General features: G+C 38.5%; 2 protein-coding genes across 13 annotated transcripts in view; both read right to left on the reverse strand.

The window, feature by feature from the left end:
- Positions 1-10,167: 10,167 nt before the first annotated feature.
- On the reverse strand, positions 10,168-53,442 carry LOC127441571 (guanine nucleotide-binding protein G(I)/G(S)/G(O) subunit gamma-7). 11 transcript variants are annotated; one of them, XM_051699158.1, is made up of 6 exons: positions 52,313-52,971; positions 50,981-51,091; positions 49,245-49,306; positions 39,494-39,612; positions 15,199-15,320; positions 10,168-14,180 (listed from the first exon to the last, which is right to left on the reverse strand). In XM_051699158.1, exons 5-6 carry the CDS (start codon positions 15,277-15,279, stop codon positions 14,055-14,057), a joined length of 207 nt encoding a protein of 68 aa, XP_051555118.1. In that variant the 5' UTR covers positions 15,280-15,320; positions 39,494-39,612; positions 49,245-49,306; positions 50,981-51,091; positions 52,313-52,971; the 3' UTR covers positions 10,168-14,054. The 11 variants fall into 11 exon arrangements, 9 of the variants coding, with proteins under 9 accessions (XP_051555118.1, XP_051555116.1, XP_051555114.1 ...); XM_051699156.1 differs by lacking the exon at positions 50,981-51,091; XM_051699154.1 differs by lacking the exon at positions 39,494-39,612 and having other exon boundaries at positions 51,028-51,091.
- An 8,946-nt stretch (positions 53,443-62,388) lies between these two features.
- Positions 62,389-72,089, reverse strand: part of LOC127441570 (GTP-binding protein Di-Ras1) — a 16,775-nt gene continuing 7,074 nt past the window's right edge. For both annotated transcript variants that reach the window (XM_051699149.1, XM_051699148.1), the window contains exon 2: positions 62,389-65,107. In XM_051699149.1, the coding sequence (XP_051555109.1) occupies positions 64,476-65,072 (597 nt within the window). In that variant the 5' untranslated portion in view covers positions 65,073-65,107 and the 3' untranslated portion in view covers positions 62,389-64,475. The remainder of the gene's footprint in view (positions 65,108-72,089) is intronic.

A 72,089-nucleotide genomic window follows, 5' to 3' on the forward strand; every position in this document is an offset into this window, starting at 1 on the left:
GCTTGTGCATTCTTACAATTCTTTATACATTTGTATTGATGCGGTTGAAAAAAAGGTAAGTTTCTAGGCACATGCCTTTACATGTTTTACTGAAGCCTAATTACTCACTGTTCCCCATATATGGGTTTATTTCTCACAGAAGCTTCCTGGTATTTCATTGTCTATGCAAATCCTGATGGGCTTTCTTTACCTGTGAACTGTATCTGATTCAGGATGTGTTGTAAAGTTGTCAAGGGCTTCAGAAGAACTACCTTGTAAGGCAGTTCATTTTAGACCGTACATATTGGAGCGAACACTTTTCCTTATTTAAACCATATTTAATTATTTCAGATGCCATGAATGTGCCCTTTGAGGGCAGATAGATTACAGTGCAAATGAGTGTTGATTATTGGATGGGAAGAAGACACATGCATGACTCAGCGGGGGAACGAGTCCTCATTATCTGAAGCCCACCTGATCTGCAATGAGAAGATTTATGGAACATGTTTACTTATGTAACCTCCATGTGCAGCATCTGAGGGTACTACAGTAGCATGGTCTGGTAATAATGGTGGAAATGCACAGTCCAAAAATATAATCTTTGCTTATATTAGCATAATGACACATCTAAGTCCCACAACCCTCAGAGACGGTTAACATGGCCCAGAGGTAAATTTGATTGCTGAAGGTTGCTCTTTCATGACTAAGAATGGAGTTATATGATTTAGTATCAACTCTGTCATAGAGGTTTTGACTTGAGCTATAAACGTAATGTTAATAGTCCATATAATTTGGTCTTGAAAGAATCTGATGAGAAATTTCCGAGTTTAAATTTAAATTTCAGAATTTTTACTAGTATCTTGCCAAATCTGAGCACAATTTGTGACATTATTAAGCACATGTACATGCACGTTCTTCCACCAATTAGGCTTAATGTGTCGAAAAGTTACGTGTGTGATCATAGAAATGCCTTAAATGGCTTTCCTTGGTCAGGGCAAGGTCATTAACGGTTTAAGCAAAAAACAATTGATAGATTTTTGCCCATTATCCCAATTTTACGTTGTAGGTAAACCGTGCCTACCAGCTTATCCAATGTGTGCAAGTGTTGTGCACATGCCTGTTTATGTTTTGACATCAAAAGCACAGAACAACCTGATGATTTCTTAAGTCTTATGTAAATGCGGCTTTTTTGCATTGTTGGATTTTTGGAAAAGTTTATTTTTTTATTTATTTATCAGCGTACTGGTGCGCATGTAAATGCATTCTCTACTTAAACTCTAGGTGGACATCTGTGAGATTATTAAGATCCTTTTCACAGGATAAAATTCTGAGTGGCATGAGATTTATATCTCATGAGCAAAAGTCTCCCTGTCACAGTGTGAACCCTATGGCTCCAGTGGTCCCCGAGCTCCCTTCAGCGTAGACCTCTTTCTCCCCAGCCTCGGTGATCATGGAGAATTACTTCAAGCCTCCCATGGCTCCGCCCTTCGAGCCTTCCATGGCTCCGCCTTCCGCGTCTCCTACAGCTGTGCTCATGGCCGTCTGGAAGTGGAAGAGGAGAAGAAGAGCTCCTACTCCCCAGTCACTGCCAGTGTTCACGGCCACGGAGGCCATTCCCCTATCACTGCCCATGCTCACGACCACGGAGGTCGTTCCCTCGTCACTGCCAGTGCCCATGACCACAGAGGCCGTTTCCCAGTCGCTGCCAGCACTCCTGGCCACGGAGGCCATTTCCCAGTCGCTGCCAGCACTCCTGACCATGGTGACTCCGCCATGAGACTACTCCCAGAGACTACTCACCCAGCGGTCATGTCTTCTTTCCCAGAGACTCCTCACCCAGCGGTCACGTCCGCTCTCCCAGAGACTCCTCACCCAGCGGTCACGTCCGCTCTCCCAGAGACTCCTCACCCAGCGGTCACGTCCGCTCTCCCAGAGACTCCTCACCCAGCGGTCACGTCCGCTCTCCCAGTGACTCCTCACCCAGCGGTCACATCCGCTCTCCCAGAGACTCCTCCTCCAGCAGTCATGTCCGCTCTTCCTGTGATTCCTCTTCCAGCGGCTCCGCCCGCTCCTTTTGAGACTCCTCCTTCAGCGGCTCCACCCGCTCCACCTACAACTTCTCCTCCTGAGTCTCAATTCCCTGCTCCACCTGCGGCTCTGCCCGTACCAACTGTGGTTCTGCCCCCTGAACCTGTCCCTACCTGGTGGCCACATCCCAGGCCTCCTGACCCAGTCCCTGCCCTGTGGTCACCTCCCTGGCCTCCTGATCATCCACAAGCTCCTCCCTGGCCTCCTGATTGTCCACCAACTTGTCCTTGGCCTCTTAATCATCCTCTGGATCCTTCCTGGTCTGCTTGTCCCTGTCTGTCTTCCCATTCATCTTTGGGCGCCAGGAGTCGCCCCTTTGGGGGGGGGCGAGGGTTCTGTCACAGTGTGAAGTCTTTGTCGTCATCATAATCGTCCGTCGTCATCGTCCTTATGTTTGCAGAGACTTTTATGTTGACATTCTCAGTGGACTCTTATTTTGAAATTTATCTTTGCCTTCATCATGTCTGGTTTCCTGGTTCCCTTCCTCATTGTTTTCAGCTGTGTCTAGTTTAGCCCATTAATCTGCGTGTATTTATACCCTCCTGTTTCTCTTGTTCCTCCTTGGTTCTTGTTTGTACAGTTGAGAGTTCACAAGTTACCTACTGCTGTTACATTTGGTTTCTTTTATCGCGTGTTTTATTTTTCATCTTTATTTCTTCATCTTCTGAGTAGCATAAATAAATAATTTCTGCGTTTGGATCCACACTCTCTCGTCTCATCCTACCCATCAGCGTGACACTCTCTTTGCAATCCTATGTAATTAAATTTTTACTAGTAATATATCAATAAGAGTGTGCTACAATATATTTTTTACTAGTGAACATTCCAATTACAGAGCTCTATTATTGATTTTTTTAATAGTAAAAATTCTATTACAGAGCTCTGTAATTGGAATTCTTACTAGTAAAAATACAATTATGACAAATAACACTGGGAACATTTAAAGAAAATTTGGCCATCCATAAATCACGCCATTTAACAGATCTTTTGCCCATAGAAGCACATTTATAATCCAAATAAGACCCTGTTGATACATTTTATACACAGTTAGCACAGTCAAGGTAAAGTACAGCAAGGCAAGTTGCTTATCCAAAGGTATAAGGACAGGATTAGGAGAAAATGTGTATATAAGGGAGAAAATCAGTTTGCAGGGGAGGATTTGTCTGCATGCCAACCAATCAACCTGAGTGTGTGAAACACAGCTGATGGCAAGTTTAACTTGTGTGGAAACAGAGAGCAAATATAAATTCCAAAGCTTTTTGTTCCAACATCTACCTTTGCCCTTCCTTTACAGATGACTTGTTAATGCACAAGTGGTTAAAGCTGTTACAATGTAGAGGATAGCAATCCTTCTTGATGAGCTGGGGCAGAACAGCAACGGTTGCCAAGAGTGCATTTTTGTAATGAGACTAAATGGATTTAATTGGGAGTGTCAAAACTTACAATGTAAAATATTCATAACACGTCTTCCAAAAGAAAATGTAGGTGGAAGTAGAATGTGGCATGACAGAAATCATGCAACAGATTATCTCTCCTTCCTTCTCTGTCTCTCCTCCCACCCCAACTTCAAGTTTGTGTGGGGCAGTTACGTCTACTTTGATCAACTGATAGGGCAATAACTGATAGGGCAATAACAGTGTGTACTGTGGAAGCCTGATTAGGTGATGCAAGGCCATTCAAACTCTTGCCAGTGATAAAAAAAATGCAGAACGCCAAGATGTGCTTGACAAACTGATTTAAGCATGCTGTACACCTGTACTCTTATCCTCGTATTTCGAGCAGGCGCTCACACATACTGTATGTTCTGTTTGTTGTAAAGAAAGTATGAATCATCAGCACTCTTTTTACTGGTGATACACATGGTAACCTTTTGAGTAATGTTGCCAGGCAACATTGTGGAACATTGGCAGTGAAAGAAACAAGACCTTCAGTCTGCAATATACTACGTGTTATTGTTGTTTCCCAATACACAACCTCATCTTGGATGACATATGTACTGTATTTGTGTGCAATTTGCTTTACAGTATGCATTTGCTTTGTACCTCAATGTGCCTGTAAAATGCAATTAGACTGTACATTTGCTTTGCCAATGCAAAATACAGTAACTAAATATATTTTTGTCAAAATTCATTTATAACTGATATCAGGTTTCTTAGACAAGGGGGTTTTAAACTAAGGTCACAAAAGGGTTCTGGGGGTCTGTGGAAAGTTTCAGAGGGGAAAAAAAAGTGTACAAAATTAAAAACTAAAAAATATTTGCAAAATTTGACATTATTAATGTGTCATTCTGCTTTCTAAAGACTGGTTGCAAACCACATTGATTACAATTTAATTGAACAGAAAATGTTTGTTATATATATATATATATATATATATATATCTCTCTTTTGGCTTTACAAAAATGTCTACAGGTGCATCTCAATAAATTAGAATGTCGTGGAAAAGTTCATTTATTTCAGTAATTCAACTCAAATTGTGAAACTCGTGTATTAAATAAATTCAGTGCACACAGACTGAAGTAGTTTAAGTCTTTGGTTCTTTTAATTGTGATGATTTTGGCTCACATTTAACAAAAACCCACCAATTCACTATCTCAAAAAATTAGAATATGGTGACATGCCAGTCAGCTAATCAACTCAAAACACCTGCAAAGGTTTCCTGAGCCTTCAAAATGGTCTCTCAGTTTGGTTCACTAGGCTACACAATCATGGGGAAGACTGCTGATCTGACAGTTGTCCAGAAGACAATCATTGACACCCTTCACAAGGAGGGTAAGCCACAAACATTCATTGCCAAAGAAGCTGGCTGTTCACAGAGTGCTGTATCCAAGCATGTTAACAGAAAGTTGAGTGGAAGGAAAAAGTGTGGAAGAAAAAGATGCACAACCAACCGAGAGAACCACAGCCTTATGAGGATTGCCAAGCAAAATCGATTCAAGAATTTGGGTGAACTTCACAAGGAATGGACTGAGGCTGGGGTCAAGGCATCAAGAGCCACCACACACAGACATGTCAAGGAATTTGGCTACAGTTGTCGTATTCCTCTTGTTAAGCCACTCCTGAACCACAGACAACTTCAGAGGCGTCTTACCTGGGCTAAGGAGAAGAAGAACTGGACTGTTGCCCAGTGGTCCAAAGTCCTCTTCTCAGATGAGAGCAAGTTTTGTATTTCATTTGGAAACCAAGGTCCTAGAGTCTGGAGGAAGGGTGGAGAAGCTCATAGCCCAAGTTGCTTGAAGTCCAGTGTTAAGTTTCCACAGTCTGTGATGATTTGGGGTGCAATTGTGTTGGTCCATTGTGTTTTTTGAAAACCAAAGTCACTGCACCCGTTTACCAAGAAATTTTGGAGCACTTCATGCTTCCTTCTGCTGACCAGCTTTTTAAAGATGCTGATTTCATTTTCCAGCAGGATTTGGCACCTGCCCACACTGTCAAAAGCACCAAAAGTTGGTTAAATGACCATGGTGTTGGTGTGCTTGACTGGCCAGCAAACTGAACCCCATAGAGAATCTATGGGGTATTGTCAAGAGGAAAATGAGAAACATGAGACCAAAAAATGCAGATGAGCTGAAGGCCACTGTCAAAGAAACCTGGGCTTCCATACCACCTCAGCAGTGCCACAAACTGATCACCTCCATGCCACGCCGAATTGATGCAGTAATTAAAGCAAAATGAGCCCCTACCAAGTATTGAGTACATATACAGTAAATGAACATACTTTCCAGAAGGCCAACAATTCACTAATGTTTTTTTTATTGGTCTTATGATGTATTCTAATTTTCTGAGATAGTGAATTGGTGGGTTTTTGTTAAATGTGAGCCAAAATCATCACAATTAAAAGAACCAAAGACTTAAACTACTTCAGTCTGTGTGCACTGAATTTATTTAATACACGAGTTTCACAATTTGAGTTGAATTACTGAAATAAATGAACTTTTCCATGACATTCTAATTTATTGAGATGCACCTGTATATGAAAGCAGGTAATTTAATTTTGCAAACAACTTGCTACATTTATAATATAATATTTTTTCACAGTTTAAATGTGTTTTTAAACAAAAAATGCATGTACATTTACAAGGTATTTGGAGGTCCTTGACATCAAAAAGCGACAGGTATGGCAAAACTGTACTCAAATTCAGAGAAAAGGAAATCGAACTATTTTATGATCCACATTTAGCTGGAAAATCAAAACAGATTGAGGCCATATTTCTAAGTTTCAGTGTTTGCATAGTTACTGCATTTTGGCTTTGTAGCTGTGGTTTAGTAGTGTATAGTATGTAATATTCATATCTCAACACTGCAATAATTTTTTTTTTTTTTTTTTTTTTTTATACACACACACAACCGGTCAAAAGTTTTGAAACACTTGACTGAAATGTTTTTCATGATCTTAATCTTTTGATCTGAAGGTGTATGCTTAAATGTTTGAAATTAGTTTTGTAGACAAAAATATAATTGTGCCACCATATTAATTAATTTCATTTTTGAAAAAAAGTTTTTGAAATTGATGACTTGGACCAAATAATAAAGAAAAGCAGCCAATAAGTGCCCAACATAGATGGGAACTCCTTCAATACCGTTTAAAAAGCATCCCAGGGTGATACCTCAAGAAGTTGGTTGAGAAAATGTCAAGAGTACATGTCTGCAAATTCTAGGCAAAGGGTGACTACTTTGAAGATGCTAAAATATAGCACAGTTTTTATTTATTTTGGATTTTGTTTAGTCACAACATAAATCCCATAGTTCCATTTATGTTATTCCATAGTTTTGATGACTTTACTATTATTCTAAAATGTGAAAAAAAAAAAATAAATAAATAATAATAATAATAATAAAAATGAGTGTTTCAAAACTTTTGACCAGTAGTGTGTGTGTGTGTGTGTATATATATATATTATATGTTTTTGTATTTATTTTTTTGGTAGTGCACTGTATGTTCTTGTTGCATTCAGACAAAATTATTTGTTTGATAAATTATTAACTGTCAGTGAAGTTATGCAATCCCCTGCTTGTCTGAAACTTTGTTTTGGTCGATCACTCCGACAGGCTATTTTTCCAGCATCTGCAGCGCACTATCTGTAATAAACAAATGCAAGCATACATGCACTTGCACATGCTCATGGATCAGTCCTAATCCCTTAAGACATTAAGTATTGCTGTGCAACTTTGGGTTAATGATACTGACTCAGTCCAAGCAAAACCAACACCTTTGCAGCGTGCAAAACAACAACAGCTGACAGTGGCCACTGTCATTTTTCAACCACGAAAACACTCTGTCCCCCATAATCCCCCTTGTATTTTCCACCCCACCCTGTTGCATGTTTGCACTTCGAGCTTTCAAAAACAGATCAAGAGTGTAGTGAGCTTTGTCCTGCCTTTGCTACATTCTTTGCAGGGACACAGCTGAAACATGGGTAAGTGCATACCAAAACAAAAGAGTCAAATGCAGTGATACACATTTTCTCTTTCTGTCCTGTGGTTGTCAATGTCTGCACACACACACTTACATAATCTCCGTGTACCACCCTGAGCTCTGTTGTCTACTACTGAAAAGAGCAGTAGAGCTGTGTATACGCCCTACCCAGCACTTTATTCTAATGAGTATTTGACACACACTCGGACTCCACTCCCTCTATACTCACATGTCAGGGCAGAATACTATGAGAATACCACCACACTCTCTCACGTGCTGCTCCAGGTTGTTTACCATCTGCCGGCTGCTGGGTGGCTGATTCGTTCCAGATATAGATATATATATAAAGCACCTGATACTCAGGCAGACTGTTCCAATCTCACTTTTGCACTGTTTATCCCCATTTATCTTCTTTTTGTGCAGTAGAACAGTATCAACACAACCTTCAGGATCTAGTGCCCAAAAGTGCAGATCTGCATGTCTGTCGTATTATGACTATTTGAGCAAAGTCTAAAACTCAATAGTAACACTTTACAATAAGGTTCTGCTCATTAACATTCTTTTTTAAATGCATTAGGTATCATGTACTAACAAACAATATATTTTTACAGCATTTATTCATCCTGGTTCATGTTAAATTATAAACATAACATTTTTAATTTTAGTTTATATTGCATTAATGTTAATACATACTTGCATTAGTATGTAGAAAGTTCATTGTACGTTTATAATGTATTAACTGATGCTAACACTTACAACTTTTAAAGTTAAAAATACATAAGTAATTTAAAAATAATAGTAAACAAGTTGAATAAATGCTGTAAAAGTATTGTTTGTTTTTGATTATATTGCATTAATGTTAACGGATAGAAAAATTGCATTAGTATATGTACAAGTACTAGTCAACAAGATGAATATATGCTGTGAAAGTATTGTTCATTGTTAGTTTATAATGCCTTCACTAATATTAATGTATACAACTTTTAATGTTAAAAATGCATTAGTATACTAGAAATTACCAGTAACCAAGATTAATAAATGCTGTTATAGTATTTTCCATTGTTGGTTAAAAATGCAATAATGTAAACAAAAACAACTTTTAATGTTAGAAATTCATTATATACAGTTCTGTTCAAAAGTTTGCATACCCTGGCAGAAATTGTGAAATTTTGGCATTGATTTTGAAAATATGACTGATCATGCAATACAACCATACCATCTTTTTCCAGAGCAGCCTGTATTTCTCCTGAGGTTACCTGTGGGTTTTTCTTTGTATCCCGAATTTCCACTTCTTAATAAGTGATTGAACAGTACTGACTGGCATTTTCAAGGCTTTGGATATCTTTTTATATCCTTTTCCATCTTTATAAAGTTTCATTACCTTGTTACGCAGGTCTTTTGACAGTTCTTTTCTGCTTCCCATGGCTCAGTATCTAGCCTGCTCAGTGCATCCACATGAGAGCTAACAAACTCATTGACTATTTATACACAGACACTAATTGCAATTTAAAAAGCCACAGGTGTGGGAAATTAACCTTTAATTGCCATTTAAACCTGTGTGTGTCACCTTGTGTGTCTGTAACAAGGCCAAACATTCAAGGGTATGTAAACTTTTGATCAGGGCCATTTGAGTGATTTCTGTTATCATTATGATTTAAAAAGGAGCCAAACAACTATGTGATAATAAATGGCTTCATATGAACATATCCTTAAATAAAAGACAGTTTTTTTGCCTGATCAGTCATATTTTCAAAATCAATGCCAAAATTTCACAAATTTCTGCAAGGGTATGCAAACTTTTGAGCACAACTGTATACAGAAATAACAAACTAAGATAAATGCTGTAAAAGTATTGTTCACTGTTAGTTTATAATACATTAATGTTAACATTAATGCATTAGCATTTGTAGAAATAACAGTAACCAAGATTAATAAATGCTGCACAAGTATTATTCATTGTTAGTTCATGTTAACTACTGTGTTATCTAATTTTAACATATAAAGCTATATTGTAAGGGTTGCCAAATAAAAAATCAGTAGCATTAAATACTGTTGGAGCAAATCTATTCCAAAAGGTTGATTCTGTTGAGATGAATAGCATGTGCTCTTAATGCATTTGCAACTGCATGGTTTAGGTGCAAAATACCACAAATCATGCTTCCTATATTGTATCTCAACATTCTTGCAGTGTAACTCTGCAAAAACACACGGCTCATAAACAAAATTACTGCAGTGACATAATGGAAAGTGTCCTTTTAAGGAATGGGTGACCTTTGATCAGGACATGTAATATTACAGTGGGTGTCCCTCACTGCTTACGAGACATGGGACGCACTTTCCCAAAAGTTGCACAATCATTTTTTAGGTAATGGCCAGTGTATTTTCATGCCCCTTTGTCTGTTTTCATAAAACGTACTGTTACCATTTCATGGTCAGGAAACTGTATGCTGAAAACACATCTGTTTACATACTGCACCGTACTAATTGCACTGCATTTTATTTAAGTTTACACCTTTCTATTTATTACTTTTATTTTTAATAATTGTAATACATTTTTTTATTTGATCATGTACACATAATGCACTTCAAAATTACCATTACGTATAAAATGTGCTATATAAATAAACTTGCCATGCCTTGCCTAATGTGTGTGGAAGATACATCAGTTTAGTCAGTCCACCAATGCAGAGTAACATTTTGTCTTTATTTCATCTACTTTTTCGATTTCATATTTTTTAAACAGCAATATCCACAAAATATTACGTGTGCAAGAAAACATGATTTATGGCACATCTGAGAAGAACAATTACAAAAAATAGATATATTTCTTCATAATCAAGGCAGAAAGATACATATGCATACACAGGAAAAAACACAAAATAATGGGACAAGCTGAGATTGGATTCTACTGGCTAAGGACTCGGCTACAGAGATTACCCACACAAAGCCTAAATCTCACCTCTCATGGTCATGAAAGAGCTTGATGGTGTGTGAAGACAAATGACGTTTGGGAACTAGGAATTAAGGTTAAGGTATTATGGCCTCCTCAGCACCTTAAGTGTTCTTGCTGTGTGCAACACAAATTAGAAATGGATGCATTCCCTTGTCCTAACAGTTGCATACAACAGGTTCCCCAACAAAGCAAGCCATTTTCTCAATGGAATGATTGCAGGGTTTTAAAATCTAAGCATGTGGAATTGTTAACCTAAGGTGGTTAACACAAACTTAAGGTTAAAAACAATACTATGGAGCACAGTGCATCCTGACACACTGTGAGTCAAGAGGGTGGAGAACTCATTCCTAATAAGCTGACTTTCACAGTGTTTGCTCCAGTGTAATACCATCAAACATGGTACAGTGAGCTTAATAGTTTGACTGCTGCTTCAAAAAACCTCATACCTGTGTTTGAATGTTTGTTTAGTGCTACCTTTATCTTAGCACTGACAAAAGTCATTATACTTACTGCACATCTGCAGTGAATTAATGCACTTCTCCAGAAAAGCTTTTCCCTATGTGGATTCCTGATCTAAGGGTCTTTTCCTTGTAATAACGCTGTTAGCAGTGGGGAAGTCAGTGAGCTAATGTAATACTTCAAAAGATTAAATTACAACCCTTCATTACATAATACGGTACATTTTTTCCCCAAAGTATCCAATCTGTCAAGTTATTTTGAAATGCATCTGTACAGGATAGCACCGTCTCTCTCATTTACCACAAAGCCCATATATCTACTCTGATAAAACCAACTTCAAATGAAATGGCTAGTTTAACCAAAAATGAATATTCTGTCATCATTTATTCACCTTCATGTTTTCCAAACCAATATTACTTTCTTTCATGAGTGGAACAGAAAAGGATATCTTTGGCAAAATTTTTGCCTCAGTCGCCATTCACTGTTAGGAAAAAAAATACGCAGTGAAGTAAATGGTGACTGAGGCTTCTATTTTGCCTAATCTATACTTATGTTGTCCCAAACTTGTAAGACTTTCTTCCATGCAACACAAGAGAATCGTTAAGCAGAATGTTACCCTCAGTCACCATTCACTTTCATTGTTTGGAAACAAGATGCAATGTTAGTAAATGGTGACTGAGGCTGGCATTCTGCCCAACAGTGCCTAATGTTGTTTCAAACCTGTATTACTTACTTTCTGCCATGGAACACAACAGAAGACGTTAAGCAAAATGTTTGTCTGTCACCTTTCACTTTCCTTGGACGGGAGAAATATGCAATGAAAGTGAATGGTGACTGAGGCCACCATTCTGCCTAATATCTCCTTTTGTATTTTACGAAAGAAGGAAAGTCAGAAAGTCAACAAATTAACAGTGAGCAAATGTTGACAGAATTTGTGAGAACTATCGCTTTAAGGCTGTTGCTCCAAACATGCTTGGATGCCTTACTCTGATCAGCTCAAATATGACAGGAAGTGATGTCGCTAAGGCAGCTCTGTCCACTGCTGGCTCACTGGAGGGGAGCAGCACAAGCAGGGAGAAGTGTGATTCTCTGTTGTTCTCTGGCCTGCTGGATGACTCATAACCATCTTGTGACCTCTCCACTCATCTTAGTCATCCTTAATACGGGAGCTGATGACAACATCCTATGGGCTGCAGGGAGCACAGGCCCCCTCTGTCCCTCTTACACTATGACAGCGTTCTCAAGACCCATTTTTCTGCACCATAATGTTATTTTCGCCATTTAAAGAGGGACAATGGGGCAATTCTATTTTCAGCACTTATCCCATTAGTGCACTGTTCTATACTTTGAGTGACTGTTTGGGGACTGACGACTTCAGTCACTTGTGGTGGTGCACAAGACACTTATTAGCCAGTAATCGTAGATCATGTGCTGGATGCATATAGGACATTCAGAGTTGTGGCTTGACCTTGCCCCTCATCTTGCCATTCTGCATGTGACTGCTCAGGCAGAGCCAAACCCAGTGGCCTGTTGCATAACACTGAACATCCTACCCTTCATACAGAGCCACTAACACGACTTAACACGGACCACCTCATAAAACGTGCTTTAAATGCATCAAACAGGTACTACCACCTGAAAACAATACCTTGAGCACCTTACATCATCATTGTGTGGGCATCGTGTTTACAGTGTCAACAATGCGCTCCACATTCCCAAAAAGGGAGCAGGTAAGCATTTTGTTCTCACATGTACTGTACAAGCACCGGAGCCGTTCATAAATTCCTTGTCAAGTTCACTTTTTTACCTAGCCTTAAAGAGGACAAACTGGATGGTTAAAAATTAATGATGGAGGAAACAGAAATATTACACAAAAATTACAAAAAGATAAAACATCCACAAAAAAATGAATGCGCTTTTAGTTATCAAACACTGTACATTATCATACTCAATGACCAGATTCCATGTTTCCATAGAAAGAAGAAATTGGAACAAACAAATCCAAACAGCTATTCTCAAAGTTAACACCTCTGAACATATCCAAAAGAAAGTTTATACATTTTTTTTTTCCTTCTGTATGGATTTTACAATCAAGTTTGGTTTCAGAGAAAAAGATTGGCCTGTGATATGCAGGGGCTCAGACTTTGTTTTTAAAATCACTAAAACTTATGGGGCAGGCCAAAGCCTCTGCCATCAGGATCTTTACTGTTTATTGATACTGAAAGGTAATGCAATTTTAGTGGTCTGATTTCAAGATATTTTACTACAAATGTTGCATCCAAACATTTTTAAGTTAATATTCCAAATACAACTTCGGCTTTAAATTCGGTTTAGAACTGCACATTAAAACGGGCTGAGAAAGAGGTATTAGGTTAATATTTTTGCCATTATATAAAATTATTCCTTTATAACTTAGTGTCTGAGGATTCTGAAATATAGTATAAAGACTAGAAAAAGAAAGCATTAAGCCTAATGTGTTTTTATCAATGAAAAGAAAAACTACAGCTCACAAACAGACTGAGAAAAAAAAACGTATAAATATTGGCAACTTTCGTTAATGTCTTGAATCCCTTTGTAAAACATGAAATGTGCTGTTTTGATAAAGATAAGCATACCTGGGTTCCATTTTGGCCATATAAATCTAAAATGAACCTTTAGCTTGCAGATCTAACACAACAATGCAGGGTTAATACTGAACAACCGTTTACCACAGTGTAACTGGGCTAACCAGCTAGTCAGTCAGCATAAACATGACTGTCTTTCTTCACTCTCCACCATCACCTATGTGGTAATAAGGTCATCCACTTCACTGAAAAACATGCTGGAGTAGCTCTTAGTCTCTTAAGCACTGTGTAATCATTATGAAATACTTTACAAATCCCAAATCTGCCACCTCCTCTTAAGTGAGTCTATATGCATGAATGTAGACAGTGCACACATGCATAGATTCATTCATATAGACACGCTCAATGCAGGGCTACATGACGCTAGGTATACAGATATTGCCCCCTTTAGTTTTGTACTAAGAGAGAGTGTGGCATTTATTTTCTGGAGAATACTGTGGATTCCAGGTCAAAAGAAGTGTTGAACTGAATTGCCCACTGACTGGGGTTGGGCACTGGTTAAAGTGGGACTGGGAGAGTTGGGCTAGAGAGAGTAGCTATAGAATGATGCAAGGCTTCTTGTCTTTGAAAGGGTTCTCCGAGGTGGGAACCCCCACCAGCAGAGGGTCGCTGCGTGCATGCTGCTCGCAGTAACTCATGAGGTCCGCAGCAGCCTTAGACACCTGAGAAACACAGAAAGAAGAAAAATGGAAGTGGTGGTGATAAAGTTAGGTGAACGATTACAGTTATAAATATTAAAAAAAAATCTTTAAAGGAGAATGGAAAAAAGTTGTGAGATAATGGCGAGAGAGAGGGCTAACGGGACCTGTAAATGTTGCAAGCTGGATTTGAACTCGCATTTCCTGTAAGAGAACAACAGCTTAATTCATCAGAGCATGCACACTAGGCCATGACTCTGACGTATCAATCTTTATTACATAGCTCTCTGAAAAACTGGATTCCAATTGGTCAATTGCAGCATTCTGTATTGATCATTGCCCAAGGCAACTAATACCCTACATCAGGGGTCTTTAACATGGGATCCGTGACATCTAGGGGGTCTGCAGTGATACTGCAGGGGGTCTGCAAATAATTTTTTTAAACAAAAATACAATATTAACTCGGCAAAGTTAATGCTAAGAAGCTAAAGTTCAGCTAAAACTTTCATTGTCCCTTCCACTTTAAAATGTATGTAGTAAAATTAAAATGTAACATAAAAGTGTTTGACTCGTTATATTAATGCTTATAATAATGGCTTTGAAATGTTGCATCATAGCAAAAGGTGTAAATACATGAATATGGTATTACATGTATGCATGTTATAATATGCCAGGCTTAAAATGCAACACTCAAATTATATACAATATGTAACAAGAAGCTTCTTGTTTCACTCTGCAGTCACTTTCTTACATAATAAAATAATTTTTAATTCAGCTAAAATCAATATTTCATATCAATTTTTTATTTATAGGGTGAATAAAAACAATGGACATTGTACAGTGAGCTTGTCACTGTTGCAAAACAAACCCCTTCTTGAGTGAAACAAGACCTGACCAGCCTGAAAGTGTTTATTTTGCGATCATGACTGTAAATTATCCATTACTTGTTTAAAAGAAAAAAAATTGCTACCTCTTCATAGTCCACATGTTGCACAGAATAATGCACTAGACTTATGCCTGTTTGAGTAAAAAGATTTTGTACCTTAATGCGTTCAAAGCCTGCTTCAATCCTCAGCTGCTCCACCAACTTCCTGGCCTGGGCTATGTTATTAGTCGTCGACATTCTCTGCCATCAGTTATCGTGCCACGTAAAAGGAGAAAATTCTACAACAAAGAAGATGCAACAAGGTTGAAACACGGACAGAATTTAAAGCATGTATTGCATATGGTCAATGCATGTGATGAATGTATAAGATAAAATACTAGTGGTAGCTGCTTTCAAATTCACAGCATTTTTAGAGCACATTAACAAAGCTTTGAAAGAGCACATACAAGGACAAGCTGAGATTAAAAAATAAATGTGTGATATCTGAGCAACAGGCCATGTCTCTCAATATTTTGAGAAAGTCCAGTCTCTAATATGATTTAGCTTGGTAAATAAGTACATCAGGATGGCTGTCTGACAGTGCTGACCACACAACCACCCAGAGACTTTAGTTCCAGACCACCCAATTCAGGAGACGCACCAATCAGACAAACAGTACAAATGAAAACAGGTGCTGCTATCCTCTGAGGACAAGTATACCAAATTATCTTCACCTTTTTTGTTTTAAGACTACTACTGCTTTTGTCCTAAACAACTAAAAACCTTAGTGTGTGTAAAACAGTCCAGACTAGGGATGGATCATGATGGTTAGTTGTCCAACAACCAATAAGTGAGGTTGACTATTTTATCTAGATTTTTATTATTTGTTTTTGGTATTTTCAGCAAAAGTGTTTTAATTAGCATGCTGTTCTTTAGCAGCTTAGCCCAAAGTTTACTTAGGTTTTGCTGGAAACGCTTAGTATCTGCATACAGTTGAACTCTAACCTTTCAAAGTATACTCCATTTGAGTCCCTACGACTGCTATGAGATACTGGACTATTTATCTTCAGGAGTTTAGACCCATAAAGATGTCTCCATATTCCTTCAGACTTGAGTTGTACAAATGCAGGTATCTCCTGACCTCACACATGCGCTCTTGACGTGCACATCCACTGTTGTTGTTTCTACCTTCATCTCCTAATGTTTAGCAGTGATTACATCTTCTTCTAGCACTTCTTCGTGACAGCAATGGTTCAGTGGTGAGTGTTGCCACTTTGTGGACCTACTAATTAGGGCAAATAATTCCAGGCGCATACGCATTCTGCGCATTCAGAGTATGTGCGGACAGAAAAACATGCCGCACGCATTCAGTGCTCGAACACTCTGCTGATGAGATAATTTGCATTACGTGTTCTGTACACAGATGCCTAGGATTCGCGTCTGACTGAAGTTTACTTTTGGCATTAGACAGTTTGCATAATAAAACTTTTCCAGAAAAGTTGCATCTTTAAAGGGATGTTCTCTGGTCAATTCAAGTTAAGGTCAATCAGCAGCATTTGTGACATAATGTTGATTACCACAGAAAAAAACTGACTTGTTTTTTGTTAATTAAAAAAAAAAAAAAAAAAAATAGGGATGTCCCGATTCTTCATTTTTAGTACTTGCCGTTTTTTTTGTTTTTCTAAACTCCATATCAACACTTACTTCAATTTTATCATCAAAATGGTGTTTAAATAAATGAATTCATTAAATATTTAATCAAATGAAAATATAACAATTTCAACATAATACTGTATTATTATTTTTTTTTTTTATCAAATCAAGTACTTATATACAGAACCTCACAGCACAATCCAAAATACAACATTGGAGTTGTATTATATCTGCATAACAAAGCATCACAGATGTTAGGTCCTGCTTTAGTACAATTAATACTGATTTATTATTATTATTAGTAGTAGTAGTAGTAGCAGTATTACAGTAAATATTACATAACTTTACAGTAGTGATATATTTCTGTCATACTTTTTTCCTATAAATTTACCTTTCATTTTGACAGAGCTTTTATTTTGAAGTGTTTCTGTGTTGTTTTGACCAAATTTTGATTATTAAACCACAAATAAGTATTCTGCATGTGCCGTGCTACAACGTGAATTTGCACTCTGTTTACTATCACCTGCTACAAACAGAGCTTGCAGTGCTCATGACGCTCATGATGTTTGAGCTGTAGTGTTTTCCCTGTATGAGCCAAGGAAGAGCTTTAAAAAAGGTATGAGCAGCTAGCGTTAGCACAACACTGTCTCCACATTCACAAGCGCTCACATTTCAATTACATACAAACTATATATTTATCTCATTAATTGGCAGCTTTTGTTAAATAATCTCACTTGGACATAACGTGACTTTAATTTGTGGGCTGAATGTTTACATAATGACATTCATATTTCAAATGGTATCGGTTTTTGTTATCTGAGCATTTTTACGAGTACGAGTGCCAGTACATGAGCCTGGTATCGGACCCGTATCAGATACCAGTATTGGGACATCCCTAAAAAAAAAAAAAAAAAAAAAGCAAAACTTGTGGTTACAGTTAGGCACTGACAATGGAAGTGAATGGGGCCAGTCCATTAACATTGGTACACATATTGCATCAAAAGTACAGCCATGAGTCAAATTATACGTGTTAACGTGACTGTCGCATCTTGTGCTGTTTTTAAGCTTCTGTCCACAAATGCTGTGTTTAAGACACAGTGTCAAAAACAGTCCAACTTTCAAAAACATTCAACATATAGTTTATTGACAAGTCAGCTCAAAAATAACCATGAATAGAATGCAGTCGGTCCACCTTCTGCTGAGAACCTGTTGTAGTATTGACAACTTCACAATATCGCTTTGAAAAACCTTGCCTAAGGTAGCATTGTGAAGTTATCTAGGGTTCATGTATAAACAGTGGTTTGCACAACACAAACCTTTCATACACAACCAAAAAAAAAAAAAAAAACCCCAACAACCTAAAGGTCATTTTAAAAACCACTTACACCAAGATGTAAATTTTAATAACAGGACACCCACAGAGAGGTGAGTATCAAAGTAACCACACAAACCAAGGAAACACTGGAGGCATTGAAAGGTTTAGTTCTTTCTCGAGACAAACAAACTCCTTATACGGCCCCCTCCCTTTTTCTACACACTCCCAAACCTATGCTGTACCCCTCGCTTTCCAGGTCTTTCCTAGAAAGGCCAAGTTGCTTAGTGCCTGGACATTGTCTTCTCATGGCAAACACGGTCTCATTCACGGTTCGGTGTGCTGCATTCCAGGAAAAGGACCCAGCAGTCCTGCATGTATAATTGCAGCAATCAAGAATACATTGGCATATTCATTCAAACATACAGTTCTCAAAAAGGACGATGTCTCTCTGCACAGTTTTTTCCAACCATATCTTAATTTTTAAAGAAAACTCTCATAGGAAAACTTTTGCTGAAAGGCACAAAATTTGGATACATAGAGCCGTAGTGTGTGCCAAGTATGCTCCAAGCAGGCTGCTGTAACTGAACCTCATTTGTTCATTCATTTACAGATGTGACAGATGTTTGAATTGAATAAAACTGCTCCAACTGAGTGAATTACAGTATCAACTGTTGCAATTAATATGCTAGTTAATTTGCTATTTAACTGTTACTTTATAAGCAACTCAATAAACCTCAATTTGCAACTATTAATGAATATGTTGTTGTTTTCCAGCTTGCAACTACAAGTGTGTAAGAAAAGGTGAATCTTTACAGAGACATTATTCTGTAATTACTTTTACCAGTTAATCAAACAGCATATATTTGAATGATTTGAAACTCAAGCAGTGTACAGTAGTTTAAAGCAATAAGCCACTCTGCATTAGTGATTTTACCACAGGTACCTAATGAGTACCTAAAAGGGCCTAAAACTTCCTTAACCGTGGTAAAATCCCTGTAATACACAAACCTTAAGTTGCTTATTGCTTTATCTTAAACAGTACCAACTGCAATATGATGAATGACACCAATATTAAAGGAACAGTTACATTTATTAACATAAAAAATTGGAATAAACAATCCACCAAGTGACGTAGTTCATTATCCTAACTGTAGAACGTTTATGGCTGCCAAACAACATAGCAACGTGCCATATTAATAGAAAATGTGAGGTCATAGGCATGAGTCTATCTGCATTTTACAACGTGTTTGAATATGGCTCATCCAATCAGGATTTAGAGTCAGAACTATCCATTTAATAAATAAGAATGTAACAGTTCTGTGCTATTTAATTGTTGTTGCAAGGTAAAAGTGGGATGCAAGGGGGATTACAGCATACCAGGTACACTTACTCTTTGAAAAGTGGGTTAAATCAAAGAGGGTTAGACAGTGTCACAAGGCACTGTTTTGCAGAGTTACTTGAACTCCCTATGGATCTTTGTTTTCAACATGGAGTCAGTCAGAGTTATTAACCCTTGTCCATGACTTACACACACCACTCCCCATTCTCTCTGTCTTTGCTGGAATCATGCTCACGTGCATTCACACCCTCTTTCACATAACTGCGTGGTCTACAGGGCCAACGACAGTCTCCAAAACAGGCGTAATTTTCTCCACTCAGTGGTATTCAAATCCAATGAGGAAGAGGAGGAGGAAGGGGGTCTAAGCAGTTTTTTCCCCTTCATTGGAAAACTGCACTCCACCCTTCAGCCCTTATGTTCTGTTTTAAGCCACATCGAGATCTAAGCTGTGCATATTCAATAATAATAAAAATGTACCTGAAATCAGGGCCATCTTGCACCTACTGCATTTCTTTTAAGAGGGTACACTAGACAAGGTAACACATGACCACAGAAAAATAAATACAACTTAGTAGTTCTAAATTTATGTGCAAGACCTGTTAAACTAGTGGTACTTGATTACCAGAGTTAAAATTCTGACTTTTTTTTAAAGCAAGCCAAATTGCAACTGAACTTGACAATTAGTGATCTTCTGAGGGGACACATACTGCTTCTGCCTGAAATATAATGCATGTTATCATAAAAAGACCATAAAAGAAAATCTGACCACATTGATATTCCCCTCAGGCATATAAGAGTATTGATAATTCCAGGATGCAGCATGTAAACATCAGTGTTCAAGTGAGAATGCAAAGTATGCATCACCCTAAGTCATTTTGTTTGGTCACAGTCTGCTTGTATACGTGCAGTTTTGCAGACAGACTCGTTACCTAGTTCAAAGTGAGGTGGGCGGCAGCTCCTGCCAACTTTTCAAGCGCCAGAATGTGGTATTAAATCAAAAAGCCCTCGCCTATAACGGACATCTGGTGGCACCGTGCCGGCTCACTCAGTAATCTCACCAGGCCCCAGATACTTTCTAAATTCCCGCTGTTTGAGCTCAAGGGCAGCGCTCGGCGGGAAGAATGTGTCCAACTGTTGAAAACAAGGAGTGTTAGAAAGAAAGAGGGGGAGAGAGAGAAAAAGAGTATGTGTTCAACAGGCCCTGACCAACGGCTCTTTGAGTCTGGCAGGGAAAGATGTCTCATAACGGTGACAGCCAATAAGATTAGAGATTAGAGCCCAGATGATTATTTTGGCCATTGGAATCTTTGTCTGGTCATTATTTAACCTAATGTTCTGTTTAGTGTCTGGGAGACCCTAAGGCCTTATTAATAGCTCAATAGCTCAAGGAACATACACACACACACACACACACACACACACACACACACATATACATATATATATATATATATATATATATATATAAATTATATATTAAAAAAAAAAGGTGAAGTGTGTATTTTTTATTGATGTTAAAATACTTTCTCCTATCCCAGCTTAATATGAAGAGACAACTATAAGTAAGCCATTTGTAGGTTTTTTTCCACAAAAATTAAAAACAATGTGGCGCTATCAAAACATTGCTCTGTTTAAGAATCCTGATCTGCCAGGCACAGAAACAGTGGCTCAATCAATTGTATGAATTTGGGGTGGGACTATTTGTTTAACTGACCAATGGTTGACAGGGAGTGCTCATAAAACCTGTTTGAAAACAGTCATTTTTGGCAACGCTATTAGCAAAGAAATGATAAACTTCACCTTTAAAGGGAAAATAAAAGTTAATTTCAAAATTCTTATTTTACAATTACAGCACTGGGTCTCTGAGACCCCAAATATAAATGTACAGTCAATTTCAACATTACACGAGGGTTAAAACTGTGAAACCACTGCTAAATCAGTCCTTGCTATGCTTGGTCAAGTTGTCATCATAATATTCAGAAAATAGCTTGGTACACAGATGCATAATTTCTCCTCTCTCCTATAAGCAGTAGTAAACACCACAGCAATTTCTGAATTACATTTTTTTAACAGTATATAAAAGCAGGGGACTGGGAGTTCCCTTCATGTAACCAATGACAGAGTAATAATACTGCAACACTGTGTGCAGTTGCGATTCCAAATGATCTACAAACATGACTGTTATGTTCCCCACCCCTCCCTGTTCCTCAGAGGCTCACTCAGCTGCTTCAAGGCTTCTTACAAGAATCAGAACACGAAAACACAAACAGCTTGATCAGCTGCCAAACAAAATGCCAGAAGTGTTTTCCTCTGCTTACAGGACTTTCCAGGATAACAGCACAAGCTAGAAACAGAGGGAGGGGAAGAAGGAGGGAAATGAGGGGAAAGGAAAGAAAAAGAAGGGAAATGGATGGGATTTTTCATCTCCCAGCTGACAACATGTGACTACAGCTTGTGCACAGTGGGGTATCAGCATGTTTGTTTGCTTGTTACTGTAAATGTCAGGGTTTGACTAGTGGGGGAAACAGATGGATGTATAAGAGAGACACAAAGAGGCAGACAGACTGATGACCAGTCAGAGAGAAAAATAGACAGCCTGGGTCTTGGTGAGGGACAAATGACTGAAGTGAAAGGAAATAGTTTAGACAGGTTTATACAATGTCTGCCCTGCAGACTCATTACAGTTACAGTTCTGACAGACACATGTGCCATGTAGCAAATTGTCTGATATTGCAGAAATGCGAACAGAGCGCAACAGTGACCACCCATTTTCAGCTGCCTTGTTTACGGAAGTATTTTTCCCCATTAATTTTGTCCAGAGGGACTTAAAAATCTTCAACAAAGACTTTTAGGCCATGAACCAAATCAGTGGAGAGATAAATTAAAACAATTCAAACTTTGAATTGAAACAAAAAAATGTGTGAAAATCGTACAAAAGGTACAACGTGTGCTTAATATCCTTTATAAGAAAATGAACTACAATCCCATTGCGAATGACATAATCGAAGAAAACATAAAACTACTGATTTATTGTTTTTGTTATAAGTGTTAAATCAATATATTTTAAGTTTAGTGCAAAGTATTTAGATATGTACAAATATGTACATATAAGAGTAAAGGGAGACGACTCTACGTTATTCACTGTGCAACAAAGTTTCCATTAGATTTTGATGCAATTATCTGATTGGTGGATCTTTCTTTTCAGAACCAATGGTAGTGTAGTTCTTCAGTGGGAATTTGGTTATTAAATATGCTGTTTTTTTTTTTTATGAAGTTGAAATAACGCTGACTGAAGGCTTTAAAATAATAGTTCACCCAAAAATGAAAATTCTCTTATCATTTACTCACCCTCATGCCTTCCCAGATGTGTTTCACTTTCTTTCTTCTGCAGAACCCGAATGAAGATTTTTAGAAGAATATCTCAGCTCTGTAGGTCTATTCAATGCAAGTGAATGCTGGCCAGAACTTTGAATCTCCAAAAATTACAAAGTCAGTATAAATGTAATCCATAAGTCTCCAGTGGTTAAATCCATGTCTTCAGAAGCGATATGATAGGTGTGTGTGAGAAACTTGAGTCAATCTTTAAGTCCTTTTTATTATAAATCTCCATTTTCACTTTCACTTCCACATTCTTCTTCTTTTGTTTTTTGGCGATTCACATTCTTCGTTCATATTGCCACCTACATGTTGGGGCTGGGAAAAGGTGGAGATTTATAGTAAAAAAAGGACTTTAATATTGATCTGTTTCTCACCCACACCCATCATATCTCTTGTGAAGATATGGATTTAACCACTGGAGTCGTAAGGTTTACTTTTATGCTGGCTTTATGTGATTTTGGGGGATTCAAAGTTCTGGCCACCTCACCATTCACTTGCGTTGTGTGGACCTACAGAGCTGAGATATTCTTCTAAAAATCTTCATTTGTGTTCAGCAGAAGAAAAAAAGTCATACACATCTGGGATGGCATGAGGGTGAGTAAATGACAACAGCATTTTCATATTTGGGTGAACTATCCCTTTAACAGGAGCATACATCATTGATGAACAACCCTGTGCTCACGGCAGGTCTGTCTTGAAAGGTTTCTATGGTATCGTATAAAAATCAATTTCTCTATGGAGAAAATGAATGAGATTTTTACTTCCAGAGCCCTAGTGTTGCAGTCTATTCTGGGAGTGTTTTCTGTGGCCTTTATAAGAAGAGTCATAATGTAACTATGTTGGCTTACAATTTTATTATTACTGTTATGATGTTGAATTCTTAGGAATTCTTAGGTTGAATTAGTTAGGGACATGTGTAAAACACCTCACATAACATTTGATCAGACACGTGGAGCTGGCACTACCTGTGGTGCATCACTTCATGGTACAAACAACACCCTGTAAAAACTTGTTTGACAGAGAGGCAGACAAAAGAGGGAGTTGAGAAGATATTTGTTATTGTCTGAATTGTTCAAGTCAAGCCACTTTATGATAATTCCATTAAATTATCATACAGTGAAAGAACTGGTAAGGAATTCATTAAGCATTTGCTTAAATAGTTGGAGGAATTGCTGGAATGTTGTCCGATGCAATTTGGACAAGAAACTCTTGCTTTGATAAATCCTGTTTTCACAAGTGAAAACCAGAAATACTCTTATACTAATGCAAACAACATACAATAGTGAACTTACTGTGTTCACTATTGGCAGAAACAATAGCCACCTGTAGGTACCTGCAGACAATGTTTAAAACCATTTGAAATTTTCCTTACTGTTTTGCAGAAATGAAATTAAAATGGCCAGAACTGAAAGACAATGGTAGACCAAGTGTCTTTGAATCAATGACTTCTAAAGTTCTCTATAACAGCAACAGATACTGAAAATAGAGCCAGAAATGCACAGAAACACGTGTCTCCAGTGCCTTTGGAGGAGGCGCACATTTTGCAGACTGTGCAAAGAGGCCAGAGTGATGTTAAAATGTGGACTGGTGCGTACGAAGAAAAATTAACCATAACCTCTCCCCTACAAAGTCTGGGATAGAGGTGACAAACCCCTGAGGTCAGGAACTGCATCTAGTCAAAACACAAAGAGCGTGTGTGGGAGAGACACGCCTTCTCCAGATCTACTTCATAGGTGACATTTTATTCAATCACGAATGTGTGAAAGTTATGCATCAGAAAAAGGAAGAAACTAGAGTATAACGAACGAAACAAGTTTCCTGCAATGACAAAACGACTGGCATGAAAACAGGATTTAGAAAAATGTGAGAAACTCTTTCGTGGCCGTGCTCAGGAAAGTGTACAAGCTGATAAGCATCTGCAATGGAACAAACAAATCTACTGTCTCTTGCCCTCTTCCTATTCTGAGAATTGAGTATTTATGAGACTGCAGAAAGCATAACAGCCATTTCATGATTTATGATTAACTGCCAGGAGACCCTTTGAGACTGGGAGAGTATAGAAGCAGAAGACGTAGATCAGTAATGTTTCACTCCCTGGGTCACTCATGCAAACACGTGTTTCCAGCTTGATGTGCGTGCCGTGCACATTGGACACAAACAAGACTTTGAGGCATTAGTCAAAGCCAGGTGCATAGTAATTAACCATTGTGATCAGCCAGCAGAGGTAGGCAGTAAACAAGCATACTGGGCAGAGCAAGGAAAGTGACTAACAAGCCTCTTTCTCAACAGCCTTCTTCCTCCCTCGGCTGTCTCCTTTTAAGGGCAGAGGAAGTTGAATAAACGGAAGTGGGGAACTCCTGAGGGGTGCAACACAGCTTCCAGTAAGTATGAGTGGCACTTATCTGGGGGATTCTGAGCAAATGCACCCTTTACCAAATATAGCATTGGGTCTGTTTGCCTGCTCCAAGAACTGAGCAGCCATTTAAGTTGGAAATGGCTCTGCACCATGTTCCACATGCATAATTTTAAGCTTAGGCATGTGGTGAAAGGACTGGCCATGTTCTCCACAGTGTTTACCATCTTCCAAAGCTGTGCCAGCTCTGTGTAGTATGGAGACCCTGAAAATAGCTGGACAAACATGAATGGATGGGACTGAGATGGGACAACATGGTTTGACAGCTGAGAACACTTGGCTGGATCTGTCCTTCAGGAATGTACATGCGTGGAGGTTGGGAGATATTCCAGATGACTCGAGGCACAGTCGGTCAAGGCAGCCCATGCCGCAAGAGCACTGCACATGCCTTCACTCTTTTGCCCTTAAACCTTCTGATAAAAACTACAGTACTGCTGGGACACTGGTCCACTTCTAACTTAAAGGGACAGTGCACCCAAAAATTAACATTCCTCCCCCCCTTTCTCTTTAATCTGATATTATAGCATCAGGATGTGACAGTGTGCAGTGTGATATGCAGCGGTAGAGAACTCGTCTATCTCTCCAAACAGCCCACTAGAATGACCTGTGTGACAGCTTTCAAGTGACAAAATTCTGCTAACTGCCTCCCCCCACTGACCGCTGTGCTGCTTTATTTGAATGTTCATGCCATGACGCACATAATGTATGTCTGGTAAAAGATCTATATACAAACAGGGGAGACGTAAACACGGTTCTGCACATGATTCAGCTAACGCTCTCCTTCCCTTGCTCAAATGTGAAAACAGACCACCTAAACGACTATGGCATGTCCATCAGAGAGAATACCAATAAACTTGTAAAGGGATGGTTTACCCAAAAAATGACAATTCTGTCATTATGTGCTTACCCTCATGTTGTTTCAAACTTTCTTTCTTACATGGAACACAAAAGGAGATGTTAGGCAGAATGCTAGTCTTCATCATCATTTACTTTCATTGCACCTTTTTTCCACTCAATGAAAGTGAATGGTGACTGAGGCTAACATTGTGTCTAATATACTGTTTATTTTTTGTATTCCACAGATAAAAGAAAGTAATAAAGGTTTGGAACAACATGAGGGTGAGTAAATGATGATGATGATGCGGGCAACATACAGCATCCGAAAATTACATTGTTTTCCAATGAATGTACACACACCGAAACCAGTAGTTTACTACAAAGACTACTGTCAAAAAGTGGAATTAAAGGGATACTTCACCCAAAATTAATTAATCAAATAATTTCTGTATAAATGCATTATGCCACCTTTTTGTGATATATATTTTGCTTCAGATACAGCTTAAGTGCTACCTTTGCAATGTAAAAATAGCATTAGTGGCTGTTTATACGAAAACATTTTGTGTGTCCATATGCAATGTTTTTCATTTGTTTTTCAATGCAAACATGAGCTAAAAGGAGATCTTTGGTCACTGTGCTAAACCATGCTGTTTTCCATACAAGCAAGTCAAACTTTCAAGCTCCAAAAAGTACATAAATGCAGGATAAAAGACTAATACTACCTTTGTCATTTTTGGAGCTTAAAAGTTTTGGACTCCCATGACTTGCACTGTGTTTGGTCAAACGAGACAGCATAAGGGTGAGTAAATGATGAGAGAATTATCATTTTTGGGTGAACTATTCCTTTAAGAAACATGCATCCAAGCCCCCTTGGGAAAATGTATTCCTATTGTACATTTGTACTGACAATTCATAAAGTTTAATCATCCATGATCACTTAGTGATGACTGGTTAATTAACACAGAGCTCAAGCCGATCCAAGGCTGGTCCAAGCATGTTTAAATCTCTCAGCTCGACAAGGGCAGTCAAACAATCATGAACAAGTCATGATTGTGCAGGATGGGCATTTTAGACCTAGCTGGAGCACATGGAATCAATTGCACATGACTGTAATGGAGACAAATCCTGATAATTACTATGGTGGGAATGGAGGTAGCTGTAGTAAAGTGCCCATTCACTACTGCTGACCATGAGGGAGAGAGAATGGAAAGAACTGTTTACTCTCTGCGTCTGCCGACCTAAAACAGCAGGTCGTAAGAGAGATATACGGCAGGGAACTTCACACCTCTCTCGTGAAACTCCGTAAAGCAGGGGGTTCACATGCATAGTGAAGAGGGCACTGAGAGGATCCCTGGCCTGGTCCCCATTGGCACCCAGCTGAGAGGGGCTGCTGCAGATATCAGCTGCACAGGCGTCAAAACTCACTCCCTCTTTCCCAAAGAAGCCACCCTCAGTGCAAAGAGTGTAATGCCTTCTCTAGCACATGTGCCCCTTGAATAGAACATGCATTGGTAACTATTCACATGCAACAGCCTATGCAGAAGCTCCTGGGATGACCAGCTAGCTATGTTATATAAATCATGAGCAGTCGGTGCATGTGATCAGGTTGCATTTGTTTGTGCTGTTGTTATTGTTGTTTCAATGAATTAAAGGCAGGCAGAAATAGAGGCAGTTACTGTAAGCGATAAAATCAATGCACTAATATCATAAATGCAACATTTTTCCTTGACCTGAATGAAGTCATAAACAAATGAAAAACAAGCTGTATTTGAGTCTCTTCCGCTATTGCCAGGCTAACTGACTGAATGCCAAGAATGCTTCTCTGTTTTATATCTATCTATCTATCTATCATATATATATATAATTTATTAAATGCATGATACTGCCATATTGGTCTTGGATGTACAGGTACATGTCATTTTCCATGCATGGCTATTTTGGCATTGATCAAACCCATGATAACTTGTTTTCTCCCACAAGATTGATGTATGAGTGCTGAACCTTTGGCCCTGGTTTACAGAACAAGTCTCACTGTTGGGAAGCCACACCTCTTCCCTCCAGCCTTCTCCGTGTTAAGGACGTTAACAGTGTGTGGAAAGGCCCTTAAATTAGGTCAATGCTCCGGAAGCTTAACCTACTTGTTTAAGTACTAGAGGAAAACTCCATCTATCACCAACAACGGCAAAGAATCTAGCTCACGACAAGACTAATATCTGACTACTTGCCATGCCTGTAAGGGTATTTACACTGTAATTAGTAATTGTATGTAAGAGAGCCTGGCAACAGAGATTGTTATTTCAAGTGTTTGGCTGGAGGACTGAGAAGTGTTTTGGTCTGTTGGTGGCAAAACACCCAGGTGTCAGCTGCAGCACCCCATTCCCGTGATAACTCTCTGGGGACAGATATTGGGGTGGATTCCACTGTCTAGTCATAGGAAGGGTCAACTTGTGTCAGACTTGGGTCAAAGTTGAAGAGTCTTGTGTGTGAATGGTCATGGATTAGTGCACGGCTAGCCTCAACACACCTACTTTACAAAACCAATTTTTAACATCTTCAAATGTGAAAAAGCATTTAATTTAACCTCCACTACGGATTCACAGCAGACTGAACTGGACATTTCCCAGAAAAAAAAACATTGCAAGGGTAACTTGTTCTTTGCAGTCACAAGTTCATCCGTGCTGGCAGTGTCCATTATGGAATACTAACATACTGCTTAAGGCTGATTTATACTTCTGCGTTAAAACCTACGCCATAGCGGTGGTCAAGGGTGGTTGGATTTACAGTTCAGCGTTCAAAGCATGTGAGCATGTTGAGATTTAGGTAAATATTTTATATTATATAAGTTGACTGGCAAGCAGAAAGAAAATAAATTAGCAACGCACCGATCAATCGGCCACCACTCCAGATCAGCCGATCTTCATCTCACACGGTGTCCAGTGATGGGCAGTACCTTCGCTACAAATAGCGAAGCTATTAGCTTAACTACATTTCTGAGTAGCGAGAAGGTAGCTTTGCTAGTTTTTAAATCAAGTAGCTTTTCAATAGCGAAGCTTTATTTTTGATTAGGTAGCGGCGTAGCTTTAACAAATGTTGTAAGACTCAAATGAATCGCTCCTCTGAGTCGGTTCTTTACAATGAATTGGTCAAACATGATAGCAAAGCAGTCTGAATCGGTTTGCGATTCAAACTGAATGACTAAGAAAACTCACGCGCGCGCTGCTGAATCATTTGGTGCGTGCTCTCACTTGGCAACACGCTCACAGAATATTTTAAAATACGGAAAATAAAGATAACACAGGTTGCAGTGGATCTACAATCAAAGGAAACCAAACCTGCAAATGTGTTCTATCATTTGCCAGTGATGAAGAAGGTCTTTATTAAGTACAACATGTGTGTAACTTGTGAGCGACTACTGCAGGTAAAGACATTTTACCACCAAAAGTGTATCAAAACATTCAACTACACGAAAACACATTAAAAAAGTACCATGGCATTACCATGTTTTTTGGGCATGTAGCATTACCTGGGGGCACCATGTATATGAATAAGTTAATCATATAGTGACGTACCATAGTAGTACCATGGTATTCTTTGAAGTACTTTGAAGCACCATGTAAATACAGAATGGTACATAAATATGGTAATTGTATCTCAAAGTACCATGGTATTACCGTCTGATACCATCAGATATCACATTGCTATTGCCCAGATGTGCTCACACACAAGAAATTTGGCCTCTGATCATAAGCTTCTAGTACAGAAATACAACAGCTAGACACAGAATTACAGGATAAGATGAATAGTTTGTGTATGAGTTTTTAAACAGTAAAAAAGGAAAGGTAATTATGTTCAAATGGGTATGGGTTTGTAGAGGTAGTAGTATAAATATGAAAAATAAAATGTAAAAATTTTGATTTTTCATTTTGAACACGAGTTTGTATAGGTAGCATGTATAAATATGAATTTACATGTTTTTTTTACATGCACATTCATTTCATATTGCACCATACTGTATACTTGTATACTGCATTGCACTATACTGTACTATACAGTACCATGGCTTAGATAAGCATCATGTAAAGACTTTTAGATGCTTTGTCTGTGACAGTACGCTCTGTGCATCTGGTTGGAAAAAAAAAAAGTAGCTTAAATGTAGCAAGCTACTTTTGGCATGTAGCTTGTAGTGCAACTTGCTACTTTCTCTTAAGTGTAGCTTTTAGCTTAGCTTAACAAATTTTTTTGTTGAGTAGTTAGTAGCTTAGCTTGCTACATTTTTTGAGTAGCTTGCCCAACACTGACCATGTCCTAACCAGCTGTGACACAATGAGCGACAGTGACAGGACTTTCTATTTTTGGAATGGTTTCTATTTCTGTGACGTCGTGCCAGACAGCACAGTCAACAAATGGGTCTAAAATGATACTTTTTACAGTATATTAAAGCCGGCATCTCTATAGCCAGTTCAGAAGAACTTGATTTTGGCCGAGGGTGTCACATACCTACCGAATGTTGTGCTTGAAGTCTCGTTCTCTTCAGTCGGAGCTCTGTCACTCACACACACACACACATTTTCAGAATGGCAGAGGGGAGACATACCGGCTCATTCTGACTTTCTCTCTGCTTCCCTGTCATGTGGAGATCGGCAAAATAACAAAAGGAGTACCGCGTGAACATAAACAATCGTAACAGACTGAATAATGATGCGATTCATAAAGTAACTTTTCCATGTGTATGTGTGTGATTGTTTATTTATCACTTATGTTAGAAAATGAGTTGCGTTCAGTAAACATACTGTTCCGTCTGTGATTGCTCTGTTTTCTACATTTTATTGTGAATTATCCTCACTTTAGTTTATGAATATCGCCGTATTGCGTCGGGCCTGATGTGAACTGAATGATTGCTTATCGCGTCACGTCTGGTGTGGACAAGGTGTTAAATCTGTGATGCCGATTGTGCCTAGATTCAGGGCTGGTCTTTTTTTATTGCAGCATGCACAAAATCATGCATACACAAGTTGTAAACAGATGTGCTTTTTGTCACATTTTATCTTGTAACTTCATGAAACACAAACAGAATATAAAAACAGCAAATGCTCCCAATTAAAACAAGCCCAAACAGTGTGACATGATGTATAGATCTTAAAGGGATAGTTCACCCAAAAATTTAAATTCTCTCATCTTTCACTCCGCCTCAGGCCATCCCAGATGTATATGACTTTCTTTCTTCAGCAGAATACAAATTATGATTTTTGGAAGAATATCTCAGCTCTGTAGGTCCATACAATGCAAGTGAATGGGTGCCAAAATGATGACACTCCAAAAAGTAAATAAAGGCACCATAAAAGTAATCCATAATACACCAGTATTTTAATCCATATCTTCAGAAGTGATTTGAAAGGTGTGGGTGAGAAACAGATCAACATTTAAGTCATATTTTGCTTGAAATTCTTCTCCTTGCCCAGTTGGGGGTGATATGCATGAAGAATGTGAATCACCAAAAACACAAGAAGAAGAATGTCAAAGTTATAGTGGAGACTGACTGAAGATGGAGAAGAATTTATAGTAAAAAAGGATTTAAATATTGATCTGTTTCTCACCCACACCTGCTGTATCATATCACTCCTGAAGATAATGATTTAACCACTGGAGCCTTACAGATTACTTTTATGCTGATTTACGTGATTTTTGGTGCTTCAAAATTTTGGCACCCATTCACTTGCATTGTATAGACCAAAAGAGCTGAGAAATTCTTCTAAAAATCTTAATTTGAGTTCAGCAGATGAAAGAAAGTCATACACATCTGGGATGGCATAAGCGTGAGTAAATGATGAGAGATTTTTTATTTTTGGGTAAAATGTTCCTTTAAAATAATCACAGAGGTATATGAAGCTACCTATGATATATAGTTTTTTTAGAATCCTGAGCATCTCTGGTAACAAAGCACATCAATAAAAGCTGTTGTGGTATAACATCAGGTTACGGACATAGGCTACACCGTAACTGCCGAAGGTAGGTGTAGGCTACAGCATAGGTTTGACACAAAAGTATCAGCCTTTACTGTGCAGTATGTACTGTATTCTACCCATTATTTTTAAGCCTACCTACTATGAAACCTTTATGCAGTACGCAAAATATTTTATACAGTAGTATAGTATGCACCAATTGTTGTAACATGGTCTAACGTCCTGTCTACAATTGAGTAGACTTTAACAAGTGTTAAACAGGACAAATAACCTATATTTTTAACAGAAATGCATGGGTATAAACATTTACTTATTATATAATTATTATTGTAATGTTATTGCTGCTAAAGTGGCGTAAACAGAGACACAACATTTTATTTAAATAAGTAGACCAGAGACCAGAAACATCACACGCTGGCTTTAATGTAGAAGTCAGTAATTATTTAAATATGTAACAAACTAAATTCATGACAAAAATATTCAAATGTATGATATTTGGAAAATAATTTTATTTCAGATGGACGTGACGATAAAGTGGCTGGAGTAACTCTGCAGCACATCAGCAACAGAACGGCGCTGTCGGCGCTACACTACGCAACATAGTGTGCCGCAACTGACGATTCCAGTGCAGACAGCTTCATTGATTATAATGGGATCTGTTTGCTTTTGATGCTGTAGACAGGGTGTCAATAAGCTGAATTTTTATGGCATCCAGTTATCCTCTCTGAAATAAATATTATTTTGTATTGTTCATCAAATGTTTAAAATGTATTAACTTCTGGCTAATCAATAATGAATAAGATTCAAGAAAGTAAAAAATGATGAGTGCTTTTGGCAAATGCAGTAGGTCATCTGGGTAATCAATACATACAGCATAACATTTGCATAGAGTATTTGCATACCACGCACAGTATACATGCTGCAAATTTTTTTTTAAATTAGTTATATAGCAGTATGCCATCGTGAACACTGTGCTCATAGCAAAACAATGCAAAACAGTCCATAATTCCCATGAACAGTGAAACACTTAACAAACAGCCTGTATTTGGATATCAGTTGACTTAGAGTTCCTTGTAAAGGCAAGCGATAACATCATGAATTATTTTCAAGTTCATGAACTTTGAGTTTAAGGTATAATAATGTGGCAGAAGAAGCAGGACAGACAAACAGCAGCTTACTCGAAGAACAGCTTACACTAGGTAATTGTACACCAATTACGCTATCAAATCAGCATGCACATGGAAAGAATTACTATTAAACACGGTTTGTTATGTCCTGAAGTAATCATGATGAACATACAGTCTAATTTCTATTATCTTCCTGTAACAATTTCTTTTAGACTACACAATCATCTCTTAAAGAAACGCGAACAGCTGACTGAGATTTAGCTTTCCGAGAAATCATTAAAATTCCAGCAAGAGGAACACTGCAAATGAGAACAGCATTCCTGCAGCTCATCAGTTGCCCACTGGAGCTTTTTTCATTCAAACCATTTAAAACATGCATTTATCCTTTAACCATCGGTGTAGAGTAGACATGGATGAAAACTTCTATGCAAATGCACAGGACTATGCAAACAAAGCACAGGCCAAGAGATGGGTCTCCTCGATTACATTTCATAAAGAAGGCACATACAAAATAATTTGCTAGAAAATACTCTAGAATCCTGGAAAAGTGTAGCCTAATAAATTGGCATTATACAAAACTATATAGGCAGAGGAGGTGGTGAGATGTAGGTTCTGCTGTACAGTGCACAAGCAGAGAATGTGCAATGCGCGCCCTGCCAAGAAACACGCATTGTAGTGGGCCATGCACACACCCCCTCCACACGTGTAGGCGAGAGTGGGTGACTGATCTACTGATCTATATGCTGGGGAGTACTTGAACGCAGCAAACCATCCACTGAAGAAGGGAGGTAGAGGCAGGAGGGAGAGAGGGATGGAGAAGTACAGCAGCAACTGTTACTCACATTCTCCCACGTGACATTCCTTTTTTCAACGACAAAAACGACAGCGAGTTAAGAGCGGCAGGAATGCGGCCAACAGTTCAGCTAAACAGGGATTTCTGAATGCTGAGGAGCGTGTGAGGGGGCGGCAGTGAAAATAACACAGATAATCAGCACAGAGCACAGCAGAAGGACCCTTGATGTTATGAAATCCAAGTCACACAAATTAGTCATTATTTTTGATCAGCTGTTGTGCATGCTTGCACCTCCGAACTGCAAATGCACACCCTTATCAAGTAACATTTTGTCTTTTACTGTAAAATAAACAATCTCATTCAGAAAGAGTTTTATAGGCCATGGAAATTGAAGTGGTAACTAGGGATGGGAATCGCTTGGAATGTAACAATTTCGGTTCTGATTCCTCTCCATGATTTTGTTTCCTTAACGGTTCCATTAATTATTTTTTTAGTACTTTAGAGAAATAAATATTAGGAAACAGATTCCTGCAAAAGCTGTTTTTTTTTTTTTACAAAGACTTTTAATTATAATTTTTTATAAATTCATTAATTTTTCCAAAATACCATTAAACTCATAATTTTTATCTTTAACCATTCAGTACATTGTCAGTAATGACACAGATTTAAGTCTCATTAGCTGTTACATCTTCAGTGGCAATGAGCGGGCATTTTCAATTCAGAAACGAGCGACATGTTCGCGAGGGGTATTGTGGGATTGACAGTGGTGCGAAGTAAGCTTTGAATGCAGCTGAGAGCGTCAAAGAGTTAAGAAAATATAAACATTATGCAAATGAGGAGCAAAAAAAAAAGAAGTTGTTTCAAGATCTGATGATAATGCTGGAGTTTCTGGTTAATTCAGTGCTTAATTCACATCCTTATGTTCAATTAAAACTATAAACAGACTTCAAATAAAGATTGCACGCATTTACCGTGGCAATGCTGTGGCTGTCAACATATGCAAATATTTTTTAGACAGCAGGGTGCTTTTTTTTGTTTTGTTTTGTAAAAATTAAGATAATACTTCCTCAAAATAACCACTTCAGAAAAGGTGCAAATTTTCTTGTTCATTTCAATCACATTAGACATTTCATTACATCTCAAGTATTCTATAAAAAAATTTAATCTCCAATGTGATTGGATCAGTCAATGTGAGCCCAGTTTGAACATTCTTCATAAATCAACTCCCCCCAATTATGAAAAACAATGTGTTTAATAGGGGCCTTTAGCACCAGCAAAAGGGGGGCTTTTTACCCCAAATACTGTCATTTTACTAATTAAACAATTATTAATTTTTTTTTTTATATAATCACCTTGAAGTAAATTGAAAATATATTTTGTCTCAAAATAAATATCATAATTCCCAGTATATTTATTAGCTACATACATTTACAACATTTTAAATATTGGATCAAATTGCCTCAAAATCAACCTTTAGATATTACACACAAAGATCTCATGGATCAGGAACACTATGCAATTTATAATGTCAAACTGGTGTTTAGGAATGTCCTGTGGTAGATTTTGATACTATTCAGTGTTTTGGGAGAAAATAAAATCAAAGGAGCCTTTTACCCCTGGGAGCATTTAACCCTGTTGTACCCTACTTGTTATTTTAAACTTGCATTTTAATTTCTGAATTTTTGTGGGTTAGAGAATTCAACTGCAAAATTACTCTAAAATGCCCATCCCTAGAATTTACACTTAAGAACTGTAAAAAGTCAGAAAACAGAGCTGAAAGTCATGAAAATATTTTGGTCCTGGAATTAAAAAAAATAAATGGTTCCAGTACTCAAAGAAATACAACAGCTAGACATAGAATTACAAGAATAACAGAATACAAACACAGACAAATCAAGCTGGGACAACATGGATCATCAGGTTTTGCAAAAATTTGAGTCCATGGAGTCCATGCCAGCTCAGGTGCATTCAGACATTAAAGCAAAAGGCAGACAGACCAAATACTAAGAAGAAATTCTTTAATTCATGTAAATTTTTCAGTCCAAGTTATCACACAAATTGTTACGCTGGTAATATAATTTGTAATGAAGAAAACTGCTATAACATTAGAAAAAAGCAAAACAGAGACAATATTACAAGTGAACATTTAAACCCCACTGTGTGTGCAAAGGACAATGTGTATGTGCACAGAGGTATGGGGCTGTACAGTAAATAAATATACATTTACATATTGCACATATGGGTTTTGTACAGGTAGCATGTAAATATTAATTTACAGCATTTATTGTACATAGACATGTTATATACCACACTATAAACTTGCTAAGTAATCCCTTTTTCATTTGTGCCTTGTGGAGATTCAGGGAATTAATATAAGCTATTACACAATACAAATACAATCCCAAGGGAGTCACTGTCGCTATGAGGAAGGGCAAATTGTTTATGTAACGCCGTTCTACAACTACTGACACGTCATGTACCTGAATTAAAATATACTGATGTGCACTCTAAGTTTTTCTCCACTCTGCTGTGAAAGGGAGAGAAAAAAAGTCAGGAACCAAGTTGCTGACTCATGTTTTGAAAGCTCCCTTCACAAAAAGCACAGTCATCAAGACCTCAAACTTTTGCAGCGTCTCTCTCACCAAGCCTTTCATAACAGAGTTCAGTTCTTTCACAACACAGACAGCATAAGACTAAGTGTGGGGTATTCACCTACAGACCACACATCCAGCTGTTTAATAACAACCTCTTGTAGCTTGCGAAACTTCACAAAAGCTATCACATGACAGATATATCTGTTACTATTTTAGGCACTGCCCTTTGAATAACTCATATATTTAGCATTTCAATTTGACAGTGAATTGGAATTTATTGCATGTATTATTTAAGTTATGTGACATGTTAGAAGAAAGCTGGTATGTAATATGTTATATATGGAATTACTCAACTTCATTAAATTGTGATAAGGCTTATTGTGTGTAAAAATAGATGGATAAATGGTTTGACCAATATTTTTAAAGTGTGTAATGTAATTTCTCTGTCACTATTGTCACTGTATGTAATTGTGAAATTAAATATTGTTTTCAGACAACTCTTCCAAATATTCCCTCCACCTGCCATTGTACCGCCCCAAACCCATGCCATTGGTTGAGTCAATGTTGCTGTGTCTGCAAGATAGCACTACAGAGACACAGTGTTTTAACTTTTTGGACAAATCAATCTATAAATGGATTACTTATAGTTGTCTCTGCAATTTAAAAAGGGATGATCAAAATAATTACACTCATCTGCTTTAGGTGATGTTTAAATTTTTACACTTGATTGTTTGTTTAATAAAGGTTTAATATTTAATATCAGGTTTACCTATAAAGTTAGAAAGACAATATTTCTTTTGTTGGAAGACAAACTGTGCAAAATCTTAAGATTGCAGAGATTTTTAAGATCAAAATTTTTTAAGTGAAAAGCCTTTTACAAGTCTGTATTGGCAATAATACAGGTTAAACAGTGTCTAAATGGAGACATTTTTGGAGAACCTTTAGACATTTTTAAGTCAGTTTTACATATTGTTTATTCTGATAGTGATGGCAAGACATGCATGACTTTAGCCCATGGCCATCAGTCACTGACATTGTATGGCACAACTGTAATGGCCACAATTCCTAAACTTCCTGTCTGCCACAAAAAAAAAAAAAAAAAAAAAAAAAAAGTTCTAGATAAAACCAGACACCATATTTGCGTAAAATCCAGACTGAAGTATCATAAGGTGTTTTCCCCTGAAGCAAGTTTTTTCAAATAGGAACCCACTCTTTCCCACCTCAGTCTGTGAATCAGTCAGCTGACGCAAGACAGCAGGAATCTGGTCAGGGGTTTAGCCCGTCTAGACTAAACTGATTGTAACTAGAGATGGAAACATGGAGGAAAACAACAGCAGAGCCTCTCTAGTGAAGAGATATACTGCCACTATGTGGTGAAATATATTTATAAAGAGTGCTTTATTGTACTTTCATTTTTTTAGCCCTGGCCTATGGCATTAAAAAAAAATTATTACAGTGGGACATATTACACATCATACACAGTTGAAGTCAGAAGTTTACATACACTTAGGTTGAAGTCATTAAACCTAATTTTTTTCATATTAGCAAAGTATAGTTTTGGCAAGTCATTTAGGACATCTACTTTGTGCATGACACGAGAACATTTTCCAACAATTGTTTACAGACAGATTGTTTCACTTTTAATTGACTATAATCACAATTCCAGTTTGTCAGAAGTTTACATACTCTAAGTAAACTGTGCCTTTAAGCAGCTTGGAAAATTCTAGAAAATTATGTCAAGACTTTAGCCAGTTAGCCAATTAGCTTCTGATAGGCTAATTGGCTACTTGGAGTCAATTGGAGGTGTACCTGTGGATATATTTTAAGGCCTACCTTCAAACTCAGTGACTCTTTGCTTGACATCATGGGAAAATCAAAAGAAATCAGCCAAGACCTCAGAAAAAAAATTGTGGACCTCCACAAGTCTGGTTCATCCTTGGGAGCAATTTCCAAACACCTGAAGGTACCACGTTCATCTGTACAAACAATAGCATGCTAGTATAAACACCATGGGACCATGCAGCCATCATACTGCTCAGGAAGGAGACGCATTCTGTCTCCTAGAGATGAACGTAGATCGGTGCGAAAAGTGCAAATCAATCCCAGAACAACAGCAAAGGACCTTGTGAAGATGCTGCAGGAAACAGGTAGACAAGTATCTATATCCACAGTAAAACGAGTTCTATATCGACATAACCTGAAAGGCCGCTCAGCAAGGAAGATGCCACTGCTCCAAAATCGTCATTAAAAAAACCAGACTACAGTTTGCAAGTGCACATGGGGACAAAGATCTTACTTTTTGTGAGAAATGTCCTCTGATCTGATGAAACAAAAATTGAACTGTTTGGCCATAATGACCATCGTTATGTTTGGAGGAAAAAGGGTGAGGCTTGCAAGCCGAAGAACACCATCCCAACGGTGAGGCATGGGAGTGGCAGCATCATGTTGTGGGAGTTCTTTGCTGCAGGAGGGACTGGTGCACTTCACAAAATAGATGGCATCATGAGGAAGGAAAATTATCTAGATATATTGAAGCAACATTTCAAGATGTCAGCCAGAAAGTTAAAGCTTGGTCGCAAATGGGTCTTCCAAATGGACAATGACCCCAAGCATACCTCCAAATTTGTGGCAAAATGGCTTAAGGACAACAAAGTCAAGGTACTGGAGTGGCCATCACAAAGCCCTAACCTCAATCCGAAACAAAATTTGTGGGCAGAACTGAAAAAATGTGTACGAGCAAAGGAGGCCTACAAACCTGACTCAGTTACACCAGTTCTGTCTGGAGGAATGGGCCAAAATTTCAGCAACTTATTGTGAGAAGCTTGTGGAAGGCTACCCAAAACGTTTGACCCAAGTTAAACAATTTAAATGCAATGCTACCAAATACTAACAAAGTGTAAGTAAACTTCTGACCCACTGGGAATGTGATGAAAGAAATAAAAGCTGAAAAAAAATAATTCTCTCTACTATTATTCTGACATTTCACATTCTTAAAATAAAGTAGTGATGCTCTCTGATATAAAATATAAAGGTGGCGAAATGTTAGAATAATATATACTATACCGAAAGGCTGGTTTGAGTATTTCTGTAACCGCTGATCTCCTTGGATTTTCACGCACAACAGTCTCTAGAATTTACTCTGAATGGTGCCAAAAATAAAAAACATCCAGTGAGCGGCAGTTCTGTGGACAGAAATGCCTTGTTGATGAGAGAGGTCAACAGAGAATGGCCAGACTGGTTTGGTAGACAAAGCAACTCAGGTAACTCAGATAACTGCTCTGTACAATTGTGGTGAGAAGAATAGCATATCAGAATGCTATTATGAGATGCGGGTTGGCGCTGTTTTGGTGGCACGAGGCGGACCTACATAATATTAGGCAGGTGGTTTTAATGTTGTGGGTGATTGGTCTCTGTGTGTGTGTGTGTGTGTGTGTAATTATATATTTTATATATATATATATATATATATATATATATATATATATATATATATATATATATAGAGAGAGAGAGAGAGAGAGAGAGAGAGAGAGAGAGAGAGAGAGAGAGAGAGAGATACTGCCACTCTGTGGTGAAGTATATTTATAAAGAGTGCTTAACTGTACTTTCTTTTTTTAGCCCTGGCCTATGGCATTAAACAAATTTAATTACAGTGGGACAGCATTATATATAAATACACACACACACACACACACACACACACACACACACAGCTGAAGTCGTCCTGGTTACTTGCGTAACCTCCGTTCCCTGATGGAGGGAACGAGACGTTGTGTCGATGTAGTGACACTAGGGGTCACTCTTGGGAGCCCGAAACACTTCTGGTCTTTGATAAAAGGCCAACGAAAATTGCCGAGTGGTATTTGCATACTACTCCCCCGGACATACGGGTATAAAAGGAACTGGTATGCAACCACTCATTCAGGTTTTGTGCTGAGGAGTTGAGACACGGTCCCGGCCATTTCAACGGGTAGTTCAGCGTTGTGGCAGGAGGGACACAACGTCTCGTTCCCTCCATCAGGGAATGGAGGTTATGCAAGTAACCAGGACATTCCCTATCTGTCACACACTTTACGTTGTGTCAATGTAGTGACACTAGGGGCCCCTATACGAAACGCCATAACTGGCTGAACTGTGTTATGTGAACTGACGGTGTGTGACGGGCAGACCACTGTGTGCCTCGTAGCCAGTGCACCAGGCCGACACATAACCTCCCCCAACGCTGTTATGAGTGTCGAACAGCCCTTCAGGGACAAGTCGACTGCCCAAAAGATAGAGACAGGCTAGCCAGTCGTGGCCTATTATCCTTTTTTTTTCTTCCCGCCACAAAAAAAAAAGGAATTAACCGACTGGGGCCACCAGGTCTACGTCGGGGGGGGTGTCCCTCCCAAGGGGAAGACAGTGTGGAGACCACACCCCGCCCAGAGAGAGAGTTTACCAACAGGGAAACGAATTAGCGGAAGATATACGTCGCATGGAGTTACCTATGGGGAACCACCACATGCGGAGCACCTACCCCAGTACAGGGCTTAGTTAGCACATGTACTGAGCCGGCAGCGAGTTTCTCTGCGAACTCGTCTGCCAGAGGGCTCGGAGGAAATCATCCAGGGAACACGGTTTGTGAACACTACTGGGAGTCAACAGCGCACGTCTTCAGCTCAGGGGAGGTGAAAGGCGCTATGCGCAAGCGATACACCCGGCCAGCTATCCCGGACTTACCTGCTTGTGCCTGCCACTACATGGGACGAAACCGTTTCCACCCGGAGATTGTAGAACCTCACAAAGGTGTTGGGTGTTGCCCAGCCCGCTGCTCTGCAAATGTTTGTTAGAGAGGTACCACTGGTCAAGGCCCAGGAGGCCGCTACACCCCTGGTAGAATGGGCTCGTAGCCCTGCCGGGGGCGGCACGTCCTGAGCGTGATATGCCATTGTTATGGCATCAATAAGCCAGTGGGCGATCCTCTGCTTGGAGACAGCGCTTCCTTTCTGCTATCCACCAAAGCAGACAAAGAGCTGCTCAGAGACCCTAAAGCTCTGCGTGCGATCCAAATAGATGCGTAAAGCGCGCACCGGACACAGCAACGTCAGGGCTGGGTCCGCCTCCTCCTGGGGCAGCGCTTGCAGGTTCACCACCTGGTCCCTAAAAGGGGTCATGGGAACCTTGGGCACATAGCCCGGTCGGGGTCTCAGGATCACGTGAGAGTAGCCCGGACCTAACTCCAGGCACGTTTCGCTGACAGAGAACGCTTGCAGGTCTCCAACCCTCTAGATGGAAGTGAGCGCAGTCAGGAGGGCAGTCTTCAAAGAGAGTGCCTTAAGCTCAGCTGACTGCAGAGGCTCAAAGGGGGCTCTCCGTAGACCCTGAAGAACTACAGAGAGGTCCCATGAGGGAACGAGGCACGGTCTGAAGGGATTCAACCTCCTGGCACCTCTCAGGAACCTGATGATCAGGTCGTGCTTCCCTAAGGACTTACCGTCCACTGTGTCGTGGTGTGCCGATATAGCGGCTACATACACCTTCAAGGTGGAGGGGTACAGCCGCCCTTCCAACATCTGCTGCAGGAAGGAAAGCACCGATCTGACTGCGTATCTCTGGGGGTCTTCGCATCGGGAAGGACACCACTTAGTGAACAGATGCCACTTCAAGGCATACAGGTGCCTCGTAGAGGGGGCCCTAGCCTGAGTGATTGTGTCTACCACCGCGGGTGGTAGGCCGCTTAAGTCTTCCACGTCCCATCCAGGGGCCAGACATGGAGATTCCAGAGGTCTGGTCACAGGTGCCAGATGGTCCCTGAGAAAGAAGGTTCTTCCTCAGGGGAATTCGCCAGGGGGGTGCTGTCGCGAGGAGTGTGAGGTCCGAGAACCATGTCTGGGTGGGCCAGTAGGGTGCTACCAGGACGACCTGCTCCTCATCCTCCCTGACCTTGCATAGGGTCTGTGCAAGTAGGCTCACTGGGGGAAATGCATATTTGTGAAGTCCAGGGGGCCAGCTGTGTGCCAGCGCGTCTACACCGAGAGGTGCCTCGGTCAGGACGTACCAGAGCGGGCAGTGGGAGGATTCTTGGGAAGTGAACAGGTCTTCCTGTGCCTGCCCGAATTGACTCCAAATCAGCTGGACCACCTGAGGCTGGAGTCTCCACTCTCCCGTGAGGGTAACCTGCCGTGACAGCGCGTCCGCTGCAGTGTTTAGGTCGCCCGGGATGCGAGTGTCTCGCAGTGACTTGAGGTGCTGCTGACTCCAGAGGAGGAGACGGTGGGCAAGTTGTGACATACAACGGGAGCGTAGACCGCCTTGACGGTTGATATATGCTACCGTTGCCGTGTTGTCTGTTCGAACTAACACATGCTTGCCCTGGATCAATGGCCGAAACCTCCCCAGGGCAAGCAGGATTGCCAGCAACTCGAGGCAGTTGATGTGCCAACATAGCCGCGGGCCTGTCCAGGAGCCGGCGGCTGCGTGCCCATTGCATACAGTGCCCCAGCCTGTTTTGGAGGCGTCTGTCATAACCACGACGCACCTGGAGACCTGCTCTAGGGGAACGCTTGCCCGTAGAAACGTGAGGTCGGTCCAAGGGCTGAAGAGGCGGTGACAGATCGGCGTGATGTCCACGCGATGTGTCCCGTGGCGCCATGCCCATCTCGGGACTCGAGTCTGAAGCCAGTGCTGAAGTGGTCTCATATGCATCAACCCGAGCGGAGTGGCCACTGCTGAGGATGCCATATGCCCCAGGAGCCTCTGAAACAGTTTCAGTGGAATCACTGTCTTCTGTCTGAACGCCTTCAAACAGGTCAGCACAGACTGTGCCTGCTCGTTCATGAGGCGTGCCGTCAATGAGAGTCCAACTCCAAGCCGAGAAAAGAGATGCTCTGAACCAGGAGGAGCTTGCTCTTTTCCCAGTTGACCCGAAGCCCTATTCGGCTGAGGTGTGAGAGTACCAGGTCCGTGTGCACACAACACATCCCGAGAGTGAGCTAGGATTAGCCAATAGTCGAGATAGTTGAGGATGCGAATGCCCACTTCCCTTAATGGTGCAAGGGCTGCCTCTGCGACCTTCATGAAGACGCGAGGGGACCTTGTACTGATACACTCGACCCACGAATGCAAATCACAGGAAAGGTCTGTGTCGAGGTAGAATCGAGACGTTGAAGTACGTGTCCTTCAGGTCTACCGCCGCGAACCAACCTTGATGCCGGACGCTCGCTAGAATGCGTTTTTGCGTCAGCATCTTGAACAGGAGTCTGTGTAAAGCCCGGTTCAGTACTCACAGGTCCAATATTGGCCGCAACCCACCGGCTTTCTTCGGTACAATGATGTAGGGGCTGTAAAACCCCTTCTTCATCTCGGCCGGAGGGACAGGCTCTATCGCAGCCTTCCGTAGGTGGGTAGCGATCTCCGCACACAAGATAGCAGCGTTCTCACCTTTCACAGAGGTGAAGTGGATGCCGCTGAACCTGGTCGGACGCCTGGTGAACTGAATCGCGTAGCCGAGTCAGCCATCGCGATGGGTTGGAAAGTGCAAGCCACGCGTCCAAGCTCTGGGCGAGGGGGACAATCTCGTCAGACGTACTGGCGGGTGGGGCCTCGCGGCAGGGCGGAGCCTGAGGTGCCATGCCGTGGTCGTGCTGAGTTCAGGGACATCGAAGCACTTACCTGGCTCCTTGTGACCACCCCTGGAACAGTGCTAGCCGCGCTAGCCTCATACCCTTAGGTAGAAGGCCCAAAGTGCGGAGCTGCTGGGGTGGCTTGCTTTCTTACGAAGGCAAGCCGCGACCACAACGTTGCCATGGTCATGTTCTCGCAATGAGTACATGATCCATCCACGAACGCTGTCTCCGCGTGAGTTGTGCCCAGACACGAAAGACAGCGATCATGACCATCAGAAGTTGAGAGATAATGACCACAACCAGGAATAACACACAAACGGAAAGGCATCTTTAAAAAGACGCTTCATTAAAAAGATGTTCCGTGTGTGCCACTCTTTAAGAGAAATATACTCTTTTATTTCTGCCGAAGTGCCCAGGCATTCTCTGCAGTGCACCAGTGCAGAGGAGGGAGAAGCCACTGAAATGCGCCGTCAGATCCAGCAGAGGTGAATGAACAGTCAGCTCAATGAACATCGACCATTTGGCTCCGAAGAGAAAATCTGAATGAGTGGTTGCATACCAGCTCCTTTTATACCCGTATGTCCGGGGGAGTGGTATGCAAATACCACTCGCCAATTTTCATTGGCCTTTTATCAAAGACCAGAGGTGTTTCGGGCTCCCAAACACTACATTGACACAACGTCGAGTGAGTGACAGATAGGGAACAGAAGTTTACATACACTTATGTTGAACTCATTAAAACTAATTTTTTAACCACTCCACAGATTAAATATTAAAAAAATACTAAAGTAATTTAGGACATCTACTTTGTGCATGGCTTGAGTAATTTTTCCAACAATTGTTTACAGACAGATGGTTTCACTTTTAATTGACTATATCACAATTCCAATGGGTCAGAAGTTTACATACACTAAGTTAACTGTGCCTTTAAGCAGCTTGAAAAATTCCAGAAAATGATGTCAAGCCTTTAGGCAATTAGCCAAAGGACCACACTGGTGGCCAAAAGTTTGGAATAATGTACAGATTTTGCTCTTACGGAAAGAAATTGGCACTTTTATTCACCAAAGTGGCATTCAACTGATAACAGTGTATAGTCAGGACATTAATAATGTGAAAAATTACTATTACAATTTGAAAAAGAACTAAACTACTTCAAAATGTTCTCATAAAAAAATCCTCCACGTGCAGCAATGACAGCTTTGCAGATCCTTGGCATTCTAGCTGTCAGTTTGTCCAGATACTCAGGTGACATTTCACCCCACGCTTCCTGTAGCAATTGCATAGATGTGGCTGTCTTGTTGGGCACTTCTCACGCACCTTACAGTCTAACTGATCCCACAAAATCTCAATGGGGTTAAGATCCATAACACTCTTTTCCAATTATCTGTTTTTCAATGTCTGTGTTTCTTTGCCCACTCTAACCTTTTGTTTTTCTGTTTCAAAAGTGGCTTTTTCTTTGCAATTCTTCCCATAAGGCCTGCACCCTTCTCTTTACTGTTGTACATGAAAATGGTGTTGAGTGGGTAGAATTCAATGAAGCTGTCAGCTGAGGACATGTGAGGCATCTATTTCTCAAACTAGAGACTCTGATGAACTTATCCTCTTGTTTAGTTTTACATCTGGCCTTCCACTTCTCTTTCTGTCCTTGTTAGAACCAGTTGTCCTTTGTCTTTGATGACGGTAGTGTACACCTTTGTATGAAATCTTCAGTTTTTTAGCAATTTCAAGCATTGTATAGCCTTCATTCCTCAAAACAATAATTGACTGACGAGTTTCTAGAGAAAGCTGTTTCTTTATTTTGCCATTTTTTTTTTTTTACCTAATATTGACCTTAAGACATGCCAGTCTATTGCATATTGTGGCAACTCAAAAACAAACACAAAGACAATGTTAAGCTTCATTTAACGAACCAAATAACTTTCAGCAGTGTTTGATATAATGGCAAGTGATTTTCTAGTACCAAATTAGCAATTTAGCATGATTACTCAAGGATAAGTTGTTGGAGTGATGGCTGCTGGAAATGGGGTCTGTCTAGATTTGATCAAAAATGACTTTTTTCAAATAGTGACGGTGCTGTTTTTTACATCAGTAATGTCCTGACTATACTTTGTGATCAGATGAATGCCACTTTGGTGAATTAAAGTACTAATCTCCTTCCAAAACAGCAAAATCTGTACAATATTCCAAACTTTTGGCCGCCAGTGTATATATAGAGTGAGCTATATATATATATATATATATATATATATATATATATATATATATATATATATATATATATATATATATATATATAAAGAGAGAGAGAGAATTTTATTTTTATATATTTGTCTTAGTGTGTGTATCATATATATAGGTGCTGGTCATATAATTAGAATATCATCAAAAAGTTGATTTATTTCACTAATTCCATTCAAAAAGTGAAACTTGTATATTATATTCATTCATTACACACAGACTGATATATTTCAAATGTTTATTTCTTTTAATTTTGATGATTATAACTGACAACTAAGGAAAATCCCAAATTCAGTATCTCAGAAAATTAGAATATTGTGAAAAGGTTCAATATTGAAGACACCTGGTGCCACACTCTAATCAGCTAATTAACTCAAAACACCTGCAAAGGCCTTTAAATGGTCTCTCAGTCTTGTTCTGTACGTTACACAATCATGGGGAAGACTGCTGATTTGACAGTTGTCCAAAAGACGACCATTGACACGTTGCACAAGGAGGGCAAGACACAAAAGGTCATTGCAAAAGAGGCTGGCTGTTCACAGAGCTCTGTGTCCAAGCACATTAATAGAGAGGCGAAGGGAAGGAAAAGATGTGGTAGAAAAAAGTGTACAAGCAATAGGGATAACCGCACCCTGGAGAGGATTGTGAAACAAAACCCATTCAAAAATGTGGGGGAGATTCACAAAGAGTGGACTGCAGCTGGAGTCAGTGCTTCAAGAACCACTATGCACAGACGTATGCAAGACATGGGTTTCAGCTGTCGCATTCCTTGTGTCAAGCCACTCTTGAACAACAGACAGCGTCAGAAGCGCCTCGCCTGGGCTAAAGACAAAAAGGACTGGACTGCTGCTGAGTGGTCCAAAGTTATGTTCTCTGATGATAGTAAATTTTGCATTTCCTTTGAAAATCAGGGTCCCAGAGTCTGGAGGAAGAGAGGAGAGGCACACAATCCACGTTGCTTGAGGTCCAGTGTAAAGTTTCCACAGTCAGTGATGGTTTGGGGTGCCATGTCATCTGCTGGTGTTGGTCCACTGTGTTTTCTGAGGTCCAAGGTCAACGCAGCCGTATACCAGGAAGTTTTAGAGCACTTCATGCTTCATGCTGCTGACCAACTTTATGGAGATGCAGATTTCATTTTCCAACAGGACTTGGCACCTGCACACAGTGCCAAAGCAACCAGTATCTGGTTTAAGGACCATGGTATCCCTGTTCTTAATTGGCCAGCAAACTCGCCTGACCTTAACCCCATAGAAAATCTATGGGGTATTGTGAAGAGGAAGATGCGATATGCCAGACCCAACAATGCAGAACAGCTGAAGGCCACTATCAGAGCAACCTGGGCTCTCATAACACCTGAGCAGTGCCACAGACTGATCGACTCCATGCCACGCCGCATTGCTGCAGTAATTCAGGCAAAAGGAGCCCCAACTAAGTATTGAGTGCTGTACATGCTCATACTTTTCATGTTCATACTTTTCAGTTGGCCAAGATTTCTAAAAATCCTTTGTATTGGTCTTAAGTAATATTCTAATTTTCTGAGATACTGAATTTGGGATTTTCCTTAGTTGTCAGTTATAATCATCATAATTAAAAGAAATAAACATCTGAAATATCAGTCTGTGTGTAATGAATGAATATAATATACAAGTTTCACTTTTTGAATGGAATTAGTGAAATCAACTTTTTGATGATATTCTAATTATACGACCAGCACCTGTGTATATATATATATATATACACACACAACCGGTCAAAAGTTTTGAAACACTTATTCTTTATTATAAACTTTTTTATTCACATTTTAGAATAAAAGTCATCAAAACTATGGAATAACATAAATGGAACTATGGGATTTATGTTTTGACTAAACAAAATAAATAAAAACTGTGTTATATTTTAGCATCTTCAAAGTAGACACCCTTTGCCTAGAATTTGCAGACATGTACTCTTGACATTTTCTCAACCAACTTCTTGAAGTATCACCCTGGGATGATTTTTAAACAGTATTGAAGGAGTTCCCATCTATGTTGGGCACTTATTGGCTCCTTTCTTTATTATTTGGTCCAAGTCATCAATTTCAAAAACTTTTTTTTTTTAATTACATTTTAGTTTTATAATGAAATAAATTAATATGGTGGTACAATTATATTTTTGTCTACAAAACTAATTTCAAACATTTAAGCATACGCCTTCAGATCAAAAGAATTTTAAGATCATGAGAAACATTTCAGTCAAGTATTTCAAAACTTTTGACCAGTAGTGTATAATATAAAAAATACAATAATTTACCTAATTAAATTTAGAAAAGAGTAAATTTACTGCAAATTTATGGAAATTTACACATAGATGTGACTGTTTATAACAATTTTATATTTTTCTTTTAAATAAAAAAAATGACCCATAATTGCACAATCAGAGAAATATGCTTTAAAGCTGAAAGTGTGCAATTTTTTTGTGTGGTACTATCAAAAGAATTGCTGTTTGTCTGAGCAATTTATTAAATAATTATTTGACATATTATCCCATTTCTAGAATCACCCTGTCCTTTCTGCATCTTGCCTTGTTTGGTTTCTAGACTTACACATATAAACTGAAGTCAATCCTTATCTTTTCTCAAATGTGCATACAAAATGAAGTCACTCAAAAGCAATGTGCAGTTTAGAGACATGCAGACATCAACTGTCTAGATATCAGCAATGAACCACAAGAAGGGCTCATCTATCTCTACTGACAAAATGGAACAATGGACTTAGACCTGGGTGGTTGCTATGGATATAGCTCATTGTAGGCTGCACAGACTATCTGCATGAACCAGAGGCATATTGAAACACTGACATCACCATGTGGTCAAAATATGGAAGTGGTTGTTCTGCATCAGATAACCTGTGGACCAGTCTGTACAATTCTCTTATCAGTTGAGTAACAACATAACATGTGTCTGCATTATTACTTGTTTTTGGACTTTGGCTTACCTGAATGATGGAAAGGTAGTAGACTAGAGGTGGCACGGGGACCTGCAGGTAACTTTGCTTGTCTATGGAACAAAAACACAAAGCACACAGTAGTTATTAGAACAAGTAAAAAAAACTATTTAAATATGTTTAACATCTATTTGAGTGGTCCCTTCATCTTCCTATAATATAAATATTTAGGTTTATAAATAATCAGGCCATATAAATAATAAGATTTTTTTAATGTGACAAAAAAAAATTAATTTAACAAATATATATTTTTAGCATTTTTAGCATTTATTTAAAAGTGACACTAAATCTGTAATTAAAAAAAGGGTAAAAAGAATACATGCAATAATGTTTGCAACAGTCCTGTTACAAATTAGTGAAACATAAATTCAACAACTTCAAATTGGCTCACAAGGGGGCACTCTTTCAATGCAAGGCCAATCACATAATTCATATAAATCAGATTAGGCTAGAATTAGCATTTTTGCACTCTTAATCTACTTTTAGTGGTCATGCAGAAATAATCTCCCCCACCACCATCTGTGGGGTCGTGCTTTTATCCGTCTCTAATCATGCCATGGTAATATGTTCAGACAGGCTTAAATCAAGCAAGTGCACACATACTGTAAATTGTACTCTGTATTCACATGGGCTATTGACTGGCAATCTAATGATTCCTTATGCATTGTATGACTTGATTACGGCAACCCTGATTTAATAATACACCATCTAGTGTTTGAAGACTCATAAACTTTCAAAACTACCATTACGACCAAAAATAGAAAGGACGTAAGAAAAAAAAACAACAACAACGCTCTCGCATTTTATTCTTCATAAATGTCAGTGCGTAATTTCCTCCAAGGCCACACTAAAAATATACTCAGGGACTTTTGCAGTAATGCTTAGTTCACAATAAATCAATCCTATAAATATGTAATGGTGTATTAAAAATAAATTCAACATATTTATAGTTCAATCATAACTGGCTGCACTTTCTTCATACTCCATTTCAAAGTTGTATACGAAATGCTGAAATAATGTGCGTTAGAGCTATAACCATAAGTCATGTTGTCAAAATAAATATTTCCAACCAGCCAAGCCAGAGTGGAATGAGAGAGAGAGATGTGCGGCGCCAAAATCAAAAGCTATGAATAATTAATCTCTTCTCATTCAATAGAGCTCTGAGTATGATCCTGGCACAGCAAAACATAGTGGATGGACCAGTTGATACATCTACTGCAATTCTCTAACTATCTGTTTTACTGTATACTTAAAAAAAAATAAAAAATAAAAAAAAAAGATTCTTTTTAGAATAACCAAAGGAAATATATATGTTAATTAGGTTCCTATGAAGTAAGTTAGTGAACTGAGTCTGTAATTAGCGCACAGTGCAAGTCCAGCTGCAATTATGTTCTAGTCCCTGGAAGGCTTCACACAAGAGAAATATGGATAGCTTCAAGCCATCTGATCAGCCTGAGCTAATTGATTCTAAAAGCTTTTGTCTGTTCGTCAATTCATACACTCTTGTACAAGGAATTTAAAATACACATAACCATATATGCATGCATTCATACATAAAAATGAACATTAAAGTGATTAAACACTTTCTGCTCAAAAATAAAATAATATTGGTACATTTCTGGAATCTTACATAAGGTGATCAAGGCGAATCCCAACATTAAAATGAGTGTTAAGAGTAACCATTCATGTGCATAGCAGTTTACACGGAGTTTGAAATTAACACAAACCCAATATGGGCCTTTGTTATGTTTTGTCCTCTTAAAGCTGTACATACATCACTGGGGAGGGGGAGGTGGTACATGCACCTGTACTAGGCAATGTGCCAACATGTAACAGACCTGTAATACAAACATTACAGCATATGTTAAGAGAGATTGTTGTAACGCATGTAGGTGCATTGATAAGTCATGCAGTAGTGAATGTATATGTAGTGAATTTAGGCAGACTCTGTGCACTGTGTACTAATCTATCTGCCTATTTCTGTGGCTTGGTATGGTAATGTCCATAATCAAGATAATGCCCCAGCATGGTATGAGGTCACTTTCTATAATAGTAAACAGAAGCAGTCCATCACCTCTCTAATGTAAAATGTTCCATTGACCAAAGCAAATCAAATAATTTATCTGTTAGATTCACAGTCATTTCTGTTCAGGTTTCCAAGCATGAGTGGCTTCCCTATAGGGGAGAAATGTGAAAATAAAAATGACACCTCCTTGGCATGCATTACAGCAGGGACTTTCATACTTTTTGATGCCAGGGACCCCCTTCCTACAATATAAAAGCAGTTTTATTTTTCATGTATAAATGACCCAATTTTACTGTGAGAAAAATATGTGTTCATATATGTGCTTTTATAATGTCATTGTACTAAAGCCAAAGATATGATTCAAATCCTATATGTAAAATATTATCTCCAAAAATATTTATTTCCTATTTACAATATTTTTCTTCTTATCTTATATTCACTAATATTTGTATATAAACCAGAAGAGGAAAATTTCTAATTAAATTCAAATATATTTTTGTGTTTTTTTTTTTTTTTGGTTTGTTTGTTTTTTTGTTTTGTTTTTTATGCATATAATGTATCGTTTTTCATAATAAATTTGATTCCAAAGCAGCATTACTGGGAATATGGCCTCAAAGTGAGCAAGCAAAAGGTTCTTGATTTTATATATATATATATATATATATATATATATATATTATAATAATAATAATAATTATTATTATTATTATATATTATCACAAACCTATTAAAACTATGGCCTAAAATAAAATAATTATGATTAATCTTATGATTTCCAACCAGTTTTTAGAAATTAAAATAAAACAGTAATAATGTCAAATTCGAGTCAAATTCAAACTTTTTTTTTTTTTTAGACTAAAAACTTTTTTTCTTTAGATACATCAGACAGGTTTAATATACGTATCTCATTTTGAATCTCTTCTAACTAAAATGTAAAGCATATTATTAAGTATGCAGAATCTTATAAGTAAACTAAGCATAAATGTCAGGCAAACCAGGCCTGTGGAACTGATATACAGTATGTTCTGCTCACCTGATTTTGGGAAGCTCGAAGCTTTCTCAAAGAACAAAAACTCAACCACGAGCATCTAACTGCAGTCATTCAATATTCTGATCACGACATCGCCTTAATAAACCGCCCTGAATGGACGCAGAAGTGCAGTTAAATGCATAAAGCACAGCATATATTGCTTCAGAGCTCTGTTGCTGTTGGTAGGCCTTGCTCAAACTGATGGAAAGACAATGCGGGCATTTTGGCAAAACGGTACACTATGTACGCCTCCCTGCCTTTACCTCGAAAGCTCAATCAAACGATGGATACAATGTATCTGCTTTTAAACACCCGGCGCTCCCAATAACACTCACAGAAAACGATAATCTACAACGCGTAAAAGTGTTGACAGGAGGCGCCTGAAGCTTCTTCTCGCCCGTTAAGATATATCGGTCTATAGTTTGCGTGAGACCAACGCCACCTTTACGCAAATACCCAATCTAGGCCTCGAATTGTTTTCCACTGTAGCCATATAAAGTGTATAATGTAATAAACACCCTTAATATAAAGCCCACTCCCGACAAAGCTCGGAAAATTCAAGCGCTTTCGGATTCGTGACAGCGGTGGAGTTGAGCGCCGCTCGCCCTGCCTAGCGAAAACGCGTTGTAAAAACAGAGAGCATTAAGTAAACGGATGCTCGGTGACAAATATAAAGGAAGGAAGAAAATAAGAGCGTGTTGTTCAGTACTTACCTCGTTCACAGTGCTTGTGGAGGTAATTTAAAGGGCCAGGTTCGCGCAGATTGCCCCCCCCCCCCCCAGTGTCCACCCAGTCAGTACCCCCACCGCTGGTGACAGTGTTCTCGCACACAAACTTGCTTTTCTCTCCTGGGGAAAAAAAAAAGCTGAGTCGGTTCTGAGTCAAATAAGGCGGCTCTTTTTTTACAATCGAAAACCAATCAGTTGTGCAAGCTCTGCTCTCTCCACCCTCTTCGGACGCCAAATGGTTTGGTTGCGTCCGTCTGCGGACCGTTTCGACGCTCAATGTGATTTTTCGGGGTTTGAGTTGCCGATTGGTCTTATACGCGCACTTTAAACAGAGGCTAATCAACCCAGACTTCATTAGCTAGCACATCTGGGCGCAACGAACCTGAGCGCGTCTCTCACCGCAGTGTGCAACAACGCCTGCTGACCCAAGAGGGCACCAATGTGAATGTATGTTCACACAATTTACACATCTGCAGACACAATACAAGTGTTTACTGCGCTGAAGTATTGATGAGAGTGTTCAGTGTTTGTTCTGTAAAATCAGTGCTGGGTAGATTGCTGCTGAAATGTAATCCTTTAGATTACACTTTTAGGTAAAAATAAATAAATACATAAATAAATGCATGTTTTAAGTGTATAAAGGTATAATTCACCCAAAAATGAAAATTCTCTCATCATTTACTCATCCTAATGCCATCCCAGATGATTTTCTTTCTTTTGCTGAACACGAAGATTTTTAAAAGAATATCCCAGCTCTGTTGATCCATTAAATATGCAACTGAATGGTGGTCAGAACTTTGAAGCTCCAAAAAGGACATAAAATAAAAGTAATCCATAAGACTCCAGTGGTTTAATCCATGTCTTCAGAAGCTATATGATAGGTGTGGGTGAGGAACAGATCAATATTTAAGTCCTTTATTACTATAAATCTCCACTTTCACTTTCACACTCTTCCTCTTTTGTTTTTAGCTATTCACATTCTTTATGCAAATGGCCTCTACTGGGCAGGGAGGGGAATTTATAGTAATATATATATATAAATATATATATATAAAAGGGCTTAAAAGGATTAATTCACCCAAAAAATACACCATTTAAAAATACACAAAAAAACATCATTTACTCATCCTCATGCCATCCCAGATGTGGATGACTTTCTTTCTTCAACTGAACACAAACAAAGATTTTTTAAAGAATATCTCAGCTCTGTAGGTCCATTCAATATCAAGTGAAGTGAGGCCAGAACTTTGAAGCTCCAAAAAGCACATAAAGACAACATAAAAGTAATCCATAAGACTCCAGTAGTTTAATCCATGTCTTCAGAAGCAATATGATAGCTGTGTGTGAGAAGCAGATCAATATTTAAAGGACTAGTTCACCCAAAAATGAAAATTCTCTCATCATTTACTCACCCTAATGTCATCCCAGATTTGTATGACATTCTTTCATCTGCTGAACTCAAATTAAGATTTTTAGAAGAATTTCTCAATTCTTTTGGTCCATACAATGCAAGTGAATGGTGGCAAAATTTTGAAGCTCCGAAAATCACGTAATTCAGCATATAAATAATCCATATGACCCCGGTGGTTAAATCATTGTCTTCAGAAGAGACATGATGGGTGTGGGTGAGAAACAGATCAATATTTGAGTCATTTGTTACTACAAATTATCCTCCCTGCTCAGTCAATCTCCACTTTAACTTTAACTTTCACGTTCTTCTTCTTGTGATTTTGGTGATTCACAATCTTCATGCGTACTGCCCCCTATTGGGCAGGGAGAAGAATTTCTAGCAAAAAAAGGACATAAATATTGATCTATTTCTCACCCACACCTATCATATCACTTCAAAAGACATGGATTGAAACACTGGAGTCGTATGGATTACTTTTATGATGCCTTTATGTGATTTTTGGAGCGTCAAAATTTTGCCACCCATTTACTTGCATTGTGAGGAACCATAGAGCTGAAATATTCTTCGAAAAATCACATCATCATTTGTGTTTTGCAGAAGAAAGAAAGTAATATATATCTGGGATGGCATGAGGATGAGTAAATAATGAGAGAATTTTTATTTTTGGGTGAATTATCCCTTTTAAGCCCTTTTTTTTATTATTATAAATTCCCCTCCCTGCTCAATAGAGTCCATTTGCATGAAGAATGTGAATAGCTAAAAACAAAAGAAGAAGAATGTGAAAGTGAAAGTTTATAGTAAAAAAGGACTTAAATATTGATCTGTTCCTCACCCACGCCCATCATTTAGCTTCTGAAGACATGGATTAAAACACTGGAGTCTTATGGATTACTTTTATGTTGTCTTTATGTGCTTTTTGGAGCTTCAAAGTTCTGGCCTCACTTCACTTGCATTGAATGGACCTACAGAGCTGAGATATTCTTTAAAAATCTTTGCTTGTGTTCAGAAGAAATAAAGTCATACAAATCTGGTGTAGCATGAGGGTGAGTAAATGATGAGTGAATTTTCATTTTTGGGTGAACTATACCTATAAGTATCAGTTAAAACATTTTCAACCTTTTATTGAACATTAGTAAACAAAATCAAACAGAAACTTGCTATTTGTCCATTGCTGAATAAAACAAAGTTGCTTAAAGGGTCATAAATGAGAACATGCTTGTATTTTTAATGGTAAGAGATTTGTTGTTGTTATTTAGGAATAGTGATTGGACTTTTAATTATCCAGCTTTGAAATTAATAATGAGAGAATGTCTCTAGATATGATGTGGAGATTTGTACTATTTGTACCTCCTCATAATTGTTCATGAGAAAGTGTGACCTATAACAGGTGCTTTTTCTGCCATCCTGAAGCATGGGCCGAAGTGCATTGGCATGGTGCAAAAGCACAAAGTTGCATGTGACCGGCCCCTCTAAAATGTTTGTTTGCAACATGTGTTTTTACAGAACACTGTCTAGATTTATGAACAGGTGGACAAGGGCTTGTTTGAAACATTTGAAACAATATTTTTTGACTCAGACCACATACACTCACCGAGCACTTTATTAGGAACACCTGTACACCTACTTATTCATGAAATTATCTAATCAGCCAATCATGTGGCAGCAGTGCAATGCATAAAATCATGCAGATATGGGTCAGGGGCTTCAGTTAATATTCACATCAACCATCAGAGTGGGGATAAAATGTGATCTCAGTGATTTCAACTGAGGCATGATTGTTGGCTGCAACAGCAGAAGACCATGTTGGGCACTTTATTAGGACCATAGGGTTCCTACTAAAGTGCTCGATGAGTGTATAGGAGTATAATCAGTAAATTACGTATTAGTTATTGTCGTTGGCTGATTGGTAATGTAATCAAGAATGTAATGATTGTTATCTATGAAAAGTAACTGTAATCTGATTGAACACATTGAAAAATGTAATGTCATTGAATTACAAGTACTTGATTTTGAAGTAATCTGATTACTTAAACCAGATTAAACGTTATCAGTTACTACCCAGTACTGAGTAAATTACAATTTAAAAAGGCAACTTGGTGGTGGCTGATTTGATGGATTCAGCAGTTAACACAATGTGAGTGCTAGTCACACTATCTAGACTAGCACAATTGCACTGGAATCTTGTTTTGTACACAACTGCAAATACAGGGTTCAAAGAGCCATGTTATCCTTCTTTGGGGAAGCCCTAGGTATGTGTGAGATGCTGTAGGTGGATCTGCACCTCCAGGCAGATATGCGCCATGGCACTAGATCACAGCAAACCAGCCTTCACCTCATACAGCCCTGTGTTACTCATCTGAAAAAGGCCTTTCAACGCAATGAGACCGTTTAGGAGTAGATTGTATCCTGTGGCAGTAGTAGATCTAGAAGACGTAGTAGTTGAGTACATGGTTATTATTAGATTATGGTTGTTATTTAATGAGGCAAACTAATAGTAAGCTGTTAATCTAACACAATACCTATTTTAGTGTTTTGCATAGACAGTGTGTCCAAAAGGAGTGCAAAAGGATAGATCACCCAAAAACAATTCTGTCATCATTTCACTCACCCTCATGTTGTCCCAAACCCCCATGGCTTTCTCTCTTTGGTGGAACACAAGGGAAAATGTTAGGCCTCATTCACCATTGACTTTCATGGTATGGGGGGAAAAAAAGATGCAACGAAAGTAAATGGTGACTGAGGCAGGCAGTCATTATGCCTAACATCTCCTTTTGTGTTCCACCAAAGAAAGAAAGTTATATGGGTGAACTATCCCTTTAATATGCTTCCCTGTCTAAACAGACAAGAAGGAATTAGGTTTAAGTTTGAGGTTACTTGTTTACAAGGCTGTCTGATGTGAACCAAATTTCCTTAAAGAAAATATTACAGAGGAAAAACAATAAGAATATACAGTAGGCCTTTTTAAGAAACACCCTGATTATATCTTTGTTTCTTTTAAAACTCTGTTAATCCTCTTGATTTTTATGATGAATTTTGTTTTTGCATATGCTAAATGTTTGTCTTTATGTGTTGGCATGGAGCCACTCTGAGTTTTATTCAAAGACCAAGAGGAGGACCTTCTTATTTCTGCCTGACTTGATAATCTACCTTAGGAGCTCCAGAATTCTGATTGTGCCTCTGGATTCTCAGATCCCAAATGATCTGTGGTAACATTTCACTTCGCACAGCAGTGTATGATGTATTAATAGTAAATGGGAGGGAAAATACTTTTACAGCATTAGCGCTATATGTCCTGTGGAACATTTTGCTGATGCCAGTATGTTTACTATATAATTTTCCCGTGCTTTGAAGTCACAGTTCTCTCCTCTCTCTCTCCGAAAGCAGCAGTCCATCTAACAGGCAGCATGGAGACAATACTGCTGAGAAAGGAATGGGGTGGGAGGGGGTTAACGAGAGAGAAAAAGAATGAAGCAATGGATCACATGATAGTTGATTCATGCAGGTTCCCAAGCAGCCATTTTTGCTCTGCTGCAGGTCTGCTCCTCAGAACATCACCATGAAGCTCCTGATTGAACTTGTCACCCACCCCCCACCTCTCGGGCACTAGATAATTCTAACACTTAGATTTTGGGGAAAAAATAAATAAAATTCCAGGTTCAATACAAATTCTGCTCAATCAACAGCATTTGTGGCGTAATGTTAATTACCACAAAAAAAGTAATTTCGGCATGCATCTCATTTACTGAAACAAAGGTTACAATAAGGCACTTGCAATGGAAGTGAATGAGGCCAGCTCATAAATGCTAAAATACATATTGTTTCAAAAGTATAGCCACAAGATGTAAACAATATGTACGTTCACATAATTTTATTGTAAAAAAAAATAAAAAAAAATTGCTTACTGACATTATCTGTGTTCAATTATATCCAATTTTTGTTTACAGGGTTTTGTTTTCATGGCAATTAAGTAATATTGGAAATAACTGTACACAGATAAGGTTTGTAATCACGCTAAAATTATGTTAACATGTATAATGTTTACGTGAATGTACACCTTGTGGCTATACGTTTGAAAGAGTGTGTATTTAAACATTCATGGAATTCCATTGTAAGTGTCTTATTGGAACCACATTTTTTTTCTGTTTTAAAATAATAATAATAATAATAATAATAATAATGATGATGATAATAATGTTTATATAGCACCTTTTAGCGATTAAGCACAAAGTGCTTCATAAAACATAAAATCAAAAACCCACAGAGTAAAACCCAACATATTCACATAGTAATAAAAGCAAACACAAGTAATAAAGGAGGGATGAGTCAGAATTACTTTTTGTGGAAATCAGCAGTATGCCGCAAATGCTGTTCAGTGAGCTTAACTTGTATTGAACCCAGAATATTCATTTAAGAAGCATGATACACAACAAATAAGTAGACTACTTTGGGAATATAGTTTTCTATTCTATATGTAATTGTACATTTTTAGTCCTCCATATTCATAGGATTATAGACCTTGTTCACAGCAGCACCATCTTTGATTTTTGACGGGAATGACAACGAGGCTGTGAAGGATAGACTTGCAGTCTCTTCAATGGGCTTAACTGCAGTTTAAATAGTTTTTGGATCGTTCTGCAGACAAAACATATAAAAAAAATTTTCAAGAACACTCAGTAGACAAAAAAGTCCAGACAACATGAGTTGTGGAAAATCTGATGTGATCTAGGATCCAAAAAGGGACCATTACTTACTTGTTGTCATTCCCATAAAAAGATCAAAGTTGGCGCTACTGTGAAGGTCTATTGGTGCCCATATTGAAAATTAAGTAGATTTGGTCAAGCAAAAATGAGAATTTACATTCTATAGAATTTTTTTAGATTAGAATTTTAGATTCCTTAAATTTGCCACCATTTGACTTAATTTGCTTTTGCCTTAGGAAATTATCAGACATGTCTTTCAAGCTCTTCTGCAGCACTTACTGAATATGTAGGGCTCTTGACTTGTAGATAATTTTATTTTGAATATTCTGTCCATATTGTCCTATAAAATGCTTGGCACTGAAAATACATGCAGCAACATAGTTAAAGCTCAACTGAAAGTGCATTTACCCAATACTGCTCTGTGAATTCCATCATTTGCGTATTTAAGTATCCACACCTGGGTCAGCTGAAAGTGTGATATATCACAATGTTGCCATAGAAACCAAGTTTGGCACATGGGGCTACATTGAGGTGTTTGGTTAAAACAACAACAACAAAAACAGATTGCTTACATTCAGTATTTGTTTTTGTTTGTTTTATTAGGAAAATCATTTGTAGATTTATTATAGAGAATATTTGCAGGTATATATCTATATTTTTATATATATTAGTATATTTATGTAGTATTTTCCTTCATTTTGGATGCATGAACAGCATACCATGTCTTAGGAAGACTATTGCTAAATGACATATTGTACATAGTAGAGCTAATAACTATTTAAAAAAACACACTTTTGTAAAATATTGTACACAAAAAGAACCAAAAATAAATAAAGCAAAGGATTTAGATTGAAAAGTCTCTTCACAGTTTTGTTCCTTGCCTCATGCTGGCTAAGAGCAATTAGGACCATGCGCAGTCTGAGTTATGAAATGGAGGTCATCCTTTACATACAAGTCCATTAACTTTGACAATATGCTTCACAGTACATTCCATTACCCTTGGGTATTTAAAGTGCTCACTGTGTAAACCAGATTTAGGATACCAACTGCAAAATGCATGAAGATAATCCAAGAACAGACTTCTGATTGATACAGTCCCCTGGGATTGAAGAGGTTTAAAAAGTATTTTGTCTAGGTCTGTTCGGATGATCTCTTGGTTTCCCATATTACCCAGGTGAGAGTCATATGTAATTTCTCTACATATTCTTTACATAAAATGTACAAGTATTTACAACAATTACTTTTATAAGCATGATAAAATACATGTGGGTTCACAAAATGCTTTTTAGAAAGAACTGTTTGGCATTGGTGAGCAAGGGCATTGCATTGCAGTCCATGTTGTCAAGCCAACCACAAGTACCACAGGTAGTTGACACTCTTTAGAGAGTGTAAACTTAACATGCATTTAAAATGCAAGATGTGCTGCAGTTTTTTTTCTTTCATGCAGCTTGCGGAGGCTGTGATGGTATCAGCAGTGTGACTCATACAGCAGCTGAGTGGGCTTTATAGAGATTGGATTCAGGTGTAATGGATGAAAATACTCTCTAAAGTACTCAAGCCTACTGTAACTTTATAAGGATAGGTGGAGGGGACATTGCTATTACAAGTCTGTAAATACTCATTTCTCTCTCTCAGCAAAACTCTGCAGAGTAAAATAAGAGGGAAGTGTTTTTGTCATGATATGATGGCATAAACTGTGCAGAGCAGAATTCCTATCACCAGTAGGGAAGTAGTGAATTATAGCACCATTTTTAGGGGATGAATGTGTTGATTGAGTATTCAGGGAACTAATATCAAAATATGAATCGCATCATATACATCAATCAATGCAATGGCCTTAGTTGTAATATTTTGTTCTATTGTAATGCATGTCACAGTATATCATTGGTGCATATGTGAGTTTTTTTTTTTTTTTAACTGTACACACGGGGACATGTATAATACATTTCTACATACAGTACATTCTACACACATACAGTAATTATAACCCTACCTATTTAAATATTTCAATTAGACAGGTGCATATTGGTTAATGTTTACTATTACTTTGTTGTCATTTTCAAAAGAAATGGCTGAAAGAAGAGGTTACTATTTCATGAAAGGAGTGTTGCTATAATATCTCCCAAAATTCTTAAAGGGTTAGTTCGCCCAAAAAATAAAATTCAGTGTTTGTTTACTCACCCCTGTGTTGTTATAACCCCATATGACTGTTTTTTTTTTTTTTTTTTTTTTTTTTCAACACAAAGGGAGAAATTGTGAGAAAGTTTTGTGCTCAGTGGTGACATACAATGGCAGTTTATGGTGACTAAATCTTCAAGCTTCAAAAGAATGCAAAAGTATAATTCAGATGTCTAATAAATTATTCCATGAGACTAATGATTGTTTAAAAAAAAAAGCATACAATGAGGTTTGGTGAGAAACAAAACAAAATCTAATGTATTATTTAGTAAAACTGTTGACCGACATTGCTCACCTCTGCACGTTCATGAGGTGGCACGAGAGCAATTACAAGCAGCCCCTGCTCACGAAATAATGTGTTCAAGCGACAACCCATTTTGTTTGTCTAAAAATAGGTCCGCCATAGCGATGTTAACAACAGAACACGACACAGCTGCACACAAACCAGAGAACAGACTTACTTAACATGTCTGATGAGTTTATAGTTGTAGAACAAATGCATTTCTATGCCCAGCCTCATTTGTTTGAAACAGAGTACTCAATCAAACAGAGAGATAGAGGAGGCGGAAATGTCTTTTCTCCATTCTGAACCGGTGAGCATTTGTGACAGACTGACCGAAGAGAGCAATACCTCAGTGAAAACATTCGGTAGGTGTAACATTTGCGGCCAAAAATCAAGTAGTTTTAACAGGCTATTGAGATGCTGGCTTCAATATACTGTTATGAGAAACCTTTTGGACCGGTGCCATTTCATAGCAGGCAGGGTTACATGGGGTAAACCAAGTAATCGACAGAATGTCCCATCGCTCGTCACTGCTCATTAAGGCAATAACTCGGATTAATATAGAAAATATACCTTTTATCATGTGTTGTTTGCCTTCAGATAAGGACACGGTGTGACTCTAGCTGCCTTCTCTCTCAAATTGATTGAGAACTCATTTTAAATAAATAAGGCTGGGCATAGAAATGCATCTGTTTTACAAATATAAACTCATTAGACATGTTTAGTAAGTTCTGTTCTCTGGTTTGTGTGCAGCAGTGTTGTGTTCTGTTGTTAATATCGCTGTGGTGGACCTGTTTTTAAAGAAACAAAATGAGTTGTCACTTGAACGCCCTATTTCGCATTTTTTATTTTTTTATTTTTTTTATTAACTTTGTTTATATATGTATAAGGAAACCAGCCCAACATTTATATTTGACATTTACATTTTATCCACAGCAACTTACAAAAGAATGGATAACGCAGTGTATTAAAGGTGCTCTTTTGGAGAACATACTCACATAATTTGCTCAAGGGATTTGGCTAGTTAAAAAAAAAAAAAAAGAAAGAATGCAATACACTCAATCTTTTTTCAGGTTTTGTGACATTTGGGTAGTTTAAACTGAATTCTTCAGGCCAAAATTGAAATGTCTCCAGTTCCTGATAAGTCTGATTCTTTGAGATATATATGAAAATGGCTAATTCTAGGTATTGGTTATTTGGCTAAAAATGGCTAATTCTTTCATATGTTTGAATATAAAATGTCTGTCTTCTGGTTTCCATACTATCTCAACCCTTCTATGTATACAATATTCTTCAATAAACAGTGTGAGAAGACTTGCTTGTGTTGCTTGTGGAAAGCCACATTTCTCTCAATTTAGTTTTACTCTGCCAAAAGACAACTCTTGCAAATGCATTCATTTAAAATGCATTTACATTAATTTCCTGTTTGACTTTGTGAGAGACACATTTGCTGATGTCTCAATCATATTTAAAAAATGAGCAGTTCATCATGAGAAATATGAGAAAATGAAGACAGAGAATCAGGTCCACTCCAAATTATGGTATAAAGGAGGCCATAAGTGTCAAGGGGCTGAATGCCAGAGATAAGGATGATGACGACTGAGTGTTTGTTAGTTCACAGAGCCATGCATGCATGGAATATGAAGTGTCTATAGTCTTTCAGATTTAAAGACTGCCTTGATGTCTGTACAGTAAATCAGGTTAATCTCTAAGGTAATCATTTTGTAAAGCATCATAAAGTAACCAAATTCTCAAGCAATTTGTTTATGTGTAACAAATGATTGTCTTAAATATTGTCTGACATTATTTAAGATAATAGTAAAGATGACATGCAAAAGTAATCATCAAGGTAACTATTAAAGTTGGTTTATACAAAACCTGAAACAAATTATTATTAAAGGGTGATTTGTCTATCTTTATAACTTGACCATATTGTTATAAAATATCATATTGATTCTATTTTCTCAACCTGACTGACAATCTGGTGTTTATTAGCAAATGTGCCATGGGTACAAAAATGGTGGTTCAGCTCACACAAATGCCTTTTCTTAACAAATGTCCAAAAATAAACAAAAAAAAGTTATGCATAACAAATAAATGTGTATTCAAATGCCTTTCATTCACAGATAAAGGCTCTTTTTGGTTGCTACATCTGCAAAATCATGTCTGAGTCCTATGTTTGGGACCTCATCGGGACCTTTACTTTTTTCACATTTTCTGTGCTGATTTTTGCAGAATATGTGTAATGTAGAATGGTTTTAAACATTGTAAAAATGTGTTAAATGGATCTGAGAGTACTATACTCTTGTTGGTAGCTGTAAGCATAATCAAATTCTACAAAATATTTCATTAATAATCATGCAAGAACTTTGCAGAACTTTCTATGGAGTTTTGTGCATGGAGATTCAGTGTTGGCCTGCACATTGCCAATATTAACCCTAACTTCTTTTATAATGGCACTGTAACCATTTCTTAAAAGAAAAATAATGCAAAATGTTAGCATTATGAACTCAAAAGGGCTTTCAAAAAGGCTGTTGCACTGAGCAACTGATTACTGTCTGAAATGTGACGTTTCTCAGCATTCTCCTGATGAAGAATATAAACAGTGCGAGAGCTGGCAGCGATGCATTGTAATAGAAACAGACAAGGCAATATGAATGGGCCAGTGCTTGTTAAGGCCATGATGGATGGTAAAGGATGAAATCTGAAGTGTTAGAGAAATGCTTGTTCCTGGAATATGCATGAAACTTCAAACAAAACTATCTCCATTAATTTGCTCTCCATTCTTCTATCAGTTCCTTTATCATTCTATCACTTCATCTCCACTTTATCTCACCATGTTCCCGTTTTCCCTCTAGAAAGCAGTCTACATGACACTGCATTTACCCTTTAGCTTATCAGCCCTACTTTGTTTTCCAGAACGCTTGCCATCGATGTTCAAGCTCATGTTTCTCTTCTTCTCCAGATTGAGAAGCTCCTGGAAGAGCTCAGTGACGTTGTGGTTAGTCTTAGCCGAGGTCTCCATGAAAGCACATTTCCAGTTTTTGGCTTGGGCTTCTCCGTCATCGGTCTTCACTTCCCGTTGAGTCTCATCGCTCTTGTTCCCCACCAGCATAATGGGGATGTTCTCCACGTTTCCCTTGATAGAGAGGATCTGCTGGTATATGGGTTTTAATTCTTCCAGGGACTGCTTACTAGTGATGGAATAGACCAGGATGAAGGCGTGGCCCTTGGAGATAGACAAACGCTGCATGGCGGGAAACTGGTGGCTACCGGTTGTGTCTGTGATCTGCAGAGTGCAGACGCTCTTGTCACAGCTAATCACTTGCCGGTAGGTGTCCTCCACCGTCGGGATGTAGGTGTCCCGGAAAGTGCCTTTCACAAAACGAAGCACCAGCGAACTTTTCCCCACACCTCCAGCTCCGAACACCACCACACGGTAGTCGTTGCTCTGCTCTGGCATCTTGGGCCTTCAGTTAAGCTGCTCACTTTCTAGATCTAATAGAGAAAAAAGAAACAAACATTTAGAGGATTATACTTCAGGTGAATGGTATGTACAGTTAAGGGTGCCCACATTAGGTACTAAGGTTTCCACATGATTACACTCGACATGTACTGCAACCCTGACATCGACTGCATTTTGCCGAGTTACTGACAAGCATCATCTCCCATCAGATATACAGTTGTGCTCAAAAGTTTGCATACACTTGGAGAATTGGTAATATATGTACCATTTTTAAAGAAAGCATGAGTAAGCAGGCAAAACACATTTATTTTATTTCTTATGGGATTCATATTCAACTGTGAGTTATAACAGAATGGCACAATCATAAAACAAAACATGGCAACAAAGAAAAAAATGAAATGACCCCTGTTCAAAAGTCTGCATACCCTTAGTTCTTAATACCATGTATTGCCCCCTTTAGCATCAATGACAGCGTGCAGTCTTTAGTAATATTTTTCTATAAGGCCACAAATTCTTGCAGGTGGTATAGCTGCCCATTCATCTTGATGTGACTGAACAGTACTGACTGGCATTTTCAAGGCTTTGGATATCTTTTTATATCCTTTTCCATCTTTCTAAAGTTCCATTACCTTGTTACGCAGGTCTTTTGACAGTTCTTTTCTGCTCCCCATGGCTCAGTATCTAGCCTGCTCAGTGCATCCACGTGAGAGCTAACAAACTCATTGACTATTTATACACAGACACTAATTGCAATTTAAAAAGCCACAGGTGTGGGTAATTAACTTTAATTGCCATTTAAACCTGTGTATGTCACCTTGTGTGTCTGTAACAATGCCAAACATTCAAGGATATGTAAACTTTTGATCAGGGCCATTTGGGTGATTTCTGTTATCATTATGATTTAAAAAGAAGCCAAACAACTATGTGATAATAAATGGCTTCATATGATCACTATCCTTAAATAAAAGACAGGTTTTTTGCATGATCAGTCATATTTTCAAAATCATTGCCAAAATTTCACAATTTCTGCCAGGTTATGCAAACTTTTGAGCACAACTTTATCTATGTCTATTCGAGCCTGTTTACCTTTTCCTGTGGCTTGACTGCTTGAGAAACACAGGTTCTTGTCTCATGAAAACCAGTAAGCAGATGTGTTTACATAATCAATGATCAGTGTGATTCGGATGTGGTATTTTCCCTCTGAGATCAAATTTTTACTCTACTGATGGTTAGGTTTAGGGTTGGGGTTTGGGTTAGGGCATATGGTTAATAAAATATGCATATCTGTGTTACTCTGTTACATCATTTACAACTACAAACAACTCACTTTACAACTCGCTTTTGGCACCACGTAAATGGAGTGCACACATGTCCATTAATTCAACAACACTTCCAGCTTCGGCAACTGGGAGCAGACTGATTTCAGCTGAAGAACTTTCGACGTACTGTTACTGAATTCACAGTTAGATCAGTCTAAAAGTTTACACTGTATCAAAGAACACTGCAAATTAATTGATTGAGTATTGCAAACAAGTGGAGGGAAAATGCATGGGTTTAGAAAGGTAATGCTTTATCACTGCGACCAAAACTTTTACTTCAGCGCACACTGATGTTTGTGATTTGTTGACAATTTTATATTTTATAAATTGTATAAATTTTATAAAACTTATAAAAGAGGAGTCCAAGGTTCAGAGATCACATTCGCTGTATCTTTTCTTGATTTCAAACTGACCCCCAACCACAACCCAACAATTCATTCATTTTCCAAAGACACAGGACATTTCCATCAGTGTCAGAGAACCACAAACTTAGAACACACATTGAATTATGTATAGATTATGCAGAAACAAGCAAGGACACAATTTCCAGCCTTTACCCCAATTTCAAGCTCAGAAATCAATACCACTTTGCAGACAGCTAGAGAGAGAAAGAGAGGACTTAGAGACACTTCCGATGAATCTACAACTTCTGAATAATCAATACTGTGTGTTTTAAGATTTCTGCAGAATCTTCATCAAAAATACAGATTAATCTGGAATGTGCATCAAATATTCTATTTGTTTGAAACTGTAATGGTATGTGACTTACATTGTACTCATTATATAGGTCAGCAATCTTGAGCTGATTACATAACACCTGTGCAGGGATTCTTGTCCAATTAAGATGGTGCGTATTCAACCCGATCTCATGAAAAGTCGTACATATTTTACGAGTTGGCTATTCGTGTGATGTCGCATGATGTTGTTAGCATAAACTCGTACAACTTCATTCAAGATGTCTAATGCTGAAGTAACTGTGAGCTCTGCGCACGAGGCATTAAGGACATACTTATTAATATTATGCCCTTACCCAAACACCTTATCTAAACCCAATCGATCAGTAGGGTGTGTAAACATGATAGAAAGCTGTTGTGTGTGACAGAAGCAAGTAATTGTCGCATATTAGATGGAAACAATGTCAAGCAATGTCATTGGCTGTAGTGAAAGTTGTAGGAATTCAAATGAGTGCAGTCGCACGATATCATACGAATTAGACAAATTTAGAAAAGTCGTACAAATCCTGACGATTTCGCTGTGAGAGTGTGTTGCACGTATTTCATAATGATCTTCCTCAGAGATCCCAGAGGAAAATGTAATTGCTCAGAGGTGGTTCTTTAATCCTTAATGGAGTTCTCAGTTATTTTTAAGTTTAGGCATTAATTTAGATTTTTCTCCAAAAATCCCTAAGGGAAAATGCACAATAGTCACAAACAAGTCAATTGCTGACATACAGTAAGAGTATAGAGCCATAAAACTAAAGTGGATTTCATAGCTCAGATAATTTGGTTTTGGAAGACTTTGATAAGAAATTTCGAGTTCATAAGGAAATCTTTGACTTTTAATTGCAAATGTTGGTAAATCTTAGCACACTGTATGACGATGTTGAAATCTCTTCTAAGACTCCAGAGAAGATGCATGTGAGATTATTAAATGGATCATGACATGAGGAATACAATTTTCCTTCATCTTTTGACATAATAGAGGTCATTGTGCTTTAAAAACATACTGTAAGTTTTAGAACATAAAACTTCCTCCTGACTGTGAAAAGAGCATTTGTTGAAACCAAGCTGCCAAAACAACTTGTTCTCTACTTCCTCCACATTGTGATGTCACACTGTGGTAGACATTTGCATCTGACCACCTTCACAACAACACATCAAAGCCTACTTTACCTTATCACTTCCATAGCCCCACCCAGAAATGATTATCATAATGTACTCACCCTCATGACATTCCAGATGTGTATGACTTTCTTTCTTCTTGAGAACACAAATGAAAACTTTTAAAAGAATATTTCAGCTCTGTAGATCCATAAAATGCAAGTGAATGGGTGCCAACTTTTTAAAGCTCCAAAAAGCACACAAAGACATCAAAAAATTAATCTATACGACTCCAGTGGATTAATGAATGTCTTCTGAAGTGAAACGCTAGGTGTGTGTAAGAAATAGATTAATATTTAAAACTTGTTTTACTGAAAATTCACGAGGGTCATGGTCAAGCGTGTTGGCACGTTCATGCGAGAACTGACGTGTGAAATACGACAAAATAGAAGCACAGTGTTGTTTAAAACAGAGGAGCATAGATAATCATACAACCCCAATCCCATTGTCGGTGCATAACAGGGGCAAGAAGAAAACCACTTCTGAATGCGCATGATCTCTGATCCCTCAGACATCACTGTCTTAAAAAACATCATTGATCTCTAATGGATATCATGAACATGGGCTTGGGATTACTTTAGTAAACCTTTGTTAGTCAACAACATTCACCGCTGCATCCACAGATGCAAGTTAAGACTTTGCTATGCAAAGCAGAAGCCCAACATCAACACTGTCCAGAAGCGCTGCTGACTTCTCTGGTCTCGGTCTCATCTTAAATGTAAAGTAGAACAGTGGAACCATGTTTTTTTGGTCTGATGAGACCACATTTCAAATAGTTTTTGAAAAACACAGCCGTCGTGTTCTCTGGGCCAAAGAAGAAAAGGACCATCCAAGCTGTTCTCAGTGTAAGGTCCAAATTCCAGTGTCTGTATGTGCCAGGGGTGTGTCCGTGCCCATGGCATGGGTAACTCACACATCTGTGAGGGCACCATTAATGCAGACAGATATGTCAAAATTTTGGAGCAGCATATATTGCCATTCAGCACCGTCTTTTCCAGGGACATCCCGGAATTTTCAGCAGGACAACTTCAAACCACATACTGACCATATAAGCAGAAAGTGCGGGTGCTAGATTGGCCTGCCTGCAGTCCTGACCATCTCCAACTGAGAATGTGTAGTGCATTATGAAACGCACAATACAAAAACCCCGTACAATTGTGCAGTTCAAGACATGCATAATGGATGAATGGGGGAAATTCCACTTTTTAAACTTAACATACTTGTGTCTTCAGTGCCTAAATGCTTAATACGTGTTATTAGAAGAAATGGTGATGTTTCACAGTGGTAAACAATCGACAATCCCAACTTTTTTGGAGTGTGTTGCAATCATCTGATTTGAAATTATTGTACATTTTCAAAACAACAATGAAATTCACAAGGTAAAACATAATATAATGTTTAGTTGTAGTGCTTTCAGTATAGCAAAGGGTGAATATAATTTACAAATCACTCATTTTTGTTTATATTAGCATTTTTCATACTGTCACAACCTTTTCGGAATTGGGATTGTACATAGATGCCTCATTCGGCTGGTTTGGATACGTCAGCTGCGCTGCCATCTTGGAATGGTGAACAAGGAAAGCTGTTTGAATCGGTTTAAATGCAAGTGAGTGGAGGAGATACCTCAGACCGAGCTCCTTCTCAGACCGCTGCATAAACTGCTTTTGTGTCGAAACAGTATTGCGGTCCATAGAAACAGCAGCTAATAAGGTATCTACTTATGAATAGTATGAAACTCTATGCAGAGGAGGCTTACACGCTTACGTCACACGAGAGGCAGTATGAACTCCACCCTCGTCAACGTACAAATCTCAGCCTGGCTGGAAGTGAACATTTTTTGTAAAATAGGTTTTAAATATTGATCTATTTCTTACACACACCTAGTATTTCACTTCAGAAGACATTAATTATACCTCTGGAATCGTATGGATTATTTTTATGATGGCTATATGTTCTTTTTGGAGCTTCAAAAAGTTGGCACCCATTCACTTGCATTTTACGGACCTACAGAGCTAAAATATTCTTCTAAAAATCTTTCATTTTTGTTCTGCTGAAGAAAGACAGCAATACACACCTGGGATGGCATGAGGGTGAGTAAATTATGAGAGAATTTTAATTTTTTGGTGAACTATTCCCTTAAGGTGTATTTCTCAGGAGAAAGAAATGTCTTGCACAAGACACAAGCAAAAGTCTTAATTCAAAAAGCCACTCAATTTAATGTAATTGCTGTCAAGTAGAAACAAATGATATATTAATGAGATATTTTTTGTTGTTTTTACTTTTCTGGAAAAAAAAAAAGAGTTCCTATTTTCACATCCATGCTCAGACAGAACCGCTGCATCCAGCCCGCCTGACACCATGGTACTTGCACTCTGGGCTTAAAGTACAGTGACATGCTTGGCAGGGTGCAGCAATCCCGACAGCAGTCAACCTCTCATATGAGAGAAGCCCTGGTATCTCTCCCCCTGTAACACACCCGGTATGCTGTCAAATCAATGAGCAGAATGACACCGACCCTTTGATTAATGCTAGTGTCTGCGGATTTCAGGCCTCTGACAGGCTGGTACACCTTTTTCGCCCCTCTTAAGGTTTCACACGTGCTTCTGTGCTGTGACTGATGTCAGTCACACTCAGAATGCCGTCTTTTCTATTTTAGTCCCTTGTAGAAGAGCTGGAGAGCTGCTGAGCTTATTAATGCTGCTACAGCGTCTCGCTATTCCAGCCAAACTCTATTACAGATTAATTTTGGCACGAGTGGAAATTGTAATGCATGTCCCTCATTCAAGGTTCTCCAAGGCACTCACACAGCAATGTGCTGATGCTGCTGGATTTGGGAATGACATTGCTTTTTAGTAAAGTGATTGTGGAATACATCACTCAGACATTAGGATTCGAAACATAATGTTTGCTGAATAGAACATAGGCACTTTGCCACTGACTCTTAAACAATCGCAGTAAATGGAAGTGTGGATTCGGTACACTGGAGTAACTGTTTGCAAACCACATACTCCAGTAAAGTGCATGTGGACCATGCATTTTCACATGAGTTTGATTATGTATTTCCGCTTTAATCAAGCAGATTTGGCACATTAATTCAGCACATTATTTAATGTACATTTTTATCACAGTGTCTTGTATTACCCTGGCATTAATAATAATAATAATAATAAAACAGCTTAGAAAGTGACAGCAAATTTGGCACTTTCCTCTCTTCTGACTGTCATAATCCATCTTTCGGAAAGTCCTCTTTTGGAAAGTTATGAAAAAACTGTAAGAAATCATACGAGTTGGCTTGTACAAAAGCATACTCTTTATACTCTCATAAAGAAAAATAAACGAACCAGTGAACAATGTTATTACGATTTATTTATTTTTGTTTAACTCCTAACCCCAGTCTAAACCTAACCATGAAGTCAAACCCCTTACCCAAACCTTACTATGATTTTAATAGGAAAATAACTTTGTGTACCACAGAAGAAAGAAAACATTGGGGTTTGGAACAAGACAAGGGAAGCCTATTACAGGTTATTGATATACATGAGTAATTTGTATTGCACAAACAGTATAAACATGGAATGAGTAACCAAATTTGTTAACAGACATTTCCTTTAATAATGTGTTAGATATGAGGCTAGCTAAAAATGAAATGTCTGTGTTGTATCGATTTGTTGATTGTTTGGTCAAAAAGTCGTACCCTTTCGTACAAGCCAAGTTGTACGATATCTTAAAATTTCATTATCTCAAACAAATTTGTACAAGTTGTTCTGAGACTATGGGCTCTATTTTCATGACCGCGCTTGGCGAAGCTCAATGTG

The sequence above is a fragment of the Myxocyprinus asiaticus genome, chromosome 5 (genome assembly GCF_019703515.2).
Source record: "Myxocyprinus asiaticus isolate MX2 ecotype Aquarium Trade chromosome 5, UBuf_Myxa_2, whole genome shotgun sequence".
NCBI classification, from domain to species: domain Eukaryota; kingdom Metazoa; phylum Chordata; class Actinopteri; order Cypriniformes; family Catostomidae; genus Myxocyprinus; species Myxocyprinus asiaticus.

Excerpts from the sequence above, each read along its gene's own strand:
- LOC127441571 (XM_051699150.1), bottom strand. The coding sequence starts at position 53,392 with ATGAAGTCTGGGTTGATTAGCCTCTGTTTAAAGTGCGCGTATAAGACC. Across the intron at positions 49,307-53,022 it reads CCACAAGCACTGTGAACGAG|ACAAGCAAAGTTACCTGCAG; the intron begins GTAAGTACTGAA and ends TTTGTTCCATAG. Across the intron at positions 38,407-49,244 it reads ACTACCTTTCCATCATTCAG|ATGAACGTGGTACCTTCAGG; the intron begins GTAAGCCAAAGT and ends TTGTTTGTACAG.